Source organism: Nesoenas mayeri, assembly GCF_963082525.1.
Source record: "Nesoenas mayeri genome assembly, chromosome: 12".
NCBI lineage: Eukaryota > Metazoa > Chordata > Aves > Columbiformes > Columbidae > Nesoenas > Nesoenas mayeri.
The window spans coordinates 4,378,277-4,450,365 of record NC_137547.1 but is presented as its reverse complement, the minus strand read 5'-3'; the positions used below and the strand labels follow the sequence as shown (position 1 = coordinate 4,450,365).

At 40.9% G+C, this 72,089-nt stretch overlaps 1 protein-coding gene across 6 annotated transcripts; it reads right to left on the bottom strand.

The window, feature by feature from the left end:
* Positions 1-45,472: 45,472 nt before the first annotated feature.
* Positions 45,473-69,848, bottom strand: CYLD (CYLD lysine 63 deubiquitinase). Of its 6 annotated transcripts, none has more exons than XM_080351820.1 (18): positions 69,709-69,848; positions 66,073-66,133; positions 65,241-65,901; positions 63,894-64,196; positions 62,903-63,008; positions 61,745-61,843; positions 60,514-60,630; positions 58,545-58,912; positions 56,657-56,822; positions 55,713-55,854; positions 55,079-55,201; positions 54,163-54,254; positions 53,026-53,092; positions 52,025-52,157; positions 51,395-51,503; positions 50,239-50,357; positions 49,554-49,770; positions 45,473-48,153 (listed from the first exon to the last, which is right to left on the bottom strand). In XM_080351820.1, exons 3-18 carry the CDS (start codon positions 65,745-65,747, stop codon positions 47,969-47,971), a joined length of 2,853 nt encoding a protein of 950 aa, XP_080207946.1. In that variant the 5' UTR covers positions 65,748-65,901; positions 66,073-66,133; positions 69,709-69,848; the 3' UTR covers positions 45,473-47,968. The 6 variants fall into 6 exon arrangements, 5 of the variants coding, with proteins under 5 accessions (XP_080207946.1, XP_080207948.1, XP_080207949.1 ...); XM_080351822.1 differs by having other exon boundaries at positions 55,079-55,186; XM_080351823.1 differs by having other exon boundaries at positions 64,029-64,196.
* Positions 69,849-72,089: the final 2,241 nt, after the last annotated feature.

The following is a 72,089-nucleotide window of genomic DNA, read 5'->3' as shown; positions in this document are numbered from 1 at the left end:
CTGCCCTAACAACATTTTGGTTTTGCGATCATTTGTTAAATCAACCTAAGGTTTTTTAGTTCACTTGCCTATAGAGGTAACATAAATATTGGAGCAGGCCTTGTCACAAGGACCTTTATCTTGATTTTAGCAGCAGTAAAATCAGCTTGGAGTGAACATCTTCAGTCCTATGTGTTGCATTGCCCCAGGGCTGCATCCATCCAGGGAACTTATTCTGAACTATGTCTGGAAATTATCTAAGACGTTTTTGAATACTCCTTCATTGAATTATATGCTCCTGGATAGTGAAAAGGCTGAGTCTTTATCTGTGTGGTTTTGTATTAATTGAATGTGTAGCTTAATGGCTTACAGAATGTCTTTTTCCACAAGTATGGTTAAAATAGTTCTGTTAAGTAAGACAGACACAAAGCATGGGTCAAACAGGCTTAAAAACTAGAATTAATATCTTCATCACACCATACTCCATTATATACAAATTATTGAAGTACATTCAAAAGGGGAAAATCGTCTTGTTTTTTAGTTAAATTAGTCCCTGACATCTGGCACTGATGTGTTTCACATCAATGAAGTACGGATCTTGCTCACAAAATTCCTAAGACCTCTGATAAGATGTTCTTCCTTCAGCAGAATAATTGTGGAAGGATACTCCGGTCACTAGATAAATACTGGGGTTGTGATTTGTCACACTAAAATGCTACCAAACCAAAGCCTTAGCCGCTTTTATTTTCTGGTCACCTCTGTATATGTTAAAGCAAAACCAGAAGAAACTTGCATTGAAATTTAGTACTTGCTCAGACAGTTATAAGACACAGTGCACCTAATAAAAAGCATGGGCAAAAAAGCATATTAATTTTTATGCCTGCACTGTGACAATTCCGTTCCTTCTCATACTATTAATTAAAAGTGGCCTGATATTTTTACTTCTTTTCTTTATTGTGGTATGACCATGGGTGGGAGTGATGGCTACAGAAACACAGGCATTCCACAAACCCATCTGTTTTTGCATGTGTGGGTCCATGAGATCCTATGCGCTTAGGTTTACAAATAATTTCTGCAGTCGATATCAATCATCCCCCAGCAGACATTCTGAGATGCGTCTCTCACTGAAAACCTTTAGTGATCCACAAACCACACGTGCTTTAGAAGCGAACAATTACAGCAGCTGGGAAATTGGATGCTTTTTCTCTTTTAAAGGTACGTAACTGATCACTATCATTGTTTCCCACAACAGATGAAATACATCCACCTTCTTTCCTCTCTTACACACAGTGTATCAGGGCTCAGGATACCAGAGTATTCACAAGCGCTGGTTAAGTGGACCATGCTGCCACATAGTGGAAGCTGATATATCCTGTCTCACCCATTTTATTAAGTTGCACAAATATGAAGATGAAATAATGGGGCTTGTTCATTTATGTAATAATTAACGGCACATTTACACTCCTAGCGTATCGCTGTTGATGTTTACTATTTGATCAAGTATGATGGATGCCTTGTGGTTGAAGATTCAGATTAGCATAATTTCATCACCAAGGGACCCATGAAAAGGTTCAATTATAGAGCAATCTCATTAATACCAGGGCTTGTTAAACTAATAGAAATAGACATCCCAACAGCTCTGTTATGTATACATGTGCTTGGAATATAATTAATGGAAAAGTAACCCATACCTTAAACAAGCTTGAATGATATGATTACGTGATGTACTAGACTGACTGAGACAAACGCTGTTACAATGTAGAGAATGTTTTGTTAGATCTGCTCAGAGAAAAAATATCAGCAAAAATACAGTCAACCTTTCTTCCAAAATGTTAACAAAAGATTTCTCATTTAAGTGATACACGCTACTTATTGTTTTTACCTTTTGATGAAAAACTATTTAACTCGTGCTGTCCTTTGATGCAGTAGCATGAAAACCAGGGTCCCCTCTCCCCGCTTTATTGTGAGCCTCTTGATTTTTAAGCAGCCATTTTTCTAAAACTTGAAATGGGAGAATTTACCTCCAAACAAGAAGTGTGGTAAGGAAGTTTGTGCGAGTGCTATTATACTTCTAGTGACTGTGACTGTGGGTGGGCAGCCAGCTCTTTCTTCACAGGAGCACAATTCCAGTTTTCCAGAAAGGAGAATAGAAAACTGCTGCAACTGGCACCTGTCACTCATGCATGACAGGAAGGAGTTTGAAGTCCAAGCAACAATCTTATTCTAGCAGATTTTTTAGTGACAAGCAAACCCTTTCCCTCCTCTTTTTTTTTTTCCATCAATTAAATGCAATAATAGTGAAGCTATGTGGGGAAACTTTTTTTCCCCCAAGATAATTTTTCTGTGTCAAGACAGTTAGAGTTCTTAAAATATTTTTAATGAAAAAAGTAGTTTGTATAATGTTTGTCATGTTACTATTTACTTGCAAATACACCTCATTTACACTGTCATGTACCAGCTGTATCAGACCAATGATGATGCAGACATTGTACATTGAATGGTTCAGTGCACTGAACACCTTCCACTGCCAGTTGAGAACTTATCCCCAGCCCTGTGCCTCTCATTTCTAAACATTCAGTTTAAAATATTTCTTTGACAAATCATAGTATTCTGACCAAACATTTTATAAAAGATGACTTGCTAATGACACCTGTTTTCTTAGGAGAGTTGTACACTAAAAACTGAATATTCAGTGTGGAAAGAGAGGTGCATCGCTTGCGTGACACTCTTCAGCAGCAACAATTTGGGAATATGCAGTAGGAAGGGGTATTAAAATAATTTGGGACAGCCCAGATGTAAGTTGCTATCTATATCATAGTATCACACTAGATAATGCAGATCCCTCATCCCCTGATCACTCAGAAACCTGGTAACAGCAAAGGACATTTGGATCCAGCTTCATAGTTACCTGTTGCTCCCAAGCAGGGAGCAGGATGGGATGTCCATCCGTTTGATGTCCGAGCTTTACTTTGAGAAATGGTGAACTTCTCGCTGGCTAAGATCTTCTGTATTCAAACAAGGCTTGTTCAGAATTCACTAAAGTGTAAATTTGTTAGTTCCATCCAAAGAAGCCCCATGAGCCCATTCTTATTTGACTTAGTTTATACTGCTTAGTAAGGAGTTTCAAAAAACCCATGAAAAGCCACTCTCAAGCAAGAATAAGAGTGTCAACACAGTCATGCATCTAAGAAAGCTTTCTCTTTCAGGCAAAGTCTTGTGACACAAGAACTTTGGCTCTCAATAGAGGAAAAACTTCCAGATTTTGACACAATCCTTTCCATTATTTCTCCAATCCAAATGGCTTCATTTCAGCCTTGCTAGAAAGCCAAAACTGATCTCTGCTCAAAAGAACCATGACTAAATGTCATTTAGTTTGAACCTGTGTGAAAAACAGCGTTGGATGGTCGTCATAAACACAAGGTTGTGAGCTCTGAGCTCTGCTACTGCTCTTTGTGTGCCTTGTGTAAAGCTTGGTTTATTTTCTCTGTCTTCCAGTGATGCTTGATGATTTAGGTCCTTATGCTGCAGCTGTTACTTATGATATATAGTGCTTTAGGCACTATTTAAAACAAACAAACAAAAAATAAAAAAGGAAGAACAAAACCCCCATGTAAATCTAGGAATAATCACTGTTTAGCGCACTAGGGATAGTTGTCTGTATCCTAGACTGTAGTGGGACCAACTTTTTTCAATAATCTTTTTGTTCTTCTCTGACTTCACCAAGTGAAATTTACTTTAGATCATGCACTTTGTATGGTATCGGATGTTCTGACAATCGAGCTTTTAATCAGTTAGTGCTTGTAAAAATCTTGCATGTGTGCAGAATGCTGTAGAAATGGGAAACTGCAGCGGAGTATGGAAATAAGTATTGTAAGCACGGACAGCATCTGAGGCAAGAACTTTTTGGCAACCATAACCAGCTCCAGTAAAATGGGTCCTGTTCAGAATACAATAACTCTCTAACAATTCATTGTTGAATCCCTCATTTCCTTTGTAGACCTAATTTTTGCTTAAATTAATTTTTTATGCTGATGTGTATATGCTCTGATTCCGTCACATGATCTTATTAAATCTACAATGCTGCATTTTTTATCACTTCTGCTAGTCATTTTTTCTGCAATTTTAAGCAAAATAACACAATTCCAAAAATACTTCAAAGCTGATGAATGACTCATACTGTAGTTCATTGAACACCATAAAATATTCGGTGACTCAGAGTCCTAGCACAAACCAAAGGTCCAAAAAAGACTATTGTTCACAATACAGAGGTACAAAATCTGAAGACTTCTAAATCAGGCCTTAGTAGCTATTCCTGCTTTTGCAGTTGTCACTTGTCAAAATTCCAGCTAATCCCTGTGTGGATTTTTAAAACACTGTAATGGAACCTAATAATTTTATAATGAGAAACAGAGTGTTTGCTAGATTACTTTCAATTTGTAATGTTGATTCATTTCATGTAAGAGTCTAATGATCTGGAGTGGGGGAATATATGACACTAGAACACTGGAAACAGTTTTCAAAGCATAAAGCAGCTGTGTTCAATAGTTCTTCTACTTAGAATGACAATGGCAGTGTAGCTCACTTTCTGAATGGTTCAGCTTTCATGTTTAGAACACCAAAATATGTTCTTCTCTAGGGCAAACCGATCCCTGTGTAGTTCAGCGATCGTGTCTCTGGTTGAGTGGGTTAAGTAGAAAGTGACTTAGAATACCCTAATCAAGAACTGAGATCATTTGAGGAACCAGGTTTGCTCAGGCTTATTTCCCATCTGCAGTTGGCACTTGTCCGTGGATTATGCACACCAATGTCAGTTACATGTATGGGCATCTTTATTAAATGAAATTATTCCTGACTGCTTTTGATCTATCTTTGCACTAGCATACATCGATTGATGTGACTAGACCAACACTCATGTAGTGATGCCATAATGGAAAGAACACCAATCCGTCATCTTTAAAAACTGTATATTTACTTTTGAACACAGTGCCATTTTGAGCTGTGGCCATTCATACACACAGCTTTGATGGATAATGTCCTTTCTGAAATAACATTATCACACTGCTTAGTAAGTCCAGAGACAATTCAGGTGGTGTTCAGGTGGTCACAGCTTTTGGGTTGGGCTGAGGTTTTGGTAATGAAACAAAAGAGGGTATTGAGAATCATGTGGCTGTTCATTCTGCCTTGGAAGTACCTTTGGAGAAGATCAGGTGCCTCAAAGTACCTTTTTAAGAAGACTGAGCATAGCTGGGATTTGAGGATTGTATTGGAGGACTGGAATTCTGTTTAAGTATAGTTGCTGGAACAGATAGAAAGTGGTAGATATGAGACTAAGTAGGGATCACAGGAAACAGTAGAACTCTAATACTGTATTACTGCACCCAGTAAAGTTAGAAACGTCCATCTAATAGAGCAGGCGTATTTCTTATGTGTAGATTTTTAAAATAAAAAATCAGCAGCCTTGTGCAGATGACTTTTAAATGAATCCATAAGCATTGATACATACCCTGCCAAGGTGCAATATCATTGATCACAACTGGGGCTCATTGTTATTAAGGTTTCAACAACATTTGTATTAACAAGTCACCTTTGTATTGTAAAAAGGCAGAGGGTTGATAGGCATTAAGAAAACAGCTGCATCATAGCGAGCAGCCAAGAGCACAATGGGTGTCAATAGGAGGTAAAACTACTCCCGCTGAGACAAGTGAAGAAGAAAAATGAAACAGGAGGATTTGTTCCAGCAGCCCTGTCTGATTGTTTATTCCCTTCTCATTCCATCCTAGTCACTTAAAGGCTACGGCTTCTGTCATGTAGGAGAAAAAAAACCAGAGCTTGGGCTGCTTAGGGTTTCTCTCCCAGTAAATAGTGGAATTTGGGTGCTGGGGAGCTGTGGGCACAGCGATGGTGTCACCTCCTGATCAGCTACAAGGCGTTTACTTCAGCTAAGTGCTGTGTGAGAGTACGACCTTATAGGTGGCCCCAACCAACATGAATAGTCTATTTCAGAGAGGAGATTAGGTTCCACTAATGGTGTCACAGCATGAAATGAGATGCAACATATTTACTGAGGGAGAGGGAGCAGGAGGTGGGAGAGAAGTGAGACGAAAAAAACACCTGGAATGGAAAAGGGCGGTTTAAAGGTACAAAAGAAGCCAGCGTAGCTCAGGATACCTGTAGCTCCTGGATATAAACGAATTTTGCACTTTCATAAGGTGTGAGCAAGAAGGAGAATGATCTGAGCTCAGTGATGCAAACCTGCTGGGGGACAGGGAGCTTGGGATTTGCACAGTCTAGCGCTGCTGTGTAGGCACATTATCCATGGACTCAGTAGGAAAAGCAAACAAACAAAAAAGCAGAATTGGTTCCTGCAACAGAACCAGAACTGGAACCCAGAGAGTGCTCTGTGGAGTGTCACCTCTGCCCACCTGGCTCTGCTGTTTGGTGGCCAGACATCCTCCAAGGGACACTGAGCACCCTCGGGCCAAGGCTGGGGTTTGGCCGCTTCATGGGTAAAAGTTCCAGCTCCTGGAGTGCGAGATAAAACAGAGTCAGGACCACAAAGTACTCTGGCAGCTGTCTTTGCCAATCTTATATTCCACTCTAATCCTAGTGTTGAGTTTGTGAGAGACGGAGTGTCCCGCAGTGGTTTGGTGGCCTGTAGCTTGAGGCAGTCAGTGCACTGTGTCAAAGTGCTGCAGTGTGGCACAGCACTCAGGCTCCTGGGGCGATTTTAGAAGGCATCTGCTGCTCAGCACTCTTTTCTCCTCATAGTTTTTTTTTTATGGTGTTTCTGGCTGCTTTTGTAGGAAAGGGTGCTCCTCAAAGTTCTCTGCTAACTTCAACAGAGATGTACTTAAGTCTGAAGGCAATGAATACGGTTCTCTCCACAGCTCCTGTGCCAGTGTTCATGAACTTCTTTTTTTAATGAGGCAACTGGAGCAGAGCCTGGGGGTCCCAGCTCTCACCCATTCTCTATGCGACCTCAAGCTGCCCATTTAAACTCTGTGGTTCACTGTCTGTGCTAAACTGAGACGATGTTCACAGTTCCTGTACAAAATCCAATTCCACATGAGACAAATCAACTCATATTTTGTGATATGAAATATGGCACTGGCAGCACGTTTTCCACATAATTTCAGTCTCAGGAAAACATTGCCAGAGCAATGTGTGGAAGCCCATGGTGACTCCTACTACAGGGTCTTGTCAGAAGCTGGAAAATTCAGTCTTCCTATAGTTAAAATACTGAGTTCATTGTCTTCTACTTTTCTTCTCGGCAATGCTATTAAAAAAATAAATAAACAAGAAGCGAGATCTGCTGTTCTAACTTCTGTGCCAGATGAAGACAAAAGGCTCTCTGCATGCAATTTGTAAGCTTCATGTATTTCTATGCTTGTACCCAAATTTCATAAAGCAACAGGATTAGAGCATCATTCCTGCCGGATACAGCACAATTCCTTCTTGAAACTCCGTCGAATGTATCTGCTGCAGGTTAAGATCTGATCACTGCTCCCAAGACTATTTGAAACACTCTGGCCACTGACCCCAGTTGTTACCACCCTCATTTCCCAATATGCTGCGGATTTGTACTTACACTCTCTCTGGGAGCTGCTGGAGCTGCAGGAGGCTGGACGTGACATTGGCGCTGATCCCGCTGCCCTCACACATGACCCCAATCAGCTTCGCTACAATTCTCATGATACCCACAGGGTTTCCAGATGGAAAGAGAAAAATAAACGTTATCAGCACAATCCAAATGGAAAAGGGTTATTTTTTTCCATAGACAGTCTCTGATGCTGATACACAGGAGTTATTAATTCATCTTTTTGTATCAGAATAGTTTCATTTATTAGAGCAAGGGAAACATAACAGGCTTGCTTTGTCAGATTCCTGTTTCCCTTTTTAAATGGGAAATAATGCTAAAAGGAGTTATCCTTTATTTCTAATGCAACTTGTGCTCATTAAATCTCATAGTCTATGACGTGGAAGGAATTTGTCATTAAATCTATAGCTACCCTGTGCCTAATAGTGAGTATTAGTTTCAACTAAGTTAAAATGGCAGTTATACTTAGAAATGACTCCAAGTCACAAGTCAAGTAACAACGAACAATATTTTGTCCCTAAAAACAACTAGATGAGGCTATAGGGGCACCTTTTAATAACATAGGAAAGGACATTTCACAGGGGCTTTAACTACTTCACAACATATTTTTATGTGGTTTGAAAATAAAACCCTCTGCAGAAATCAATTGGACATATTCTGAATTTGCATTAGTGCTTGTGGGTTCTCATTCTGCCTTCAGGGTGTAGATGTGCCTGGACTTACCCTGTAATCTGCCATGACTAAGAAAAAGGTTTTTGAATAAAAAATAACATCTTTGACTGATTTCTCATTAAATGGAACAGTAACTTTCTAACACTCTTAGAACTTTTGAGGAATTTTTGGTTTCCATTTTCTTCCATCGTTAGAGGTAGAAGAGAACAAGAGGAAAACATAATTAAATGTTTTCCATATAATCAATTTTTTTCTGTCTCTTTTGTCAAGGAAATATCTATCATTGTAATTCTACTAAAATATGTTTTTAAAATAGGTATTTGAAATACCCTGAAATAATAACGTGTGAGGTGTCTAGATATTCCTCATCTGCAATCAATAGCTTTTCGAGTGTCTTCATCTCATGAAAGCTTTGAATAAAGTAATTTGTGTGGGTTGGAAAAGTGATATTTCCCTGTCTCTTTGCCCTCATAAAACACCAAGCTTTTGGGGTATCTTATTAAAAGATGAACTCTGCTTTATGTCAGACAGGTCAGGAAAATAAAACCAACATATCTTTTCTCTGTACCGATTCGATCTTTGCCTTGTCTGCCAGGATTACCAAGAATGTCTTGAATTAGTAAAATAACGGTTAAATTGCTAATCTAATTAACTACAATTTTTAATCAGCTGAGCTAACATCAAACATGTTTTATAAATAAACTAACAGCACCTTCAGAACAAATTTGGTTTATTAGGTAGTCATTAAAATAAATATTTAATCTGTCATTGTGCAAATAGTGGCTGGCTGAGCATAATGTAACTGTATTAATCATCTCAAAAACTAAAGATGCTTTGGCTTCTCTATAAATGATGTGGTAACAATCTCACTAACATCTTTCCACTTTTTTACCTCCTTACTCTCTTAGTAAATGTTGTGGATGCAATGAGTGTCTCTTCAGGATATGGAGGAGATCAGATAGAGGTGAAGATTTTCTTAGAGTCGCTGCTTTCCAAGTTCCATTAGAGACAGCAATGGTTGGAGCTGCTAACGGAGCAGAGCTTCTTGATGGTCACTCAGTTTATTGTGTTCAGTCTTGGTAGGAGAAACAGATAAATAAGCTGGGCAGCAATTGTAAAAAAGCATCTATCTTCTTAGTTGCAGGTTATACATTCACGTGTGCTAAGGCAAAGGCTTCTTGTTATACACATCTGTTTGTGTCAGATCTTGAAGCTTTGGCCTGTTGCTTCATTAAAATAATCTCTGCTAAGGGATCTTTCTCCATTATATGAAATTTCAGTTCAGTTTGCTGTTGTAACTATGCTATACCGAGCCAAAGCTGTATGTCACTTTGCTCATTAAATATTTAGTGCCTGAATTCCCACATAGCTCTGCATGTATGTAACTCATAAGTCCTTCAGTTCAATAAGACTAAGGGTTAGAAGTTTTCAGAATCAGGGCCTGTAGTGCACATTTCTGCCCTGCTCCTGCTCTTCCCAGCCCACACCAGGGATCCATGTGCTGAACCGTGGAAAACTATCAATCATCCTCATCTCACTTTTTATTTAATAACAGACAGGTATTTTTACTGCCAGATACATGCTGAGATTTTGATGACATTTATATGACATACAATGGCCAGTAAGACTAATCACAAATCTGTATTCTTTAAAGATACTCATGAGGATAGACTCCTGTGCCTGCTTTCGATGTAAAGATAGCTTTCCCAATGCAACTCACCTCACTGCAAGTTCTTGCAAACCTTTCACTTTTAACATACCTGCTTAATAAAAATGCTTTCACTGACAGTGAAAAATTGAACCCATCAATGTGTTACCAGCCCACATTTCCATTGCTACCATCTAGACTTCAGAGAGCCACTACACTCAGCGAGAGGCAATGGTGCTATTACAGCCTGACAAGGGCATATTGAGATACCTGGGCATAGTTTGCACAAATTCTCTTGTAATTTTATCTTTTAGAATGGACCAGACCCTGCAGTAGAGGCAATTAGGAAGTACTTGCCAACAGGGCATAACAGGGATGAGTCTGAGAGATCAGAGAGCAAGCACATGTTATGAGTGACCCACAGATAAATGTGTGTTCCCATTGAGAATAAAAGAAGCAACAAGTAAATCCACCACCAAAACCAAATAGATTACAGTTCAGGTTGTGTTTCTAAGAGGTGAAGAAAGGTAAATCAATCTTACCATCAGATCTGGCAACTTTTAATAGCTCTGCCAGGGATGTCAGCGGTGCTCCCGTCTGACTGCGTTGTAGTTACGTGGTTCATTTCCAACACCGCAAGCCTTGCACTGTCCTAGCAAAACCACAGCAATCGCAGTGGTAAAAGTCCTAAGGAATGGACAAATAATTTGCCTTATGGTATCCTGCTTAAGTGGGAGCTGCCTGGGCACTCCTGCAGAAAGAAACCCTTATGCATGCTTTTACAAGGAAGCACTCCAGGCTCCTTCATGTCTGTTCAGTAGAGATGAGCTTGAGTTTGTTAAGGTCTCACTTAAGATCCTTGCATGGAATGGGAGATGGAAACACTGGATGCGGTCCCTGGGCACCAGCAAAAGCCACAGTAAGACAAAGGCACCTTCTTGTCCTGCCCACTCAGAAGGGATATTACTTTATTGCAGTCTAAAGCTCAAACATTCCGTTTTAGGAAATACTTGGGTGGAATGATGCTTTTGTTTCCATGCAGAATGGGATGGGGAGCAGGGAAATAAGAACAGTGTTAAGTTACGTGGACCTGCCACTCTGAACCGCCACTGCTTTGGGTACACGCTTGGCATATGGAAGATGCAAATTCAGAATTGAGCAATACAGGGAACTGTAGTTGGATCTCCAAATCCCTGAACAGCTTTTCAAATCAGCAGCCTGTTGGCTGTTGCAGTGTGAGCCTGACTCTTGCTGTGCCACAGGACTCAGAATTGCCACCCTTGGTCAGCAGCAGAGCAGGTGCCTGGGGTTGGTGCCCGTCCTCTGCAGAGCCCCATCCACCTGCTCCGGGGTTCAAAACTCCACGGCCTGGAGCACCTGGTCCCAGCACAAAGTAACCTCTGGAACAGCAGAGGGACAGTTTGTGTCCCGCTCTCACTGCATAGCCTAAATTAGTATAGAATCCACAGTAAGTTATAATACAGCAGCGATACATTCAGAGCCGGCTTAGCCTTTTGAAATGCAAAGTAATAATTAGGTGCATTTGCCCCTGTGTGAGAACAGCCGAACGTTGAGTCCGTGCACGTGACGGTGCTGTCGAGCGGTGCACACGCAGCAGCCGTGTGGCCGGTCCCTGCGCCCCCAGCCCCGCTTCCTTTCTCAGGCTGCGCTGCCTTTGAAGCTGAGCTGCAGCAGGCTCAGCTGTGCTCAGCGGGGGGCCCAGAGCGCTGAGTATTCACATTTCATCTCTGTTTATAGAGTGGGCTTTGGAGATGTAGGAATTCTGCTACGTTGTCCAGTGTCTGGGGGAAGGGTTGCTGGGGTTGTTAATGGGTCCCGAGGAGCTTCAGCCAGTGCACTCATAACCGTAGGCCCCTTCTGCTCATGCCAGACATTAATGGCCACATGGATCTAGATGCATAACATCAGGTACTTTTAACAGACCTTTTTAATTGCGTCTGATTTTACTTCTGGTTCTTTCATAGCGGCTGCATGCTGCAGCAGGCAATATTTAGTCTATTCAGTTTAATTAGTGTTGGTTTAAAGTTGATTTTGGTGCACTATGGCTTTGTGCAGTAGCTGACTCTCACACATGAAATCTCCTTGGTTTTCATAAGGAAAAAAAAGTATGAAATTTGATAATGTAGCATGGAAGACATGGATGTTCTGAGTCCAATATGCTGCTTAATTGCATGCAATACTCTCCTGTAGACATGCCTGTAATAGCCCAATGAATGAGTGCCCAGGAAGGGAAAGCAGAGGAGTATCTGCCTGCCCTGTCCTTTCATTCCAACTCCAGCCAGGCAGAAAAGAACTATTATATTTTTACCAAATGTCTGGAGAAGAATGCATTTAGTTCTCACTGAGCCAAAGTCTGGAAACTCTCCTGTAATCTAAGGCTGCTGCAAAAACCACGAGATGTGCAAGCATAGGTAGGACTATGATTGAGGCTGCTGCTTCTGATAGCGTGTTGTGTAGCTGTGTGACAACAGCGTATGCTGCGATACGGGAGCGCATCCCAGTCCTGCGTGTTTCACGGAGGTCCCCTTTTCCCAATGGCAAAAAAAGAGCAGCTTTTGAGCAGCACGTGGCAGCAAGCGCAGGGCTGTGAGCACAGCCAGGGAAGGGGCAGGCTGGCCAGGCGGTTTGTTATCTGTCAACAGAGAACAGCGCTGGCTGGAGTGTTGCTGGAGTGGCCCCGCCGCTCCTTTCTGCCTCTGGCCCCTCGCCACAGTCCTACCTGCCCTTTTCCTCCTCTCGTGGGCAGTCGTTTCCCATTCTTTATCAAGCATTGATAAATGAGTGAGTAGGAACAGGAATATTGAACTGGACGAGCTGGTTTAGCACTGGATAATTCAAGGGTCCATGCAGCATAATTAAGGTCAATGTGCTCCTTGTTATGTAAGGTCACTGTGTGTATTTTAAGTTGCACCTTAGACTTCTCCTGCTCAGGAGGAACTAAAGCGTTATGAATGAGTGCACTGACCTGTTCTACCTCTGGAAACCCACTTTTTTCCTGTAAATCGTGGACACTACCTATAAGGAAATGCTGCACAGGGCTGCATTCACTTACAGTGCTATACAGAGCAATTTAACATATTTGAATATGGTGTATGCTAGTCTCTGCCTTTTTTCCCCCTCTTCTGATTTATCCATACAAAATAACTGAGTAGCTGAATGGAGAAGCCACGAGACAGGTGGCAGTTACTGAGCATTACACAAACGTAGCTTCAGTGTCTGGCAGAGGGGGCTCCCATTGAGCCAAGTGAGAATCGAGCACCTGCTATTAAAAGTAACACATTAAAGCAGGATTCCATCAATTTGCTCTTTGGGTTTTTTAATATTCACAAAAATGCGTTTCTTCAGGCAGCAGGGATAGCAATGAAAGGAAGGACAACTAACATCCGCATCTTCTCCATGTGATTAGAGTATTTGCATCAAATACTTTATTATGAAGGCTAGAGAACAAGAAAAGCACATTCAGTGTCATATGTTATGGCACAATCCCTCTCTGGTGGAGCAAACAATGGGACCATTATACAAGCTGACATATTTTTTGTTTCTAATATATTCTGGTTCTTTGTGTCTGTGTGTGCTTAAATAGCAGGCACAGATGTACTGTTTCCAAAGGTCTTTGACTTGTCATGAGAATACTGTCTTTACCAGTAAAATAAATTGATTACTAGTGACAATGTTAACTATTATACAAAGAACACAGCTCTGGTGGGCTTTGTTTGATTTTAAAGAAAAGGTGATTATTTCTTCCTTATGACAGTTTGAAAGGTTTGCCATGTGGATATGGAAAGATCTTGCTCATGAATATGCAGAGATACGGCAACAGGCCGGGCAGCCGCATCTTCAAACTGACCATTGGCCGTGATCGAGTCAGGGAAAGAAGAAAAGCATGAGGCAAACACTAAATGTACAAAACCAGCACGGGAGGTGGTTGTTAAAATATTCAATTGCGAGAATACTGTGAAATATCAGCTTTGGGGTATGAGATCAGATTGGTGACATGATCACAGGGAATACAGTGCCAACTGAGCTGACGCACAGTGCATCAGGTTCATAGTAAGGCCACCAAATTCTTTAATAATACTTGTGCCTAGAGATTATTACTTTCTGTATTACTCTTTAGCCCTCTGAGCAGTGACTTCAGGAAGCTGGCCTAGGAGACAGCACAATACATCTTTCTTATCAAGATGTGTTGCAGATTTTCTGGGAAGCATTATAGTTTGCTGAAAAAAACCAACCACCCATGTGGGCGTTGCAGCACGTTATAGGGCAGAGAAATTAGTGGAAGAACACAGTGAAAAACAAACTAAAACAAAACAAAACCACAAAAAACCCCAAACAAAACAAACAAAACAAAAACCACCCAAAAAAAACCCACAAGAGAAAATGCCTACTTGATATATATTAATATATATTACAATGGCTTCTCAGATATTTTTCCTTTTACAATAGGAAAAAAAAAAAGGGCACTTACTTTAAATCTTTTACTGGAATCTTTACATTTGTGCAGATTTCTGCTCTGAAACATATTCCAAAAGTTCTCTTTCTACAGATCTCTTGTCAAAATAATTTGGGACTTTTCCAATCTAATTTAAACTGCTACAAATATTTTGTGTAATGAGGCTGGAAACTATCCATTTGCTCCCCTTAGATAAAGCTCCGAGTTCTCCCTTGATTGCAGTTCAGATCATGCTGCTAAACACCAGTTTTGAACACAAATCAGGCTCCTTGGTGATTGCCGTTCAATTCTCGCTGCTAAACAGCCATTCTCTGATCAGTGAGATGTTGCTCCATGGGCAGTGACCGGGGCTTCCCAAAGCACCAGTTATACTAGGTTGTATTACTAAAATTAGATCCGTCCTATCAAGCCATAATTAAGGATACAGCTCTTACTGATCATATGGCAAACCTTCCCTTTGTATTCACATGTTATTAGTGATTCATCTAGTATCAGTGACAACTATGCATTCCTTTAGCACATATGATCTGCCTTCTCTTTAAATCATTAACTCTTGATCAAATATCTGTGCCATCATTAATGCATTTGATCTTCCTCCTGGTTAGAACACTTTTTCCTAGATTAATTCTTTCTCAGGTTACCAAAATTTTTAACATTTTTCTTACTGTTCAAAACGCTCCTAGTTTTCCAACTTGGTCTTCTGGTCAGGGTGAAAGAAAGAGACTCTTTCCTCAAATTGAGATCATATGGCAACATCTTACTGATGAGGCATCTTTCTTCTGTTCCTGCCTGTTAAACCCCTCCTAGTGTTGCCCAGCCACGTCTGTCCCATTTCCCATTGGCACTCCTGGATCTGATTCCTGGCGCTGCCCCAGCACCGCTTGTCCCTGTACATCACCCCCGGGCCCAGCATCTCTGTGAACTGTGAACCGTGTGAGTGCTCTGCGACACCTGCTTGGGGCATTTGTACTTCTGAAAATACTCTTACCAGTGAAATTTGTCCCTGCTGCACCACAGAAATCTTGAGGAGAGAACGTGGTATGTTCCTGTATTCATTCCGTCATCAGTGGTGGAATCTGGTCCATGGCAGAAGTTGCTGGTTGTGGTTGGTTACTTCTTGCCAGAAATAGACTGTATGTGCACAAATAAGCACAGACCAGATATGTTTCACTTTCACAGCCTCATCCACCTTCTGATAAGACAAGAATCAATGAATCACAGCACATTAGTTCTGCAGAGAGTCTCAGCATTATTTCAATGAGACACTCTCCCTATGATAGTGTAAAGCTTAATTTTTGAAAGTGACAAGAATATATGCTCCCAGTGGACAAGTACTGGCAGGCTGTGATTCTTTGCTCCTTTTGAACCAAATTCTTAGTCTAAAAAAGCTTTGTTAGACACAGCAGGTGTTCCTCAAAACTCCTGTACAGTTCAAATCTAGAAAAACATCAAAAAATATGACTTATTAGGGTATTTAATTTCTTATCCATGGCACATGTAGGAAAGGACATGAAGAAACCACCCCCCCAAACACTCATCACCCTTAGGAAAAGGTTTGAAAATAAAATTTCTATAAGTAGGTGGGTTTTTTGAAGACAAATAAGTTCTCTAATTCTCAGACTGTCTTGAATCTTCGCCCTTCCTGTTCCCTTCCATATCGCTCTTAAAACTTAAAGTGAATTTTATTGCATTTTTATGGACCACAGAGGTACCCCCATATGGTTTAGGAAGACTGAGCTTTTGTACTTCTTCCAGTACAAGAAGAACAGGATGATGGTGAAGAGAACTGGAAGAAGTACATCAGCCTTCCTTAGGTGTCACTCAGCTGGGTTCTTTTCCGATTTTCAAATTGAAGTCAGCTAAGCTCCTTCTCATGCTCCTGCCATACTCTGCCTTCATCTCCAAGTCCACTCTGTCTCTGTTGACTGTTCTTTAAAACACAGAATATGTCATATATAACAGCATTTAAAAAGGAACAGGTATCCAGGCAAAGGAAGGAAGTAAAAATATCTGAGATATTTTGCAACCTTTCTGCACTGCTCTTCTGCTAATAAACCTGCTTTGCTCTACATGTTTTCAAATTGCTGAGAATTTGTTATATGGCATGTGAAAAACATCTTACTGAAATCCCATGGAGGCTTGGAGGGGACAGACCCTAAACTAAATGAACGATGCAACGTGATATTAAAGGAGCATGAGACGAAGTTTGCTTTGCCATAGCAATTTCTAATCAGTCCTTAGGTATCATGTGGTCATATTTGTAATGAAAATATTCTCATGAAATAAGAGAAAGCATAAAATGTACATTCAAAAGCATCTACCAGCTGCATATACTGTATTAATATAAAGACTGATATAGTTAATCAGGGGCTCACATTTCAAACCAGTAGGCCTAACAGCTTCTGAGATATAAGTAAATGAAAATTCATGATTCTGTATTGTGCCCAAGAGCCAACTTTACTGCTATTGCCATATAATTATTTATAGCTGCAAACTATCAAATGGAATTGCTTACCACCACCTTACTATATGTGGTAATTGATGTGAAGTGAGGCATTGCGTCCCCTGCTGACCCCGGCACACTGAAAGTCAGATGGATTATATCTAACTCAATTATGATTGATATTATCAAAATCCGTGGAGCACAACATGGTATAACAGGCTTCCTAAGTGTATCTATTGATTGTTTCTCTGTGTGTGCGTGCATGTGTTTTCCAAGGCTGTCGCAATGGAGCTGTCTCTAGGGAAAAGAAGAGCAGTATTGCTAACAATTTCCATGTGTAAATATATATTTCTGATGGCTTAACTCACCCTTATTGCCTCACAGGGATTGCCAGAACCTGTACTAGAAATACCCACTTTCGCTGGCTAAGATTTTGCTACAGTAAGAAAATTTGCCAGTACGTTTGGTGGGGTTGAAAAGCAAAATATTTGGAGATTTGCTTAGCTGTGATGAGAGTAGAACAAGTATCCCTGTGTTCCAGTTCTTGGGTTTGCTGCGGCTGTGCCGTTCTGCCGTGCCCTGTGGAAGCCTCTGCCTTACGTCCTGGCTCCTGCAGGTGTTTGCAAAAAACAAGCATAAGGCTGGAGCAACCACCTGAGGCTTCCTCGTTGCGTTCATACTGCTTCCAGCGATCTGGAGTCCAGGGACTGCTATTTCCACCTGCATCATTGTGTTTAATAATCCTTGGTGGAAAGTTCTTGCCTGGATTTTCTCCAGTCACCTGAAGTCACAGTTTTCACATCCCAATATAGCATGGAAGTCTGTTTTGATTACATAGAAACTATGTAAGAAATACATGCTTCTATATACTTTCTGCTTTCTAATTTCACAGGTTGCCCACTAATTGATGTAGTATGAGAAATGGTGACCATTTAGTCCCTATTCATCTTTTCCATGTTAAGGCATGTTTTTATAGCCTCCTCCCAAATGCTTCCTTTCCTAATCAAAGGAATCCAATCTATTTAATTTTTCAGAAACCATTCCAGAATGTTGTTTGTCCTTGTTTTCCTCTGTGCTGTTCTGTAGTACTGTGTTTGAGATCAAACACTGTGAAGTATTCACCAGTCAGAGGTGCTGTGTATATAGAATAATGTTCTTTCCATTCCTCGCCTGAGCATTGAGTTAACGTTTCCTGTCCATCCTGGCTCTCTCGGCTTGCTAAGTGATAATAAATTATTTAGAGATGCATGTTGTGTTTCTTTCTGGGCTGGGGTATTGTTTTCTCCTCCCTTCCCTCCACCCATGCAGCATTTTCTTTTGTCAGCATCTTGTCTCTTCAGCCATTTTATTACCGAGTTGCTCAGAGATTCTTCTCAAAGTCCCAATCATTTTAAGTTTTGACTGTTCTAGGTAATGTTCTACTGGCAACTGCATTGTCACCAGAATATGCATTTCTGCATTTGTCCAAGGCGATTATGAATATGTTATAGCACAGGTCCCAATACAAAACTCTATAGGAAAGTACATTCTCTTCCTCATGAAAAATCAATTATTTAGTCATACTTCAGTGACCAGCAGGTAGGATGGATGAATTCAAATGCTGGAGAAGACTGATTTTGCAAGGAGCATCCACAGAGTCGATTCTTGCAGCATCATAAAATTGCAGCAGCTGAGTGACCAGTCACTATGCAGTTGGAACAGGTTCTCTTTCAGGTATTTGGCAGTTGATAGGAAGATTCTTCTTGATGTTATAATGAGAAGGCTGGATGGCTTAATAGGAAATAATATATATAATTCCAGGTATTGACATTCTAGAGATTTTCATTCATTTAAATAAAAGTTCTTGTTATTTTTACTAGCAATATATACATTAGGTTCTTTACAGAGTTTCTGTAATTTTCCTCCTCTTCTTCTCAGCCTCTCAGGACTTTTCCAGGACTGCCCAAAGCAGCCATAGGGCTGCCCTGGCTGATCTATTCTTTGCATAAAGGCAACATCTGGGATACATACAGAAAGTTAGGTATAGTAAAGTTACCCTCTAGGAATATACCTAGGAGATTGCAAATGCATCTATACTCCAGATATTACGAACTGTCAGACCACCTTTTTGAGTCAAGAGCAGTCCTTAGTTATTTGTAGCTGTTATAAAATTAAAGGAAAATTACATTTGCTCTCCCATCCCACCAGACCAGCCATACACCAGATGGGTCAATGGGAGTTCGTAGGCCCATGGAATTTCGGAATCTCAGATCAGTTCAGATTGGCTGTCAAAACATGAGATGACATAGAAAAAAATAGTTTATTGTTTTTTTAGTTGATTATTTCATTCTTCTAGAGATGTACATATTCTGATATGTCTGGTACAAGAATGCCTACATTGCACTACCCAAGACATATTGATGGCGTGTTTGTTTTATGTTCCTCTCCTCAGAAAAGCAATATACTACTAATTTTATTACCACTGCTATTTAAATCCAAATGGAATAGTATTTACGTGGGATGTACCTTCCAAGTTCTTTTATCTTCTCTATCAAAAGTTCTGCATTTTCATTATGCAAAACTTACATCCTAAGGAAAGATCTCTTGTTCTTTTTTCACGGTTAAAGAATATTACCTAACCTAGGAAGTGGATGACGTTCCATTTCCTGACTTTGGTCTTTCAGAGCAAAAATAATGTGTCTTTGAGGGAGCCATCAAAGGCAAGATCTTGAGTTTTGACTCCAAGTGTCAGCTAGCAAGTAGGAACTGGCCACGGCATTCTCAACAACGTTAGCCCAGGTGACCTTGATGCTTCTGTGGCATCTGGCCCGGAGTGCGCCAGCCAGCGGCTGACCTGGTGTTCAACAGCGCCTCACCACTGGAAACAGTCTTTGAAATTCATACATTCAAGGCAAACCTGTTTTATGGGGACTGATAATGCTGTGTTAGTTGCTGGAAGTTAATGAGGTCCTGTGTTTGAGTACAACCAGATTAAAATGAAAAACGAACCACATTACATTCTGTTTCGACAATTATTATCAGTTGGTTGTAATATAAATATGCAAATTTTTCAGCTTGAACTTTAACATCCTCTGTAGAGACCATTCATCTCTTTAAAGTATTAATTTAAGTTGTAAAAGGATCCATACATCATTGCATGTCATTTTGAAAACAAATATTAATCAATTTTACACTCTGAATTGCCACTGTGCAAGTGTAATGTCCATTATTTTGGAGCAAGTAAGTCAGTGGCAAGAAATTTACATATTCATTCTTGGCTTAAGAAATCATATGATAATACAAGTACAACACAAGAAATTCAAAAGACTTAAGACCTTATCATCATCTATTCAATGGCAAAAAGCCTGCCTTTGCATTCTCAATGCATTGGTATGCAGATTAGGAATATGTTTCTCATTCCTATCAGTATAACCTTGAAAGCTGGTGACAGCTGAAGTGTAGTCATAAGTTTTCTCTTCCAACAGAAAAATAGAAAGTAAAAAGGCAACAAAATGAGTGTAAAGGATACAGCAATTTCAAGTTTTGTGATAAGCTTTTTGATAGTGTATCAGACTACTTAGCTAGATAGATTGTGCTGTGTGGGTATGCAGCTTCAAAGTGCGTTATCGCTAGATATAGCTACAATTGTAATTGCAAGTGTATTTTTGCTACTAAAGTTCATATTTCTGGTATGACAGAGCTAAACCTGTATTTTATTAATTAGCATTAGGAAATACTTGAAGGTGTTTGCATGTTAAGTATCATGGAGGACACAAAATTTCCTATCAACTGTAACCTGGAGAAAGGAGACAGAGTTTGTGGTTGGAAATCAAGCAGCCCCAGACAGATGTGTGCTGAAAGCCTTGTCCTAATGAAATAAAAAGGAAACAACATCTACAGCCCAGGCTGTTTGCCTGTTTCTTCTGAGGGAGTCGTAGAGACTGAATTAGTGGTTTACAGTCGGAATCAAAATAGGCGAAGTCAGAAGACAGGGTGAGTTCAGCCCTCCTAATGCTTTTCCATGGTGTCTCTCCTCGCTCAGCTGCTTTCTCAGACTCAAGTGTGAAGGTGAATCCCAGCTAACGCCCGTGAGAATGCTGTCCCGCTCGCAAAAACCAAATAGCTCTTCTGGTTAGAACTGGAGGCTCCACACATGCCGTTTTGGAGCTCCAAGATGACAGGCGGAGAAAGAATAGCAGTGCAGGTATCCCCCTCAGAACTAACTCATCTTGGTTAATTATGCGAAGCCAAGCTCTTTGACATAATTGGCCTAGCAGAGGTTATACATAAGCTCCCTCTAGTGGATTGTTAAGCAAGGATTTCTAAAAGCACACATCTCTGTAAACATTTTCTGTCGCTCAGTGTGAACACGAGAACACTACAGGCACTGCGCTGCTCCCATGTCTCTGTTGTTATCTCCATCCCCTACCTGCTGCCTCCGACAGGTCTGTGAAACCACGCTGGCCATCAAGCTGGGCCTGTAAACCCAGACGGCTGCAGCATCTCTTGGCCTGGCTTGCTGTTCTTCACTGCTTGGCCACGTCACTTTGATTACTGCTTCGGAATACTGATGGTTCTTCATCATCTCCCTTTGTTTTCTGGTTAAGTGAATGGGTGAATAATTTGCCACACATTCTCTGTCAATCCAATATATTGTGAAAGGACAGTTGATACAATACACACGCTCTTCATTTCATAAATTTGTCATTACTGCATAATCAGATCATTTGCACCTATCCTGCTCTTGCACAGGGTAATTCTATATTCCTGAAAAAAAGCACACTTGGTTACAGTGCTCTATATTTTTCTGGGTGTTTACTTAGACCAAAACTGCAAAGGAAAGGCACAGGACACTTGTGTTCCTTGTTTGCACAGTCCATGGAGGTCAGAGGAAAACCATCAAGAGTACACATGCAAATGGCCAGATAAAAATGCAGCAGTACGTCAGATATGTCAACTGGATTTAGGATTATAACAGACATGTAAGCAATTAGGGTATTTGCTAGTTCAAAATGCTCACATGAATGAACTCACATTATCTTCTGAAAAGCATAATAATATGTAATTGCAGTAACAATTCCTCTTCCATTATCTCCTAGACATCAACAGTGTGTACGTTCTATAATATCCTGCACAATTGATAGCAGGCGAGCTCCTCAGGAAGAGAAATACTCCCAGATGTGGTAATGTCCCAACACTGTGGCTGCTACCTAATATTAAAGAATTACAGTAGAAATGTTTCAATAGCAAAGTAGAAACATTTCAGTTTTTATGTGGCATAGATTGCCACAGACACTGCCAAGCAGCTTTATAGACTTCTAAATCTTCATACCATGCCCCTTTACATCATTTGAATGAAGATTTAAACCTCAATAAAACTTTCTGAGTGCTTGTGGCCATATTTGCTGTATACTAATCAAAGTGTGGTACAAGCAGACGAATGCACTGTAGTACACCTAATGATCCACACTCTATCTAGTGACATTTGCCTTTGGAAGATGAGTTGTATTAAAGGCTCTTTTCGTGGATGGTGCAGCAGTACACATAGAGACAGGCATTTATATCCAGTTTTATGCAGCCTTTAAGAGACTGCCTTGGGTTTTTTTTGGTTTGGTGTTTTCGTTGTTTGTTTGTTTTCCCTATGTCATGTTTATTTTCCCTATAACTGGTTTGAATTCTGATCTTAGAAGGAAGGTATTTGGGAGAATATAATAAAAAAAATATATGAAAACTAATATTAATAGGGAAACTTTCCATGACGTTATGGCTCCATTTCCTTGTTTGCTTATCAACCTTGAACTGTCATTAAGATATTACAGTGGCGTGAGTTTTGGCATTGAATTAGAAGCTTAAATGAAATTCAGCTTCCAGTTAAGATATTAGCTGGGAAATTCAGCACATGCTAGTGCACAAATGCATACAAAAGATATGACTGAGTGGAATTTGAAAGAAACTTTACAGTGAGAATGTCGTTGATAGAGTGTATGTTTTGTGTCAAAAATATGGCCACGTGTTCCCAAAACAGTCAGAAAAAGCAATAGCCAGGCGGTGAACTGTGGAGGGGGTTTGGTGTTTGCTTCTCCTGAAAAGGAAAGTGTGGGAGCATCATGTGTGTCTGAGCTTCTGCAGCTTCAACAAGAACAAAGTACCCACCACAAGGCGCTTATTTTTCATTATCTTTTTCTTTACATAGGGCTTTCTTTTACTTCTGTGAAATTACTCCTGTTAAGCAGTTACCTGTGAAGAGGTATCTGTGTGGACCCATGTAGTCCTATACTAGGATGTTTCATTCAGAGCTGCCTCTGCACTGTGTTTTTCTTGCATACTTTAACAACATCATTCTTCCCATTGAAAACAAACTTAAAAGCAAAGCTTCATTCGTTGGGCTTCTAAGAACATAGTGTGACAGTTTCTTTCTGTGAAGCATACAAATGTTTCTGTGTAATCCTTAAAATATATAAATATATATATATATATATAAAACAAAAAATATGAGACCTTTATCTTATTTACAGTAAGTGATGTTGCCAGCAGATTTTAGAAAGAGTTTGTGAAAGTAACAGTGTGAAAATCAAGCTCTGATTTTTTTTCTCCCTCATTTTTAATGGGAATTTTAAAGAAGACTCAGTGTTGAAACTGGTCGGCCCCTTTCCTTTTGGTGGCCAAGCTGGTGCTGGTTCTGTGAAAATCAACATTAGTTACCAAACCACTCAAAAACGGGCTTCTCACAATGCCCTGATGGAGCTGTTCCACTTCTTGTAAAACATTCCAGGTTTTACTAAATCAAATGGAGACAAACTGATCCTTTGGCCTCATTTTATGGAAAATCATCTCATATTGTGTTCCTGTGTCAAGCTTTGCAAAACTGGATGAGCTCTATGGAAGAGAAACCCTCCCCAGAGCACTAGGTGGGTGCCCCTTGAGAAGGGGCAGCAGTAGCTCATCCTTCGCGCCCATTTCTGCCTCAAAACATGAGCACGTTGAACTTAGGTCAAACTTCTGGTTTCAGGTTGGATTAAACTATAGTTTTCAGCAAATAAATTGTTGGCCCAGGACATTAAAACTGAGCAAGAGCATCGCCCACTGGAGTGGGTGGTTTTGAGAAAAATCCTGTTGCGTAATGAAAGAGTTTCACACAGCTAATGAAAAGAGAACCAAAAAAGTACGACGTTTGTCATTTGTGATGAAACATCTTTGTACGTTCTGTCTTGCAAAATTTTAGTGTGTTGCAACAAATCTCAAAACCAAAATAATCCCCAAATTCAATTACGACAAGCCCCAGCTCCCTCAGATGTCTTTTAGATACAGGATCTTGAAAATAAGAGCAAATTAAGGCCTTTTTCTCCAAATATCCTTGTCAATATCTGTGGAGTTACCTCAACTTTGACCAGTAGAAAACCAGACCTGAGGGTTCGTTGTAGAGATTTGCAGCTAAAAGATGAGAGTAAAGCTCAGGAAAAAAAAAAAAAAAGAAGTATATTTCCCTTTTGGGTTCAAAATGAGAACTGAGTTTAACATAATTTCCAAATGATTGATCCCAAGCAGTAGGTTAGGGGGGGATGTTTTAAACAATGTCGTTGCTTCCTTTCCCTTGTGTTTCTTTATAAATAACATATTACCTATATTAAGGTAAACCAAATCTATTAGATGGTTACCTAAGGGGTTTGCAAAACTGGGGTCTGCGTTATAAAGCAAGTGAAGTTATGACAGCTGTGACCCCAGAGGAATCAAGGCTGAATAAAGACTGTCTCCATTGCAGACAAATGATGATAAAGTGATCCTTTTAGCCAACAGTCAATGGAACCTGACAAGGCCAAACCTCCAACTAATGAACAGCCCAACCTTTGCTACCAGGGAGATGTACTGAAACTTTAATCTCAATAAGCATCAAAATACATTTGCCCAAACATTTTTAACAAAAGAGTGGCACATATCATTAAATGGCCATGAAGTTAGATGAGTGAGGAGGAAAATAGGAGGGTGGGGGTGTATGTTCTTACAGTATCACAGGTGCACAAAATTGCCTTGATAGAACAATATCTTATTTTTCTTCTAAAATTGAATTTCAGATGGTACCTACGTCACACAGACCTAATAATACAGAAAGCAATTGTCTCAATGATTCCTATTAAATCTGTGCATTTCCAGATCCTTATAGAGTAATGTCAGTTACAGAACAATGTCAGGCTGACGGACGCAGCGCAGCGTTAAAGAAAAAAAATCATGCACACAATAGGCCAGCTGCACATTAATAAATATGTAATGTTTGATTAAAAATATGGATCGTATTTTTCCCCCCAATTGCTGACTACCCCTAAGGCAGAAGATGTGATCTGGCTCCCACTGATGGGTTTATTTCTTGCTTGCTTTGAAAATACAAACTAAAATGTTTTCCTGTCCCAGCTGTTTCCCATTGTTCATGTTTATCAGCTCAAAGGGTGAACGGAGGAATAAAAAATACGCTCGCATTTCAAATGTGCCAGTCAGTCAATCTATTGTTAAAAGAAGAAAGCCTAATTGTCTGTGCTGGCAAACTTCTTTTTGGTGAATGTCCAGTTTTTAAGAAAAGCTATTCAGCTGTGCCATTTGTTTAATACAGGCATAAAAAAGCACATAAAATCACAAGTTTTCTGCGGGATGGGATGGGGGGTGGGGAAAATCACATCTATAAGTTATAGCCTTGAAACGCTCAAGAGATGGCCTGAGTTGTAGTCTATGGTCTACTTTTGTCATTCTTCCTTGGTCTGAATAACTGGCTAGAGGAGTTTTCACAGAATAAGAGCTAATGATGTCCTCAAACTAAAATTGGCCTCCTTCTTTAAATGACACTTCACTTCATGCCTTTGAGAAGCAGCACTCCTTTCTTCACTTCATCAGTGCAGTGGTTAAAGTCTTTTCCAGTTACATTCACAGGAGATTTGGGGTTTTATTTAAGCTACTACTATTCTTCATTTCTTCCCAAAATCTAGTCGTTCAGACTTCATCCTAACAAAAAAAGGGAACGGGGATGGGGAGAGAGCAGGAACTACTTTACTGCATAGGAGAATCTTCGGTTTGATTCCAGCTCTTGCGATCACTCCGCAGCTCTGCCCCGTCTTTGACTTGCTCTGCAGCTCGTGCTGGCAGCGCAGCTCTCCCAGCTTTCCAACCAAGCTCAGCTAATCAGAACTGACACTCATTTCACGCTATGCAAATGAGCAAAAATTTAATTCACAGACGGCTATATTGACCAGGACTGTGTTGGTCTGGCTTTCTGCGGCTAGGACTGGTTTTCTTTGAAAGTTTTTTGAGGTAAGGGTCATCTTTAGCTCCTCAGTTTTACAGCACCAAGCACAAAACGTTCTTGCAGTCTGAAAAACAAAAAACAATCATCAATGTAACAAATGGCTGTGATGCCTTGCTACGGGCTTCCCTGTTTTGCTTGGCTTTTCTTCTTTTTGATGGGGGAAGAAACAAGTAGGTGGCATTATCATCCAGCTATCACCCCCTTGTGACACTAAGATGAGACGTCACTCACAGCAAATTGTACAGGTCTTTCTTACATGAGGAGTTCAGTAACTCCTCATGACATCTAAATTGCCATCCTGGGGTGTCTGGGTTAACACTGCACAGAAATGAATAAGGCAAGAAGGTAATTGTCCCAAATGCTCTGCGGATTGAAGCAGCTGCTTCAGTTCGAGAGCCAGATCCTGCTGGGAGTCTGGGGCTGAGCTACCTCAGCAAGCTGAGGGCTTGGGGTTTCATATGTGAAGATATTTCATACTGGAAGGCACAGTGAACTGGCCCCGTGAAGAGTCGGGTTAAAGGTGATCAAGGCTAAACAGTCCTGGGAATAAGGTACTAAGCCAGGTTTTGCTTGTGTACAAACTTGTACTTGGTCCTGCATTCAGATGTTTGTGTGTCCATCTCTGCACTGCCCTGGATGTGTCCGTGGTTCGTGCTGCACCTCGCGGTTCCTCCCGCGTGTCTCCAGCCCCTGTGTGCACACACCGCCAGGCTCGGCACGGATTTAATCCTTGGCATCCCCGGCAAGTGGTGTATTATAACACAATTTCATGGACCAGCACTGCTCTGTGGAACACAGCTTGAGAATCCCATTGTTGAGATACTGCTTCTGTCATCGATAAACTACAGGTCATGCTGGAAATCCATTGATGTGTATTTTTGCGCACAACAGAAGATATGTCTTATTTTTTGCTTTCTGTTTGCTTAGCTATAGCTTATATATGCTGAATATGTAGCTGTCTAGACAATACAAAAAACAAACCATCATTTCCAAATGAGCCGTATTCAGTTAATGAACTTGAATGGTTATGGGGAAAATTTTAAAAATAAATACAAGACTTTAACAGCAGTAGGTAGATTTTACATTCTTTTTAATTGTCACATTTTTTACATTCCGAGCAGTACATGCAGTTTTCTTTTCTAGAAAGTGTCTTCACAGTCTCTGCAATACAGCTCAACATATATAATAAACTCTGCCCATTTTCAGCAAGTGTCAGGCACTCTTGGCTGTGTTTTGGTAAGATCAAGCCTCCCTCATGGCCAGCATCTCAGAAACATCACTATTTATTGACTTCGAAGAATAAAAATTATACAGAGAATGTAAAACCAAGAAGTAGAATTACTAAAAAAAGGTCCCCTTAGCTCTGCAGGAGCCCCAGTGTTAGAGCTGCTGTAAACCCATTCAGTCTCGTTCTGTTTCAGAAAACTGAGAACTGTGTTTTCTTCTCTAAAGCATTCAAACTGCCACAGCTGGACAACATGCAACAGTGAAATCTGTAGATGTTCATGGCAATTTCTATAAACCCACTATTAATATTCTGTAGCTTCACTATTAAATTGTAACAGACTTCGCCATTATTGCTGAAGAAAAACTTTGGCTTAAATTCATTAACTGATGAACTGCTGAGAAGGTTTCAGCTGGTAGATTATGAGCTGTTCATCACATCGAATCTACCAGTTTTGGGCAGATTTTACAAATTACTTTTGCCCCAGAAAAGAAACTTAATTAAAAAAACAGCCTACGGTGCTATGACCCTGAATTAAGGGCCTGATGCAGTATTTGTTTCCTAGGATCTCTCTGCTGCGATGTGGTGATGTAACATTAGTAGAATTTCTTAAGATCTGATAAAGCACCAAGCAATTGCTCTCCTGAAAACACTAATTCATAATAATACTGATTCAGAGTAACTAAAACTCTGGAAGTTGCTGGCTGGTGATTTTTCAGCAGCAGAGATCCAGGACGTATCTCCACTGTCCTGGGGTTTGTGTCATCATTTGCCCCAATCAGTGGAGGCATAAAATAAGAACAGATCAAAATGGAGCGGAGATCTTCATGTGTGCTCAGCCCTAATTCAGAGCAGCAGCAAATGATGTCTCATGTATCAATCGACACCATAAATGTGAATATAACATCATAAAACAAGCAGAGATCTCCTGTTTGGTCATCTGAAACAGGTCAACAAGCACAGCAAATGTTGGAAATCGCCTCTTCTCAAGGCCCATTCTGCATACATACTCCAGCCACAGAAAACAAATGCTGTGCCTAAATCACAGGAATTTGCCGACCTTCCAAAGCTGAGAGAAATTTGCAAAATGATTGCTTAGTAATTGTTACTATTTATTAGGTAATTGTTAGTTATTTTTAAGACTGTACTTTTCCAAACCTGATCCACAGGTTGCAGTCCAGGTTTTACTAGAAGCACCCTAAATCCCCACTTGAACAACTGCCCCCTTCAGCCACACACCTTTATTACTCCAGAAGGGGAAAAAAACCTCCCAGCAGATCCCTAATTTAGAAGAATATTTCTTCACAATAGTTTTTCTTTTATTTTTTTTGTAAAAAAAAGGTAATTTTCTCAGTGTGAAGCATTTCTGTATTCTTTGTCCTTTGGGAGACAGAATAATTGGCAATACTTGGCAGAACTTGTAATTGTCTAATATCTTAGTATCCTAGATGGAAAGTCAATACCTTATGATGTCCCCCAAGTCAAATTAATATAATGTTGAATGTGGTGGTTTGAAACTGTTTGAAATGCCTAAGATAAGATAGGGTAGCGTAGCGTAGCGTAGCGTAGCATAGCCTAGCATAGCATAGCATAGCATAGCATAGCATAGCATAGCATAGAATAGAATAGAATAGAATAGAATAGAATAGAATAGAATAGAATAGAATAGAATAGAATAGAATAGAATAGAATAGAATAGAATATTGGGCTGGAGTGTTCAGGCATTATTTCATTACCATGAATATTGTTATGCCCTGCATTTAATGTACTTTCCATGACTCTCCATGTTATCCACTGTACAACAGTTTTACACCCTGGAGCAAACTTTTGACTAGACTAATATACTATAAATAAAACAGTCACATGTTTTTAAAATTGAAAATATAAAAAGAAGAAGATTTTCAAAAGTAATTAGCACTAACTCAGCTCTCTTTGAAATCAAGAAATCTCTTTTCCTATGGGTCTGTGTCATTCCTGGTTTGGAAGACAAAATAATAGACTTTTCTAAAATGCAGAGCATGAAACCCATGTTGTGCTTTTTATCATTTTCCTGCTACCATCACAAAAAACAGGTTTCTTATAGGCTGCGTGGACCATCCTTTACATACAAAGGCACTTTGGTCTAAAAAAACACCATCTTGTCTTTGCGTCTATGGTACCTTCCATGTAGCTGCCATCCACTATTTTGTTTTATGCAATATACTCTAATATCTTGCAGTAATCAGAACAATTCATTTTCTCAGAAATTTGAGTGGCTTTGGGTGGCCACCCACCCAAGGCGATGCCTTTTGATGTGCCATAGTGGCTGTTATGCATGGTCGGTGTCAAGAGTTGCCTAGATATGCTGATAATGAGCCATAGTTTCGAAGAGTCATGATCAATCATTCTTCATTTCAAAAGTCAGATCCATCATCCTGACATCAAAATGTCATAACCCATTGATCTCACATTGCAGCCAAGGATTCTTGACTCTTATTAATGGCATTCAGCTACACCAGTTACATTTCATCTGGAGCACCAAAGTTAGCGGCTAAATCCATCCATCCCTTTTGTAATCCTTATTAATAGTTTTCATTAATTCTAATGTAGCTGTTTTAAAACTTCAAACTCTTAAATCAAATATGATCTATGTACAAAAACAGAGCACCGTGAGTTAGGGCTGAGTTCCCTTCTGGGGGTCATTCTACCTCTGCTCTCAGAGTTGGCGATGTCAACACAGTCTTTTCAAGAAGTTCCGTCCCACTATCTCCCTGCTGCCCATCTGTTATTCCTCTATCTCCCGATGACATGTCACCAGTGGTAGTGACAATTTCTTATCCACTGCTGTCAGAAAAAGAATAGCTTAGAAGCTTGGAAACAAATTTCAAACTAAAAGTTGCTTTGAAGTTCGATCTGCTATTCAGCAAAGCACAGTGTAGAAGAAATAGCAAACATGTCAAGATAAAGGGAGGAAAAAGCAGGAGTGAGAACGTTGGAGCACGAGAGAGAAAAGCAGCATTTGCATACAGATCCAACCTGCCTTTTGGGCACGGATGCTTAAGGGAGGCCCTGGTGCAATGTGGGATTTTAATCTGTGCCTCAGGATTAGGGAACATACCTTGTCCTGGTGAAGTAACTATTGAGTCGTATTTTTTTTATTACTTGAATAGTTTCTGTGATACACAATTTTACAGCAAAACTGTTCCAATACCTGGGAACAGTCAGGGCTCCTCTTTTAAAAGTTTTTTTCCCATTTTCAATTTTAGCTTTACAAATTTTAAATTACAAGAAGATTATTTAAAGTCACTCTGAGAAAAAAAAAATCTGGTAACATCAGAACACTATATAGCAACACCTGATTTCATGGACATCTTCATATTTGATAAGCAGCACCCTCCTAGTAGGATAGTATCCAAATAAAAATATTTCACTCGGTCTAATAATTGCAAAATAAGTGGGATATATTTTTTTGTACCTGGTCTAATAATTGCAGATTTACTGATGCAGGCAAACAGTAGTTTGCCGAGTGCTGGGAGCTGCTCTTGGCAGCCCAGCTCCCTGCAAGCAACAGGTCTGGGAAATCAGGCCCCTTGTTTGGATCAATGCTCAGCCCTGCAGGCAGAGCTAATTGGCTAATTCAATCACGCTGGCTATTTAATTAATAAGGAAGCCCAAAATTCCACATGAGATGAAAGAATGAAGAGCCCAGGAATGACCCTTGATAATAATAAAAGATAATTACAACCAAGAATGGCATTGTTGAGACTTTGTTATTGACGTGATAAGCACTGCCATATGCCGCACAAGCTGGGATGCGCACCCCGGTGATTGTAGGTGTAACAACAGATCGTAGGTGTAACTGCTTGCTGTATTTCAATGCAAATGTGAATTCAGGTGGAGAACTACACTAGAACTATATAAAAACCAGGAAAAAAAAAGGAACATTTCACAGCAATAATGATGAGAAAGCAGTTTGGCCACTTTGTTGCCCGTGTTCAGGTAGCACAGTAAGACTTGTAAGATCAGAGAGTTGTTCTTCTGTGTAGAATTACCAGGGAAGAGAATTAGTAGATCTGGCTCCAGGAAAAGCACAGTCTAGCAACTCAGCTTCTGAGTCAGGGTGCCCCTGATGTCTATTAGCAAAAATACAAGAATAGACGGTTTACGAAAAAATGCCAGGTTTTCTGGCAGAAACTAGCAAGAAGCTACCGCGAAAGGGATGGGGAACTATACTGACTTTAAAAGCAAATTGCCAAAATGTAAAACAAAAGTTTCGTCAAGAATGAAAGATTTCCACAGAAGTGTTTGGCCTGTTTTATTTACACAAGGCACAGAAGTGTCTGCTGCTCCCAGGGAAGCAGTTTGCAGGGGGTGCTCCAAAGATGCTGGGCATGAAAAAACCAAGAAAACTTGCTTACCTGGGACACCACTTCCCTTACAAATCTCTAAATCGTGTGCTAGCTCTGAAAGACAACCAAGCTGTTGGGAACTGCAATTAGCAAATGGAGATCTGGGCTTAATTTTTGGCTCTGCCTTTCACTCCTTGTGGATCCCGGCCAAGCCCCGCACAGCAGCGGGGCCGGTTCTTTGGTTTATCTCTTTAGATCGTTCATTCCTAAGGTAGGGACCATCTCTTCATCTGAGCACAGCACAGGAAGCCCCAATCTCATCAGGGTTTTTTTAGACAAAATTCAAAGTTTTCTAAAATCTTGCCCAATTCCTAAAGAGTTCCCGAGTTTTATCGCTCATTGAAAGTCTGAATCTGAGAAGCCAATGTATTTGATTTGTAATGAATGTAACCCTTCGGCAAGATCACAGCTGTAATGTTACAGAATCAGTCATGTAAAGAATAGTCCCGGCAAGAAAACCTGCCTTCTCTTTTTTCTCTTTAACCTCAATAGAGCAGTTCTTTTGTTAATTACAGTTACTGCACACTGTGATATTGAAGTGCTCTGTTCTCAAACATATTCTTATTTATTTTAGTCCTTTTTTTCCCAGGTAATGAAATGTCAGAACCCTACTTTTTCTGGTTTTGTAGTATGTTGATCAAAGTGACCTTTGCTTTGCGGCAGACACAAATCAATATAGCGCTCTGCAGTATTTGACAGATAAAGGTGCAACATATAATAAATGGCAATCACTGACAAGGAGAGCAAGAAAATACCTGCCAACTTCAGTTCATACTGGCAATTTTCAGACAATGCCACATGTTATGTTCAAAGTAAAATTCATTTGTCCATCTAATAACAGAGATGGGGGATATTAAAGGACTCAGTTTTGTTAAAGAAATGTTTCATCTCACAGTAATAATTCAGAGTCCAGTCAGGGTCTGCAGTGGTTGGTTGCAAGTAAAGTTATTACATTTTGAAGACAGGGTAGAAGAGCAATTTTCCTTGCCATAAAGGCAAGCGGGGCGGCACGGCGGGGGAGGACTTTTACCCAAGAAATGAAATAGTAATTATATACACACATACAAACACAGTCTCTCATTCTCTCTCACACAGAGACACACACACAAATTGTCTTTAATACCCTAAAGCAGCCAATGGTTGGATTTTCTCCTGTTCTTCCAGACCTGCTGAGAAGTTCTATACCAATGTAACCAATTTTTATTTGAATGCTTAATTGCAAGTGGTATCTACAAAGTATCTGGCAGAGGTTTGAAGGCGAGTGGCAGCTTCAGCCCACTGTCAATGACGTCTGTGTGCGTGGGGGTGAATTTGTCTTTCGCTGTGGTTTGTCTTCTTCTCAGTAACACAAATAGCTTAATGTAAGAGTGCAGCCCAAACAGAAAGCAAAGCTGGGTTTTACTGGCTGTGCTGAGTCGAGCTCAGCCATATCAGAAGGGGTAGCTGAGCTTTCCTAGCACCAAAACCAGCCCTGTGAGCATCCTCGTGGCAAAGCTGAGGGAGCTGAGCTGCCTGGACCACAACATTGCCCAACATGGGGCTGGGGCCTGCTGGTGGCCTCTGTCAGAGGAGCTGCCGAGATTGGGGCGCCCTGTCCATGGGCTGGGGTTTGGGTGCTTTGTGTGACGGGTTTGATGCTGCCCAGTGACCTCTGGCTAGTTTCTTATTTCCTAAGACATAAGTGTCTGTCCATGGAACGATGAAAAATAAAACCTCCTGATAGGACCTTTAATGAACATGCCCTGCCTTGTTTGGGCACTTGGAAAGCATCTATATTTTCTTCTTGTCCTTATAGGAGGCTATATTATGGCTGAAAGGCCTTTTTCTGTATCTGTCGTTCATAATGTATGTAAGCTTACCACTTATGTTTGACTATTTCTTATTTTCACACCTACTTTTTACAAAGATGTTGACACACTTCAGGCAAAAAAAAAAAACAACAAAGAAGACCAGTTCACAACATACTTGTGGCTGTTGAGAGCTGTTTGATGTGGTTCACTGAAGAGACGTTATCTCATTTATGAAGCCAACCGTTTGGTTCCAAAATGGCGATCATGTACCTGCAAGTGCATCATACTTTCTGTGTGCAAAATCTGCGATTGCATAGGCTATATTAACTTTTGATTGTGATTGTCAGGATATGACCGTTTGTTAGTACAGTTCAGGGTTAATGGTCAAATTTGGTGTCACACTTATGGCTGAGCTAGAAATATAAAAACCAGCTGGTGTTCCGAAAGCGGGATGGACTTCAGCATGTGGACCAGAGCACATCGTCTTGTATCGACGTGCAAAATGGAAAGTCCAGTTCCAGAGAATGAGTAAAGCACCCCCAAAATGGTGGGAATCTTTCTGAACTGCTCCAGATTGTTTTTAGCTTAGTGAACTTTTCATCACTCATGCGACTCTTTTTCAATAGAAATATTGTATTACTGATACTGAGTCTTTTCTTCTGTGAGCTGTTCAACATAAGACAGCTCATGCTGCACGTATAATGTTATACAAGTGAGAATTTATCTGTCTCTGGTTACTGCTGTGCCATTTTCATACTATTTTCTCACCCTTTCTTTATGAAAATTTAGTTTACCTTTGCTCTTTATTTGACAAAATATTGAACAGAGAACAGATGTTTTGTGCCATTTGTCTGCGATAATGCCAGACATTTCCTAAGCTGCTGAATGCATGATTAACCTTAAACTGATCCTACTTCTGTGTATCATTTTTCCTGTGTCCTGTTGTATTACACTGTACCCTTCATTACCTGTGAAGTATCGTGTAGCCTGGTTCATCTTAACCCATTCTGAATTTCTCACACTCTCTCTCACGCTTATGCAAAACAATTATTGCTCTGATCATTATACATTTTGCCACTTAATAAATGTACTACAATTATTTACTACAAACCAATTACTTAATGGTCTGTAAGGAACTTTTAAGAGCTTCTGACCTCTCCAGCCTGGGAAACGTTGGTATATAGTTCAGCAAAACTTTTCCCTTGTTGTCTGAAATAACCTGGTAGAGAAATTATTCCATACTAAGTTATCACGTTCTGGCATGTTGTCAGGTAATTGGCAGTTATGAAAACACCACATTTATTCTCCCTAAAGTTGTACATAGTTGTTCTGCTGTAAAGTGTGTATTTGGGGGAGGAGAGAGTCTCTAAACATCATAACCGTGCTGAGGGGATTGTCACCCCAACTGGCAAATGCTCAACTGTGAGCAACAGATTTATTACCTGACATAATTAATTGCCTAGATAGTGACATTTCCCATATTATAGACAATCGTGAATTATGGGCCCAGCTGCTAGCCTTCTCATTCACTGAAATCGGTTGATAAATATGTTTATTCGAGGTCAGCTTGGCCTCATCCATTAGAAATATTGTTTTTCTAAACATTACATTGATTTAATTTAACTCTAATCAATTTAAAATGGTTCTGACAATTAACAAAAGCTTCAAATATGACCTTAAAGTAATAGGATTCATTAGCTATGTTTAGGATTAAACTTATCCTAATAGGGCTATTTTTCTTCTGAGGGCATGTAGTGGGCCGACTGGTGGTCAGTCAAAATGAAATCAATTATTATAAATTATACAGTTTGGGTTGATTATGTCGTGCCTGCTAATTTGTGTAAATAAGGACCTCAAACAATAGAAGCCATTTATTAATAACTATCTGTATCCCAACCTGTATCACACTTTATGTTACAGCTGCAGGATCATCTGTTACCCATGAAGTATTATATTCTCTACTGCTAGGCATATATGCTAATTAAACCCATAATTAATTGTAACAGTTAAAGTCAAAATGCTGACAGCCTTTTTGGCCTATTATTCATGGTAATCAACTGATTCAAAAGGCAACGTAATCAACAATTCCTGCACTAGCCAGGGGATCATAATACACCGGTGGCAGCAGTGACAGCTGGCACCCACCGGCCTTGGGATACAAAGGGAAATACAAACCTCCAGAACTGAAATGCTTCAGTATGAACAGCGCCCATTGTTTTTCTGAGACAAAATACAGGCGTAAGTCGTAGTTAAGAACTGAATCTCTAATGCAATGGTTAACAGAAGCGCACAAGAGCTTCAGGGCGCCCGCCCGGGGCAGTGCCAAGGGCTCGGTGCCGTATGGTGTCTCCTGGTTGTGACCCCTCACCGTCCCTCCGCACCCCTCAGCGATGGGAATTCTGGACAGTGTTGTTGGGTATCGAGAACAGATTTTATTTGCTCTTGTTGAACATGCATGTGCTGAAGGGTGGACAGTGTCCAAAAGTGTCCAAGAGACCCTCTCTGGGTCTGTTATCCGTAGAAAGAGAAGCTCATCAGCCTGTGCAGGGGACCTTGCATTTCCTATGTACATCTGGCTGTACAGCAGCCTTTGAACCTGTGGGAAATGCCTTTTTTTTGGTTCCCAGACACAGTGGCGGTTCTGTACCCATAGCAGCTCCGAGAGGACAGGGTGGAGAGAGGAAGGAGAAGGAAAAAATCTGGCCATTGTCAGCAGAGACACACAAATCACAGAATCACAGAATGTTAGGGATTGGAAGGGACCTCAAAAGATCATGTAGTCCAGTCCCCCTGCCACAGCAGGCCAGGTCTGGCTCTGGAGCAAGTGTCCGGTGTGGGCTGAAGCTGGGCTGTCTCCTGAGCTCTTCCGCAGGCCACCAGCAATGGAACAGGGAGTAAAGGCAAAATTAGTGGCCGCTTTTAGCACCCACACCTTGCAGTGCCAGATAAACCATCCCGATCTGTTGCATCCACCAGGTAAATGTCTCTCCCTGGGTCTCTACTTGCTCTCCCCCTCAATTTAAAGACATGCAAGTTATCCTTCATTGCGCGTGGCCTCAGATCACAAGCTGAGTCGTTCCTTCCACGACCAGACGTGCTCATGGCCCATAGCAGCACTAAGGCGGCGAGTTTATACATCCACAGCGTCAGATGTGGTGCTGCTGCTTAAACAAGGTTAGCCGTAGTTTCATTACCAAGATTTACGCTGTCAGTTACCGAGACGCCCATCCAATCCTATAACACAAAGATTTATGGGCATCACAGGGAAATTTTTATTGTTAGAGCTCATATACAACATGTGCCCTTAGTGACACATTTTTAAATAAAATATATTGTACTAGTGATTTCTAATGCTTAAAATAAAATAAAATAATAATCAACTTTTAGCTGCAGTTTCCCCCTGGTTATTGAGCTGAACTTAATGACTGGCTGAAAAGTATTTGTCAACACAACAGCTGGAGAGCAACACTTTCTTGTAGCTTTATGTCACAGCATATGCCAGCCACTCAGAACATGTGATAATTCAACTGGAGCTGGTACTACAATAGCAGATGGGTTGAAGCATTGTTATTCTCACTCTAGCTCCCAGCCCTTGAGGGATCACTAAATAAAATCAAAGCAGATGGACCATTACAAGCTCATTTGTGTTCACTACAAGCACCTCAACCTCCAGTTGTGATATACTGCACCTTTGTATAAAATGACATGTATGGTAACATGACCTAATGAAAATAGCATCAGACTTGGCAAGTGAGGAATGAGGCTGGGAAATATGCACAGATCTATTTATCACTGAGTTCTTACCTCGCAGAAAGGGTTCATTTTTCCCCCCTCACTCCGTGTTTATCGTTGTATTCTCTTCATGTTTATCATTGAATTTCCCCACACTTGTCACAAGAACCAGAAGAGGTTGGTTGTGGCTGTGGAAGGTCCAGCAGGTTTCCCAGCCTCTGCAAAGACAGGGTGAATGCTGCTCAGCACAGCACAGAACTCCCGTTACTCACTCATTTCTCCTCCCTGGTGATAAATATGTTAATCCAGGTGTCCCACACATGGCAAGACTTGGAGCACCCGCTGATACCAGCACCTGCGGGGATCAGGATTTCCAGGGGAACCTCTCAGCCTGCTCTCACCGCGAGACCTTTCACAACTCTGCACTTTTGAGCTCAGGAGGGACTTAGTGTATAAAATAATGTGCTCCACTTAAGCTCCAAAATTGTCTGTGAGGTCATGGTCAGCATCCCTGACCAAACTGGGGGTGTCCCAGGGCAGGGGAGGAATTGCTTCTAGGTAGTGAAATATCTGGAGGGGGATCCTCCGGGGTCTGCTGGCAAAGTTAAAGTTAATGCTGAAAAATTCTTCATGCCATCCTCAGCAACCCAATGTGATGTTTGAGGCACATCTAATGCCTGCTTAGAAAACATTCGGATTCATTTAATGGCTTGTGAGCACCTTGTACAGCAGTGAACCAGCAATGTCATCTGAGGGCTTTCGTCCTTCGGTCCTCACCCTGGCCATCGTGCAGTTGATGACAATTCCCAAACTATATTGATGTCAAATATGAGCTTTTTATATCTCTGTGTGTCTTGTTTTCTGACTGGTTTTAAATAGCTTCTGTGCACTGCTGTGGAGACAGCTGCACGCACTGCTAAATAACATACGCTGTGAAGTTATTAAAGGCTTTGGGATTGCTTTTTTCCTATCTAAACAAGAAAAGTAGGAGCAGTCAGTAAAGTGCTGGGGAGAATTAGATGCTTTTGGTTTTATCTGCCTGAAAGATCCTGTATAAGACTATGTACCTCTGGTAAAAGCTCCATAGGTGAAGTGACTGCCACAGGTCCCCTCATACCACATTCCTGCTCTTTCAAGGTCCCTCCAACCCCTGACATTCTGTGATTCTGTGATACCAGCTGCTGCTGGGGTTCTAAGACCCAGACAGGTGCAGCAATGCAAAGCTAACGAAATTGCTTCATTAGGGTTGATTAAATGCAGTTGAACTTCTGGGTGTGAGTTGAAAGAAAGGTGTCCAGCTTCCTCTGTGCAACAGCTTCCTGTGCAGGGTTTGATTTGTACAGAAGCTGTGACCGGATCAGCAAATGTTTCCGACCTCGGCCAGAAAGCGCTGGGCTCGCCAGGCTGGTGCCCGCAGGTTGTGTTCTGCAGCTCCTGCAGCTTGTTCTTCTGAACATTCGTGCTACATCTGCCGACTCATCCTCGGTGGTGAATCAGCGTCGCTCCATCAGAAACACAGGCAGGTCAGACGTTAGCGCTGCGTCTTATCTGCTGGCCAGCTTTCCTATCAGCCAAACTCATTTGCTAAGATAATTCTGTTTCCTGCCATCTATTACAATAGATCAACCACTGTAGCTTCATTGAAGTCTCTGCTAACTAATGAGCTGCCCTTGAAATTCTCAAACTGTATGCAAGGAGGGGAGGGGGTGAGAAAAGCCTTATTCTTCTAAATGTAAGAAAGTTTTAGATCAACAGCTTGGTGTTCTGGGCAATGCTGTGTGTCCTCAGCCCCATGTTAATGGATCATTCTTGCCAGAGTCAGCTCAGGCTGGGGCAAAACCAGTAAATGCATCGGTCATTCCTTGAAAAACAAATTTTCTGAATAATGTGATCTCAAGATGTTGTAGCATATATGTGGGTAAACACAAACATAGAGAACTCTCAGGAAAAAGTGGGAGTAAAATGGCCGGGGATCCGCTCCTGTGGCCATTGAGGAAAGAAATCAGCATGTTCCTATGAAGTGGTAACTGTGACACTTAATTTTGAATAGGAGAAAGATACTGAAGACAGACAGGAGCTGAAGAAACATGCAACACCCTGGGCGTACCTCCCGCAGCGGGAAGAACTCGGGCAAAAAGGTATGAATACCATTCTGCTTTTTCCTTATGGCAATATCAAACTACTGAGAGCAGTAGGGATATTAGAATTTATAGCCATATTTGAAATCAGTTTATACCCTGCTTGTATTGCTTTGGCCAGATTGGATACTTAATAATGCAGAATTATTTTTTTTCCATTCCTCATGGATTTTCCGCATTTTCCTTGGGCTTTTCCTGTAGATCAGGATAGATCTGTGATAGCTCTGCTGGGGTAAAACTCAGTCGTGCTGCACCGGTTTGGTTATGGAGGGAGCCCACAGCTCAGCAGCGTGGTTGGCTTCTTTCAAACAGTCATTTGGCAGAAGGATGTTTAAAAATAATTGTGCATACCCTCCCTGTCTTTAAATATTCAGAGGAAAAGTCACAGAAGAACTGATAATGTGACAATAATAATGAGGCTGAAGAACAGTATTATAGTGTGAACTCATATATCCCCTGGTTTCATTTACATGTTTAGCAGCTGCTTGTTTCTCCATCATACAAAGATCATTACCTGCCTTGTAAGAAGAGAGGGGAAGTCTGTTCACCTTTGGGCAACTAGCTCTGCATTTATTAATAGTTTGGGCCCATCTCATTATACATTTAATTGCTGCATTATAATTTATTTATTCATTGATTTATTGTAATAGAGGAGTAGAAACCAAATTACCTTTGCAGATTACTTTGATAGGTGGGAAATTTGCATGGTTAAAAAGAAACGCAACATGCAGCGTGGAATGTGAGCTGCTACCTAGTGAAGAGCAGCTCGACGTGTGAGTGCTGGCACAGACAAGCTTGTCTCGTTAGACGGTGAGGCTGAATCCAGCCAATTTATAGACTGGTTAAAAAGAAATTACTATGTAACTTGCAATTATCCTTACAATCCCAGATGGCTTCATGGAACAGGGAAACAACTGAAAATGAAGCATAAATAGGATGGGAAGAGAAGACTCCTCAAAAATTAGAAACCTAAAGGTGGGAAGTTTGCAGAGTGTTCAGTTAAGCAAGAGCTGCCTTTCTGTTAGTGTGAGTGTCAGACTTAGAAAAGCTGGGTTTCTGTGGCCTCTGCCGTTCCCGTCTGCAGAGCTGGGCTGAACCGAGCAGCAAAATTCTAGGGCACTTATGGCCATATTCCACCCCTACCCCCTGCAAAGTACTTGGTTGCCTAAACCAGGGCTCAAGTGGATATCAGGGAAAGGGGCAGGGGGATGGAGCACGAGTGTGTGCTGGGCTCCTGGGGGGACAGCGCATGTCACCATCCCAAGCAGAGCACAAAAGGGGGGCCCAGCCTTGACAGGGCTGTTGCAGCATCAAACCAGGGGATGGGGAGGTCTGTGGCTGAAGGGTCGTCAATCGGAGAGCATCATCAGTAACAAACAAATGAGGCCACCGGGAGCCAGACAGAAAATACACAGACAAAATCATTGCCGTTTTCAGTTAGTAATGCACATATAGAACCTCCACATTTTTCTTCAATTAATTTAATTGGTAGAATTGATTAATAAATAATGATATCCACTATCAGATTTCTGTATACAGAAAGGTCAGTCGGCTGCAAAACTTGACCATTAAGGCCATAGAATGCAGGCTGGTTTGTTTATTTGTTTGTTTTTTAGCTTTTTCTCTCCTTTTTTTTTGGTAGATGTTTTTATTACACTTCTTTCTCAGTTATACCAAGGCATCAAATGTATTTGTCACCGCTCACAAGTACCTGTCACGCTGGCTGTGTCCCCTTTCCCTTCACGACCTCACATGGTTCAGCATCCCTGATCCTGCCCGTGGGGCATCGACACCAGCAGCCGGGTTGTGCTGGGGCTCTTTTTTTCTTGCATTTCACCCAACTGGGCCTTTCCATAGTTGCTTTATGTGGCACAGACGTACCCCAGGCAGCAGCTCCCTGCTGTGGGTATCAGGAGCCCCATGTGCCCCACAGTGTCACTCCGAGCCGTGGGACACTCAGGGACAGCAGCTGCGGGACATCCCCACACACCCTCTGCCCACCCTGGCTTCCTCCTGCCCCAAACCCTCTGCATTCTTACAGCAGCTCATGCAGGGTTGTCCAAGGATCCCGTTTCCACAGCTGCCAGCAGCGGAGCTCTGGGCCTAAAGGAAAACATCAGGCGTACGGAGGCTGCAGCCACAGCGCTGGGTTTGGCAGCCGTGGCTGGACCTGCTCCTCATGAAGTGACTGAAAATTGTGACTCACACGATGCTTTTTTCTTTGACGTTTCGTTTTAGCATGAGAGGTTTTGGGTTGAAAAATTACTACCGCATTCAAGTTGTTTACAGTTTTCATTAGCTTCCCCTATGCTCTACCAGTGCCCCAAGATCTCGCAGGTATCGCAGTGAGGGGACACTCAGAGGTGTCATTTGGATCCAGGTTTCCATTCTCAGTGCTTTGCCCTTTACAGGGGCAGCGTTGGGGCAGTTTTGGGCAGGGAGCACGGACACGGACTTGGACACAGATACGGGTTCCAGTGCAGAACTTGGTCCATCATTGGCCGTGGCCATTGGGGAGTCCCAGACAGATGCTGCCAGCCAGAGCCAGTGCGATACACTGGGGATGTGTTTGAAACTTATAAACCTGTGACAGCTTTCTGTGTAGCCCAGTTACGTTAGCCCAAAAGAAGTTTTAGGAGCAGCACTATAAAAATGGGATTGCAATAACTGTGTGGGCACTTCGGAATATGAATCCTGGTTTTAAAGAGCCGGGCGTTAGAACAGGGAGCAGGTTCGCAGGCGGCACGGGCACTGCCCTCTTGTGCCCCGCTCCTGCAGTGCAGCGCAGCGGCGGCCGGATCCACGCTGGTGCTGCTGCCACGGAAACGTGGCGTGAGACCTGAGCACCGTCCCGCAGGGATCCACAGCTTTAGCTTTTAAAAAGTCAAGTACTAATCTTATTGCAAATTAGTAAGAAACCAAGAAAAAAACCCCAACATTTTACACTGCAGAAGTCGGTAACACAGTTCCTGAAAATATCTTGTGGAAGTAGTTTTACAAATGTTTTAAGTATTTGCAATCAGAGAAGGATTTTAAAAATTCTTAAATTGATCACATGCCTTTTATAGGGAGGAAGACCCAGGTAGGACTTTTAAGTTGTTGTTGTTATTATTATAATACTCAGGAAATTTAAAAAAGATTAAACCTAGCTGTATTCTCCTAGCACGATGGTTGCACACGTGTGCAGGTCTGCCTGTGGAAGCAGCACACTCCCAGAGGAGCTGGTCATGCGGGGTCAGTAACATGGTGATGGAACAACTTCTCCTTGGTGCCATCTCAAAGTATACCAAGGATGAGAGGGTCATTAGGGGCAGTCAACATGGCTTCACCAAGGGGAACTCGTGCTTGACCAACCTCATTGACTTTTATGAGGACATAACAAGGTGGATGGATGATGGCAGAGTGGTGGACGTGATCTACCTTGACTTGAGTGAGGCATTTGACACAGTCTCGCACAGCATCCTCACAGCTGAACTGAGGGAGTGCAGTCTGGATGACCGAGTAATGAGGTGAACTGGGAACTGGCTGAAGGGAAGAAGCCAGAATCGTGGTCAATGGGGCAGAGTCCAGTTGAGGCCTGTATCCAGTGCAGAGCCTCAGGGGGCAGTGCTGGGGCCGGTGTTATTCAATATATTAATCAATGATTTGGATGAGGGAATAGAGTGACTGTCAGCAGGTTTGCTGATGACACCAAGCTGGGAGGAGTGGCTGACACTGGAAGCTGTGCTGCCATCAGAGACCTGGACAGGCTGAGAGCTGGGCGGGGAAAATTTAATGAAATAGAACAAGGGCAAGTGTAGAGTCTTGAATTTGGGCAGGAACAACCCCAGGTTCCAGTGTAAGTTGGGGAATGACCTGTTGGAGAGCAGTGTAGGGGAAAGGGACCTGGGGGTCCTGGGGACAGCAGGGTGACCATGAGCCAGCACTGGGCCCTTGTGGCCAGGAAGCCAATGGTACCTGGGGTGGGTTAGAAGGGGGTGGTCAGTAGGTCAGAGAGGTTCTCCTGCCCCTCTGCTCTGCCCTGGGGAGACCACACCTGGAATCTTGTGTCCAGCTGTGGCCCCTCAGCTCCAGCAGGACAGGGAACTGCTGCAGAGAGTCCAGCGCAGCCACCAAGATGCTGCAGGGAGTGGAGCATCTCCCGTGTGAGGAAAGGCTGAGGGAGCTGGGGCTCTGGAGCTGGACAAGAGGACACTGAGGGGGGACTCATTCCTGGGGATCAGTATGGAAAGGGTGAGTGTCAGGAGGATGGAGCCAGGCTCTGCTGGTGACAACCAGGGACAGGACAAGGGGCAATGGGTGCAAACTGGAACACAGGAGGTTCCACTTAAATTGGAGAAGAAACTTGTTGGGGGTGAGGGTGGCAGAGCCTGGCCCAGGCTGCCCAGGGGGTTGTGGAGTCTCCTTCTGTGCAGACATTCCAACCCGCCTGGACACCTTCCTGTGTAACCTCATCTGGGTGTTCCTGCTCCATGGGGGGATTGCACTGGATGAGCTTTCCAGAGCCCTTCAACCCGACACTCCGGGATTCTGTGATATGGTGTACTAAGCATTCAGAAATAAATTCATTTTTCCCGCAGCTTTTCATTGGTTTTCCATTATAGTATCAGGTATTAACTGGTAAGTAAGTCATAAGTAGTATACTTAGACTGACTTAGTACAGTAATTTCAGCATTTCTGGAATCTCAAGAATTAAGAGAGACTATCACCAAGCTGACAATGAAATCAATAGAGCCATAAGAATAACATTTTAAATTTAATATTCATACAGAAGGAGCACATGGTACATTCCTTTCCAGCAGCAGCTGATTCTGCTCCACCTTTGGGGAAAGAAGAAAGCGAAGGCTGGTTGGGGCAGCCTCATCCCAAGGTTTGCTTCCCTGACGTGTCCCTGGTAAGCTGGAGACTATTTTGCACAAAACATGGGATGTTTATTTAGCAAAACAGCAACAACAGAAAAACATGCGTTGTTACAGTGGTAGAAACACACAGAGCGTTCAAGCTGCTTTTTACACCAACTCAGTTCTGAAACCATCAAATTCCAGTTTGCAGCAGGCTGTGCCTTGGTATTGTATAGAACAGGCATCACCGGGGTGGTGCTGAGCAAGTCCAGCTACTGGGGAGGGTAAAGTGCACAAGAAAAGTAAGTGCATTAACGAACCAGTTACGATTGTGAGTAATTCTGGCTTAAAATGGAAGCCTGGCCAGCTGCTTGGTCACACACAGTTTTCAAGAGCACAGAATCAGTGGCACAGATCTTAGACCTTTACTGAACACACTTGTTTTTAGTTTGTTTTCCTGCAGTTACCTCCCCCACCAAAAGCCACACGTGCTGCTGGGGGTTTGGCCTTGTTGGGTTGTTTAAGGCAAACATGTAGTGGCGCAGTGATTAGTTCAATTGTCTACTGATTTGAGCCCCTGTTGCTGGAACTGATGAGCAGAGTATGGGCTGAGCATTTATAGGGATGCGGTTTTTCTCCCTGCTTGTGACAGTTTATGTATAAGGAAGCTTTATGTTCTTACAGGCTATCAGGAGCCGTATTTTCTATTTTTCTTTTCCTGTTCACAGGTTAAGGCCATTGTTAGCAACGCTTAAGAGCCAAACCACGGTGCAATCATCTAAGTGCTATTAACTTATGGGCACATTCACCGTATGAAAAAAACAAACCCAAAACCACCTGGGTGGGAGGTTCCCAATTGCTTAATCACTGAAATCTTTGGACATTTAACAGCAAGAGATGCTTTAACCTGCACACTGTACAATTGCCCCAAATAGATGCTGAAGGCTAAAACCAATTTCTTACACTTGCATATGTTATTCTACAATTTTCCTTTCACAGTGAAACGACTTTTTGATCCTGAGAAAGGATATGCAACTTGGGGTAAGTTGCCAGATTATTTCCAAGCCAATGTGGTACACCATAAAGCAATATTTTTGGATTAAAAGAAAGTTATCAAAACCAAGACTTTTTTATGTTATGTTAGACATCTCTGCCTTCTTAACTGATAAACTAACCATGTAATCATATACCATTTGCCAAACTATTTACTGTACTGTTTAATGTAGTACAAAATGCAGGCCTTCAAAACATGGTATTTGTCAGGGACAAGCGTGCACAATAACACATTTCTGTGCATTTGCTCTGGGTGCACAGCAAGAGCTCACACAGCTTCTTTTCCATTTCCAAAGGCCGCAGCATTGGAGGCAAGAGGCCCAGCAGTTCATTTACACCCAGCTATTTTTATTCACTTCTAATAAAACATGCGTCCTGAAAAATGGGATTCTTGGCTATCTGCAGTTGTGAAAACAAGTGGGTATTTTCCTACAGGATTAATCATCTGAAAACATCTTACAGTTGCCAAGCCCAAGTCTCCCCTCAGGCCACGGCTGTTCCAACGCTGTTCTCAGAGGTAAAATACACCTACAACTTCATGGATGTGATGCAGGGGGGAGAAAAATGACACATGGAAACTAATGCATTGGGAAAACTGGAAAATAAATTCAGGAATAGGAAAGAGAGAAAAATCCAGACATTCAACTTGGTCTCCTTGGGACACAGGTTTGTGCTTGTTCTCTTTGTAAAGCTTTTAAAGGAGTGACAGCACCTGCAGCCACTTCCAGCTGGGGCTCGGGGTGTCACAAGGGATCAGAGTCTGCAGAGAGCAAGTTAAGAGTCTGTTACATTAGCATTGTTGTTTGGGTTTTTTTTGCCAGCCCCATCTTGCCTTCGCTTCGCCAACAGTGCTATTTAAAACCATCACCTGAGGTACCTGGAGACTGTGGTCACAGGTGGGTCCCACCCCTTCTGCTCAGATCAGGTACTTGTGCTCCAGCCCTTTTCTTACCTTACATTGCCTACGAGATCCTTCTCTGGCATCTTTGTCAACACATCTGAGCCAACGGCCACTAACCCATCCATCGATCCATCACCCAAAGCCTCACTGAAAACTCTGAGGAGTTCAAGAGCTCAATAGTAGTGCTGAAACTAAAGAACTAGAGCTTTGGCAAGGAGCACAGACTAGATAAATAAGGCAAAGGAATGGGGAAGCCAGGAGACCATTAGAGAAAAAGTAACAGTGACACTTTGAATAACTCCCTCGCTCTCGAGTGAAAAATGAGAGCGCGTTCCATGCAGCAGCCAACAGAACAGAGCAGCTCTCAGCACTTTAGTCCTCCAGGCACCATTTTCAGCTCTCTGGTGCATCCCAAAGAAAGATTTTAGGTTTTCCAAGAAGAACAAAGTAACCACATTTTGTACACGATGGGATCAGTCTCCATTGTCATTAAAACATTTTCTGACCTCCCTTTCTATAGACTCAATCCCCAAAAAAGAAGTTTTCCATATAAAGTATCTTAAAGTTGAAAATGTACAGCTCATATATATGGAATTTGTACAACCAGATTTTACTGTATATATATAGTTGCATGTTTGCTAGTCAGTGTAGACAGAAGCAGCTGTAAAGCAACTAAAACAACAGTATTTAATTGCAAACAGGAGCCAACTGACTTCAAAATGTAATATTTTACATCAAGACAGGTTTTGCAGCTGTTCAAGTCAGTTTTCATTAGGTACATGGTAGACAGTAAAACTCTGATCTACATTTACTTCTAGTTTCATCTTTCTGGGCAGAGATTTCACATATCTCTAAGTAATCCCGAACTGAAGAGTCAGATGCGTAACAGATTCCCAGGTAGCAGCTTAATGTACCGTAGGAAAGTCAGTTTTGTTTTACCAAGGACTAGAATCCACTTCACTGACATTCCCTGAGGCAACCCACTGGTTTATGGTTTTGTCCTCCAATTGTTTGTATATAGTTGCTGTTCTGTTCCCAACTGCTTTGTTTCTTCAAAAATAGCAATGAAAGTTACCAGATATCTTTTTCTAAGTGTCTAATTGTATATTTCAGCAATTACGCCTCCCCTTAATACCCTCTTCTCCTTCTGTTTTCCCCCTCCAAAAATCACAAGTCAGCAGATAGGAAATCTGTGTGCTTGATTTCCAGAAGGTAAGAATTCAGATCTGTAAATGGACGCTCATTTTTAAAGATGGAAATGTGTGAGCTGAGAAGAATGTAGCAAACAGGTAGAACAGAATTAATATGCAATGAACAGCCTAAAATTAATCTCACTACAATTGAAGTTCTCTCTCTTCAAGAGAGAGAATCGATGATGCTAAAAAGATCAAGCGTGGGGAGAGCCTGGGGCAGGGGGGTGGAGGGGAGAGCAACAAGAGAATTGTCATCCTTGGTCCACAGAAATGCACTGAGAACACACACTTTACATTCTCAATGGACTAAGGAGGTTTAATATTTCAAAACGTCTGTGTATAATCAATGCACTTAAAGCTTTAAGTTTAGTAACTTCACTTAGACTTTGTTTATAAAACAAACACACACAAGCACACTTCCTAGAGTGCAAAAATGCTTAAATACTTCAATTACAGAACTCCACGTGTAGTTTTTGCAACAGTGATCCTTTTGCTCTCAGAGTCAACTTCTTCCTTGTCATCGCATCCATTGCCAGCAACGGTTGCATTAAAACGAACCAAAAAGAAATGCAGCAAATGCAACAGTCAATAACTCTATACCAGTTGTTCAGTTTTCCAGAGGACATTGTTCATTTGTATAAGCTCATCGTTGGACTCTGATACATGCACATGTAAGCATCGCACAACAGTCTTCGTGCACAGCCTTGGATCTTTCTGGAATCCAGTGAATGTAATTCTTCTAGTGACATCTTCAGGTATTCACCAACTTCTGGACAGGGGGTAACTTGTGGAATGTTAAAGCCGTTCTGACCTCCTATTAACCATGAGGAAAGAGAAAGATTAGAATAGCATTGACATGGATTTGCTCTTTAAAATGTACTTTAATGATGACAGCACCACCTGTTCTTGAAGAAGCCTTTGAACAAAACCTAAATATGTGCTACTGTGGGGTAAACTTACACAAACAGCGTGCTATTCAAGAAAAATCACAGTTGCTGTCAGAGTATCTTGTCGTGTTTGCTAACAAACACACATCCACACAAACACCACGTAAGAAGCCCACCAGAACTACACCTTTGGGTTTTCATTAACACTAGTAATTCTGTACAACTTCAGGAGAGTCACCTGAACACATACTCCACCTCAAACACTGCGGGATTTGTTAATAACACCACAGCTGGTGAATTATAAACCCTGGGTGTCTGGACCTGAGTTTGCTTCTCGTCACTTTCCATGTAAAAATAAGCAAATTCAATCAACACAAGTATGGACACATCCATGACACTGGCAGCCATTTGTAGAGAATTAAACCAGCTGAAGAAAAATACTTGTCATTCAAAAGCCCCTGAGATCAGCAGGAAATATATCCAGTGAGTATTTCATGGGACAGGCATTCCTGAAATCAAGTGGTTCTTTACAGCCTTGAGCCCCACACATTTCAGGCACTTTGAAACACAGTTCCATGGCCTCTGGTTGCTACAAGACTTGAATCCTGTCGCAGCTTGATTTTCAACAGGACTGTAACAGTGTCGTTTGGCAGCTGTAAGAGCCAGGGGCTTGAGAATTCTTCATGGAACTGTTACTATGAGTCTGACACTTGCATCTGTTATTCCTGGTTTTCTCAGGCACCAAAATTGAGCAGAGGGTCCTTATTTAAACACTATTTAATGCAGCAGTATCTAAGAGAACATTTGTTTCACCGACCTTTGTATTATTACAGGGTAACAGTTTTGCACTTATAACCCGATTGGCATGGACGATGTAAGGTGTGACCATTTCTTCTAGGCTAATGACACCTACACCTACAGTCATTTAAGCAAAAGCAATAACAATATTTGCATACTATTGGATAATTGTGTACATCCCCTGAAATTCAGATTGAAAGAACACATTTCTGCAGTTGATTATATAAAATGAATTATCTCTGCCAAACTCACAAAGTATGTAAGGAGTCCCACTAGAAAACTTCTGTGATTCCTTCTGTACCATCTACTTATAAAGGTATCCAATTTAGGTGAAATTCAGATTATGCACATCAATGGCTACTATGAAATCAATGCAGTTAGGTAAGGCTGGGTCAGGGTTAGTGTCCCAGCATCAAGTACATCAAGCTAAATTATATTAATTTCCCCAAAACACTAAGAAATAGGCATCAAAATTTAAAATACTTATACACATCAGAAAGTTATTATTACGAATAAATAGAAGCTGTACCATCCCGATCTGCCATGCTGTCAAAGAAAAGCCAGGCGGAGTCATCCCTCCCGTATTTCACAAAAGCGACGTAGTGGCTCGTTTCTATGCAGAGAACAGCAAACAACTCCATCTTCTGGTACGGGATGCAGCCGTGCCGCCAGTCCCAGTCCGGCAGATCCTTCGGGAGTGACAACGGATTGAATTTATGGCTCTGTCTCTTGGGATGAAGATGAACCTACAATTGAAGCGATATTTCAGAAAAGAAAAACCACCCCATCACATTGTTTCAGTGCAGACAAAGCTAAAAAGAACATTACTGCTGAGCTGAAGATTAATGGCATTACAGAAGGAGCTGCAATAACAGTAGCAGACTAAATGCTGCTTCTATTTTTTCCCCACCAGTACAGTTCAATATTACCCAGAAAATTCAAATCTAAGGTTGGAAGGGAAGACAGATACAATGCAACGATTTTCTACTATGCTCAGACTTGAAGACAAGCCATGACTATGACAGCTTCACACAAGGTACCAAACAGCTCTCAGAATTAAGCTGTTCTACACCACAAATTTATCAATTCAAACAAGGTAGCATGTATGCAAAATGAGGACTTAAAGCAGGTGAAAAGAAACAGATTCCAAGCTGCCTGTGATTACTACTTCTCCAGTCTTCAGTCCTGGTGTAGAGTAACAAAGAACAACTTACTTGTGTATTGCATGTTTTGCAGAACTGCTTGATCTTCCCAGCAGAAATATCGGTATCTTCATAACATTCTCTGCACTCGTACATAGCGAGTCCTCCACAGATCCGGCACTGCCTGGGGGCTGCGTTGGCAAAGAAGAGATTACTGTCCAATTTGGGAAGGCTTTTTTGTTTTATTAAGATGAGGGAAATGAAAAGGAGGGAGGATTACTACTTCAAACGGAGAAAAACACTAAAAAAGCTGAAACCAGGTTGCCAATCAAAGCAGATTGTACCACTGTGTTTAACTTCCTCCCTTTGACAATGTGAAGAGAAAAAGGGCTGAAGTGCTAAGTTGCAAAAGAGAAAACGATAAAAACTGTTTTATCAACTGCATGAACAAGTAAAACCAGGCTCGTATATCGAGTTAGTTCTCTCTCATCATATTGGTAGAGCCAGCTTACACTGATAGCTAGCAAAAACTGATGGTCATGACAGTTTCAGAGATTATTTTTGTAATAAATATTAGCAGTTTTATTAATTCTTATCTCAAAATTAAAATCAGGTGTGTTTCCTTAGGTAATGCAAGATAAAAAAATCAGTGGCTGGCAAACGTCAGCAATTTAGGTCACAAGAAAAGTGATAGATTTATAGTTGAAAAATGCACCATCACCACACGCCGCAGGTTTCCCTCCTGATCTCAGGTTCTCTTTAGTTTGATAAACCAATAGCAAAAAGCTTTGAAACATGCAGCACAAATTGATGAAGATTAATGAAACGGAGTCAGCGTTGTAAATACCTGTTAACCCATCTCGGTGCTATACTCTGCTTTTAAGATTTCCTGCCTGTCATATTAATGATTGTTTTGCTGCTAATAACTCCATTTTAATAACATTGTCTTGAAATAAGAAGTTGAGTTGTACAGATATTCAAGAATTGAATTAAATAAATATAATCAAGCAAGTTATTCTGAATCACCGTTCTTGACATGAGGGGAAAACAGTATTCTAGCCAGTATGTTTTCCTTTCTCCTCAGCCTGAGCATCTTAAACTACCTTGTTAAATACTTTACTTTAAAACACAAACGACAAGAAAACCATAAACACAGACCTACCAGGAATACTTATTTTAGTCACTCTCAACAATTCTTTTATTACACAACACAGTGGTCTATACTTACTATCTTCAAGTAAGTCTGTTATATTTAATTCCAAGGATGGAAAAATTTTGTTGAACATTTTGAAGTCTTTTCCGAACCGAGGCATCTGGATAATCAAGCAAGAGGGTGCCTGGGGAAAATGCCAGAAGATAGTGTCATGAGCGAGAGACAAAGAATTATCTACATGTACAGACATACTTCTAATGCTATAAACACATTCCAGTTATATAAACTTGCTGCCCATTGACTTCAGAATGAACAGGATGGTAAGCAAACCTCAATTAAGACTTTAAGAGAAACTACAGCTAAAAAAAGAAGGAAAGTGGCATCTAAATCACTATCGAATATTTGAAGTCCCAGTCATGCTGAAGTGCTGTATAAATATACTGGACTAGACACTCCCCTCTGAGGGAGGGACAGACGACAGGAAGAGAAGGGGGGGAAGCGGGAGTGGTCAAGAAGAAGAAGGGGGGGCTGTGTCAAGAAAAAGTGTGTGTGTGGGTCAATAAAAAGGGGGGGAGTCAAGAAGAAGAAGAAGGGGGGGAAGGGGTCAAGAAGAAGAAGAAGGGGGGAAGGGGTCAAGAAGAAGAAGAAGGGGGGAAGGGGTCAAGAAGAAGGAGGGGGGCGGGGGGGTCAAGAGCTGTCACCAACCTCTGCAAACTTCAAGTTGCTGTTGATGAACGACCACTCCAGTAACTGCTGAATCGTTGGGACTCCAACTTTCTCATTTTTGTCCATAAATATCTGATAGAAGTAACAGTCTTGTACTTTCTGGCCTGCAGATCTAAAAAGAGATTTGAAAAAGAGAAAAAAAAAAGATTCTGAAGCTCTACTATGACAAGGACAATAACATCTACCAGAAAATAGTCTACACAGCATCCTGTCTGCATTGAAATACATAGTGCTTTAAAAGAAATAAAGCCAGCAACAAGAACAAAATATGACAGGCAATCAAGTATTAAGTGTGGACTGATTTTAGAACAAACCTATTGAATAAACAAAAGCAGTATAAGTTTCAGAGCATGTTTCAAAACATACCTCTGCATATGTTGCAAGTGGAACAAGAGGCTTTTCCTTGACTCCTTTCAGCTGTGATTTCTGCCACAGCAGCACACCTGTTAACTGCCAAAAACTACACACACATTCTCACCTGAAAATCTATTCTAATTATAACAATACTGTTATAATTATAGGATTGTACCTCTGCTGTTTCACCAGAATAATACATTAGCCAGAGAAGTTTCTCTGCACATTGTCTTTCATGGAATTAAAGAGAGCTGGTAACAGCTGTGAGGTCTTAAGATGGAAAGCTGTTCTCTGAACATTTTTCTGTACAGACTCAATAAATGCTTTAAGTTACTAGTTGTTGTGTTTTGGTTTGGTTGGTTTTGTTTGTTAAACCTAACACTAGATTACAAACATAAACCTTTGCAGCCTTTGCAACATGGGACCAGTGGGCCAAAACCCACCTACCAGAAAGGTAGGAAATTGTGTCCAATTAGTCAATATCACTTTATTTTATAGAATCTTGTTAGAAATATGGATCAGGAGTCAAAGGTGGCCTCAGGTCTATCTCGATTTGAAAGGCAGCAGATACTCTCTCCTCATCAGCCTCTACACACAGATGAGCTCAACAAAGAAAAAAGATTCACCTGATTTTCAGCAGTGGCTCAACTCTCAGAATATGGTGAAATAAAATATTCAAAAATTCTTCTGGATCTGAGGAGGGAGGGAAAAAAAAGGCCTTGTTAGTATGCAAAACCAGATACATTATTCAAGACTGATTTTAGATTAAAGTTTTCAAAATAGGAAAAAAGAGAGTCATTTTTACAGCTTTATTAACATACTAAGATTATGACAAACTATGAACATTTTCATGACACAAACCTCTATTTACTCCTTTGGCATCAAATGGCCCTAATAAAAGACAGGCTCGACATGGAAACAAAGCTTTCCAGTCAAGATCAGAAAGATGCTCTGTATTTCACAGGACAACTTTTCCAGAAGAAATCAAAGCTTTCAAAAGAAGCCACTGAAGTGCAGAGAAGTGGTGAGGAGTAGTGACAGTAACGCTTCCAGAAACCCCCCACGATAGTACAAAGTTCATCTAAACTGGAGGCCGAGCTCTCTAATCAAGAATGCAGCCACCACTCGCTTCCCAGAAGTCTTTTCTCCCCCAACACTGAGACTTTTCTGATATATTTCTCCTCCTGCCACTACCTGCAATAAATACTGGGTTTCAGCATTTACACAGAAAGCAGTGTTCTCCCAAACAAAACCAAACCAGCTACATAATACAATGCTAATTAATCTTTATATGCAGCAGAAGATCAAAAGGTTGGGAATTGATTTTTTCCAATATGACTTACACACTTTATTTCCTAAAATACTACATAACCATGGTGACAGTGAAATGTTGTAGTGGAGAGATTATTCATCAGGGCCCAAGGTGACATTCTGAGAGAGGACAAAGATTCCAGCCTTATCACAGTCTCAGTGTCGGAGAAGGAGCCTCGGATCTCGCCCGGCTGCTACAAGGGATTTGCAACGAAAGAAATCCCATCAGTGCCAGACTATTAGGGCAGAAACTGGTCACCTTGGGCTCCTTACAGACCCAAGGAAGCAGAAGGTACCTTTTTACAACCCAATGGTCACTCAAATCTCTGGTAGAGATATCACTGCTGCAGAGAAATATTTCTGTGTTTAGTATAGCTACACAGCAAGGTGTTTCAGTTCCTTCCTATTATGATTCTTGCAAATCTCAAAGAACGGAAAACCTCCCCAGTTACCTTTTTCCTCTGAAGTGAATCCTGATGCAGCCTCAACTTTTTCAAGTATTTTCCTCAGTTTCATTATTTTTGTAGCACATACATATCCATATCTAAGATAAATGGGTTTAATAAGCTGTTAGCTATGTTGTGATCAAGTCAGAGAAGCAGCAAAAGACTCTTGAATGCTGAAATACCAGCTCTCATACACTCATTAAACTGTGTACAGTATTTCTTCAAAACTATGTATTGACTCCTCACATTCAACCTGACTTCCAGTTTAACCCAGTATGAACTTCGTGCAGAACTCCATGTTCCTGCATAACTTTTAAGAGCTCTTTTTAAACATTAACTGACCGTGATAACCATTTTCTGATTTGTCAGTCAATTACATTTGATTTGGTTTCACTCTAGTTTGCACTGCTTAACAAATCATTTTCAGAATGGCAGATGATAAATGCACGGTGGGAGTTGTTAACAACAAAAATGTCAATATCTGAGAAAAAGACAGAGAGCGGTAGTGCTGACCTAAGCAGCTGAAGCTTTGAGCATTCAGGCTGTTCCTCTAAAACGTCACAAAAAGTGTAAAGGAAGTTTTAAGCCAAATACACCTCTTGTTAAGAACAGCAGCATTAAAAACATGCAAATACAAATGCTGTGAACAAACCTAACGTGTGTCCATCTACACTTCTGTATCCATACCTATATGCATTTTACAATAGCTTTATGCCGATCGCATTTCCAAATACAGACTAGTGGAAATACTTTATCACCAAACAGTACTTCCAGTTAGCAATGACTGAATTTACCTAAAGAACAAGTAAAAATACTCATTAAAAAAATGAAGAGACTGGCAGCAGCAGCTAGGCAAGCTTTTCAGAGAGGAATCACAAACAGCAGAATCTAGGATTAAGTTTATATTCACGTCTTTACTTACATTCTGAGAGGATTCACAATCTCTGTGCGCAACAGCTCCTGAGTCTCACTATAATACTCTACATCATTCTTTTCTTTAGGTCTGAGTAACACAGTGTCCAAAACAGAGCTGAAAGAAAACAGGCTACAAAATAAAAAAGCAAAGGTTGGTTTGATTCTGGAAGATACAACCATTTAGATGCCTGAGCAACGTGAGACAAACCAAGCAAAGCCACGGAAAGAATTAAAGAACTAAACAAACTCAAGAAGATCTAATTATGGACAGAGGACAACACAGCTGTACTAAATGGTAAAGTCCACTCTAACGCAGATCCTTTCTGCAGCGGGGTACAAAACCAGTCACCCAGGCAGGATTCTGCAAATAAGTTTTAAGAGATATTTCCCTCCCTCCAGCCCTTTAATTACCTCTTTAATCCTTAAGCATTTACAGTCAAAAGGAGCAGAGATACGTGAGGGTCAGGACGAGCTGGGTACAATGTGCACTTCACATGATGGAGCAAAAGCTGCAGAACTTGTTCAAATCACGAGAGCAGCGTGAGGCGTTGGATCACGGTGCAGCGATACAGACGTTACAACACGCACCACATGTGCCATGCTTCTAGCATGCGATGGCACTATACATACTACGAACTTACCAGAATAAGGTGGAGTCTAAGTAACAGGAGTTGTAATGTCCCTGGATACCTTTCTTCTTTCCAATCATCGTCTCTAAACCTTCTTTTTCCATTTTCGGAGGAGTGTTTTCTTCTACCACTTCACTTAAGTAACCTCCAAAGGCTGAAAGGGTTTTTTTAAAAGACACTTTAAAGTCTCAAATTTGATCCCCCTTGAGATTTTCCTATTAAACTTTTACAGTGAAGTTCCTGCTTGAGCGCAAGCATTCCTCCTCTGGACTAAAATAGCATTTTACTATAGCCCAGACTCACCGTCTTCCAGAGCGTGACCCAGGCCTTACACTGCACTGACAATGCATGTTAGAGTGCTCCAGAAAGCAGCACTCAATTAATTATAGTGCTCACTATAAATGCCACTATCTTACAAGTATCCAACAGTTCTTCCTTTGCTGTTCTCCCAGGCAATACAACATGACCCAAGAAATCTAAAATATTTGAAGTTAAAAATAAAAAAAAAAAATAAGAGTTTTTTGCCACTAACTTCCACCATAAAACACACATGCTTTTCTATGTTAATATTTAGAAAAGATAATTTTATATTACAGATAAAAACCCTGTTTTTTTCTAGTGCAATCACATATTGCTGGAGCTGCAAATATCATTTTCAGCAGGATTGCTTTACAATTTCTAAAGTAAAAAAATGTACAGCGTAACAAAAAAACCCCACCTTAATTCTATGAAATGTCTATAAATATATGAACATTTTGTTTGTTTAAATCATCAAAAATAATACTTAGAATCTTGCTGTTCTGTACAGACTGATCTTCTAATCATTAACCTCACTTAAATTATACCTGTACAGATTTTCAAGTGTTCAATACAAAGAACACATTGCAGAAATAAATGAAACCAAAGCCCAGGTCGGTTCCCAGCTGATTAATAAGTAAGCAGCAGAAGCTCGGTACCTAGAGAGTTGCAGCGTTCAATCTGGTTGGAAACGGGCTGTAACGAGGCAAACCTGGAGTCTGGCCGGCAGCTTTTGAGTTTAACAAAAAGCGCTTTCTTCGGAGCACAAGTGAAGTAGCGAGTTCCTTTAAACGTTCCGTCCGTACAACCCGCACATTCATCTTCCTGAAAATTCAAGTGAGAACTCACTATTTTTCTTATTTCTAGAATTCTGCAGTAAGGCATTTGGTAAAATATCTATCTATAAGTCACCCTTAAGGTACTCTGAAGCTTGGCGTACAAGGTTCCTGCATTTTTGTATTCAAAGCTTCAGCTGACATGTTCTTTAACTGGATTTATTGAGGAAATTAAGAGTCACACTTTTTTTTCCTTCATGCTTAAGCTTTCACTCCATCCAAAATAAAACAAAAATTCCATCAGAAGCAGCTTGGAGGAAGCACGAATTAAATGCAGGCAACATCAGGAATTTAACTAAGCAATTAGTCACTCCAGATTCCTTCTGTAATTAGAAAGAGCACACCTGCACTACCCAGCACCTTTTAAAACTCAATTAAAATCACTAAGCATTGCGTAGGGTGAATAGGTCCAGTGGGACTGTGGCTTGCACGAGAAAAATGTGCAGAGCACAGAGTGTACAGAGACAACACAAACTAGGTATGAAAAATAGCAAGTTATTTCTATCTTTGCAAACAAGATTGAAGGTATACAGTCTGCTTACTAACAGCTCCTGGGGTTTAATGCAGAATTGCAAGGTGCGCAAGTCCAAGAGCCCAGTTTAACACAAGGCACCCCAAAGTGCAGCCTCAGAAAGCCTGTGGCAAACTACAGCTTGAGCTTCACTCACCAAACCCACAAGCATCAGGACTTGTTCTAACAGCTGAAATTCCAGCCACATTCTCACCTACTTTGCTAAAGATGTTTGTTGTTTTACATAATTGTACACTGTTTTATCTGAAATTTTATTGAACATGATCCCAAAGTAAATAACTCTATCTCCTTAATTGCGTACATGTTAATTTAACTGATAACCAATCACAGCCTTGGCAGCAGCTTAATTAAGTGTCAGTACATAATATCATTTCATGTTTGCAGCAACTGGGAGTTTACAAAGGGCCCACATGAACACATAAAGCACACAGCTGTCAAATCCACAATATCACTATCATCAGTTATCGCAACCACTGTTATGACTCTGACACTGCCTGTCTGCTGGTATGCAAAAAAACCCCAAAAAACTGATATTCAATAAAGACTCTAACAGCCAAGGCATTTTATGCAAATCTGCATTTTGAAGAACCTTTAAATATCAAGACAAATTAAACAGTATTCCCTGAAAATAAAACAAACAGTTTCAGAACAAATATGAGACCTTGGTACTTATTTTTAAAATGTTCTTTAAGCTTCAATGATTGTTTGCTGCTACCCTTAGCTACAGTCATGCTGAATAAAGCTAAATGGAAAGTTAAATGTATTCACAAGGTGTTAATGTCTATATCTGCTTATTTGCAGTTTCTCAGAGAACGCAAAAATAACTACAAATAGCGCTGAGCCAGAAACTGGTTTCTTGACCAACAATGTTGCTTCAGCATGCAATGAACTGGTCACTCTACAGTCAGCTTTTTCAATTAAAATCTTATTATGTAAGCAAAGGGCATTCCTTTAAAGTAAGTAAGCAACCAGCCCTACAAATTCAATTACCCACAGTGGCAGAAAGGCATCTCAGAGCCTGCCAACAGCAGCCACAAAGTCAGAATTTAGCTATGAGGAGATGACACGGCAACCTGTGTGGACATATTTGTCCAGGCTGCTTTTGCAAAGTATAGAGGCACCAGACACAAAACTAGTGACATGTAACTAATATTAATACAGACTACAACTTATATTTACCAGTTCCAGTCCGGCTAATACTTCATTTACTCCAGGTGGCTGGCCAATCCAGCGGATCACTCCATAGAAAGGAGGATTTTCTTTAACTTCAGCCAAGGAACCTGCTTCAAGACCATGGCAGTTCCCGACTGGGCCTGAGGCTGAAGGGCTCTCCTGGTTAGCTGCAGGATTTACGTCACCGATGACTGACTGAACGGATAAAGAGAGAGGACTATGTGTCATAGTACCATTAGTACTTGACGCTTTTGTCAAGCTAAAAGGGAGGGAGTGAAATCTGTTTTCTGTAGACACAGAGTTCGTTAAAGGTGGTGAAGAATGTCCAAATCCAGGAGATGCATCACTAAGTGATTTTGCAGGGTCTTCAGCAACTGTTAAAATAAAAAACAAGATGTCAGTAAACGTTAGGGGTTTTTTCCCATCTTACAAAAGGAAAGACTCTGCTATCAAACCAAGGAAGCGTATCTGCAACCACATCTGATCTAACGGGGTCCTGTGTAGGAAGCACTAACAGCTGGGGATACACAGGAAGATGTTTGTCACTTGGCAACGCTGGAGATAGAACTGGCCGAGGAGACCCTGCTGTAGTGCTACCACAACCAGCAGAAACCAACAGCATGGAGAAAGGAGGTGTTTGCCAGAAAGTACAGGAAGGTTTAGACTGAAAATCTTTCTTTTTCTCACCCCACATAAGAACTTATCTTTGAATACAAGTGAACAAGGATTACGACTGTGATGGGCAAAACTGGGAAGAACTCATTGGTCAGCGTGACTGAGGGATTTGGTTCACAGCTTATACAGAATGAGTGACTGCTTGCAGATGTGATTTGCAAATGGAAATGTATTTATCTCCCCGTCTCTATCATAATATACTTTGGTTCTAACACAAGGAATAAAAGTTAAATAAAAGGATTTAGATGTCATGACTAATGCAGTGCCTGATATACAGGATCACAACTGCACAAGTGTTCTGTATCATCTCTCACATCTCTACATGGTCTCTAATACATAATTTGTTTTCACAGAGAAAAGCCTCTTCATCACCTCTCCTCTCAACACTGTTTTATTAACTGAAGTTAATGCCCCAAACATTTGTTTTCAAAATTGGTTAACCCTTTAGTCCATAGTCCTTTATAAGTACGTTATTTACCTTGTTAATTTTAAATATTATATTAAACTAATTTTTAAACAGACCTCCAAGCTGTTGGAACAACAGCTGGTAGGCAAACAAGAACAATTTTAACCCATTTTTCTTTCACTATTCATGGAATTCAGGTGCTACTACTGCTACAGGTTTCCATTGTAAATTAACATTATTAGTTTAGTATTTATCCATTCAGTCTCTAAGCCAGCCGGCCACACTTCAGAGAAGTTACCCAGAGGAAAAAAAAGGAGCTGGAAGCAAACCCAGATACACTGATCCTTTGGGTATGCGCATCCAGGCTTGTAAGAACCCAGAGAGAGATTTTCCAGACACAACTTCAAAAAATACTAAAAAACCCAGGTATGCTTAGTCAGATTATTTTTCCCCCCTTACTTCCAGACTGATTAGCTGGCATGGCAGAACATTACAGTTCCCTTAGATCTGCAACATCAGCTACAAAAACACAGGCAAAATAAAATTAGATACTTGGCTACAAGGAATATCTTCGTATTGTCCTTCCAAGTCTCAGTTTTTATTTTGCCTGCAAGACATTCATGTTCCCACAGAGCTGCACACACGTTGCCAAGAACGTAATCTCATACATGCAGAATAAAACAACAGGTCTGTCAATTAAGGCAGAGGATATTTTCATAGGGGTTCCAAGATGCTTTTTATGATACAGTACACCTTCCACTAAGAAAACACAATCCAACTGTTTGAAATTTAAACTCATACTTGTTTTATTTGAAGAACATCAGTACTCTGTAGTTTTGCTTTGCTTTTCAAATCAAGTGTATGCCTACATGGAAAACCATCGTCTCTCTTTACCTTCATCAATATACCATGGGGGTTTTGTTTTCGTTTGAGGTTGAGAGTCAACTGATGAGCCATTTAACGTATAGAAGACTTCAGATCTGTTTCTGCTTCCAGGTTCAGAGGTAGATCCTGGAAAACAACATGTTTTACTGGAAAAGAGTAATCTCTATTAACAAAGCTATTATTTCATAGTGTTCATTTGTTACTATACTTTGAAGAATACATAAGTGCCTTTCCACAAAGCCGCAAACTCCCCCATCAAAGTTCACACAGTTCTGAGCTTGCAACAAGGAGGTGGATTATCCCAAAGCAACTTAGTCCTCCAAGCTGAAATTTCAAACCACCAACCTGAAAAGAAGGCAGAAAATACCCCTCAAGTGCAAATTTTTCATTACTATAAATTATGGATATAAGAAATCATATGAGATAGAGTGTAAAGGTGGTATTTTTGCTTTTTAAAGAGAAAAAAAAATCAGAGTAGGCAAATGAATTACAGATCCAGTTCCACACAGCTACAACTTGTGCTGATGTACAAGCGCAGTTACTTCAGAGCAGATAGTCTGTACCAGCACCCAGTGCCAGGCAGAATGAAAGCTTACAAAATATTCTGTCATTACAATGCTACAATCCAAAATAGCCAGCAGTAAACTCAAAAGTTGTGATTTCTTCCTTAAAAAAAAATAAAAATATTCCCCTTCCAGGTTTTGTTCCCAGGAAGGATTTTCAGAGTTGGCAAAAATCAGAGTCAAAAGCTTATATTTCAATTCTAGTTTTGAATCAGAGCAAAATTAACATATTCATTATTAAGCAGATCTGCTCCTGGGGTAAAAAATTTGGAAGTCTCTAGTCTTGCAGAAGGAAGAAAACAGCAAACAAAATTATCTTTAAAATAATAATAAAAAAAAAAAACCAAACCACAAATAAACAAAAAAAACACATACACCACACTTTCAGAAAAACTTGAATTAGTTATACAAGACAACTAGGTAATATGCTCTTGAATTTTTGCTAAACCTCTAACTGTTTTTCGTGATAGTGAGGGGTTTTGGAGCAGTATTAAGATGTCTACCATCTTTATTATGACTAAATAAATTCATATTCTTACTCTACTTCAGAGAAATCTACCTTGATATGTAGCTTAGGCAATAGATGCTGTGATAGCAAATGCAAGGCAAGACTTTTTGCCAAGCAACAGAAATGTGTAATCTTACCGAGGTAAAGAAAAATCACTCCCCACACGTACCTGTGGCCTTTGGCTTACTGTGATTGAACAGGCTTTTGTCAGCGCCGCCTCTCGAGGTGTAGGCCAGCTTGGGAGGTCTCCTGTCCTGTGACACAGTCTCTAAGACGTGGCATACGAAGAGAATATTAGCTTCCCTTCCTGTGCTTTTCTGTGTCACAGAGAAGTTCAAACCTAACTGAACCAAGGTCTGGCATCATCGGTTTTAAAACTGAGCAGAGTCAAACATTGTTTGGTACATAACCAACATTTTATGTCTACAGGATTTGGTTCTATCACATCAGCAATTACTAGGTTGGTGCAAAAAAGCAATTGTGGTTTTTGCGTTGTTGAAATCTGCCATTTGATATTGGAATACATTCTTAAATAAATATGGCAACGTTATACATCATTTCAGTGCAGTTCTCTCACTATGTTTTTTTGCTAGGGACTTCTAAATGTTGTTTTCTACCAACACATCTACAACAAATCCTCTTTTCCCAAAGACGGAGAAGTCTCCATGAATTCTCCACAGAAGAGAGGAGAATTCACACAAAAACATGCATCTCAAAACTAAACCAGCAAGCAGGAGGTGAAGATAAGCTGGCCAAACTGGAGGCTGTGCACTCATTAGCATCTGTCTGCAGACACAGCACAAACACTAATTTTACATCAAACTTCTTTCTTTCTCCAGAACCAGGAGACTGTAGTGGTGATGAGTTACCACTATACAGTGAATTACTACATGTATGAATTTTTATGCAGTCTTACTATGAATTTTCAAGTATTTACCCACAGAACACACACACACTGCTATCAATACATTTCAAGAACAGAAAGAACAGCTTTCTCGCCCAAGACCTTTAAACTCCTGGAGTAAACTGAACAACATTCAATAAAAAGATTCCCACTACAGACGCTCACATATTCATGAAAACAGTACCATTGTATAGTACTGTAAATACTACAAAATTGACATGAATTTTGTTCAATATTAAACCTTTTCTACTAGTGAGACTGTCACCAGAAGAGGAGGAAACTGAAGGGAAGTATAACACAGAAGGTCAAAGTAATTCAAGCAAATTTAGGATATTAATTCCGCAGTATTGCCTCAATCGCATAACTGTGCCTAGGCTGAGATGGTCTCAAAGTCTGCCTTTTGGTTAAGAAAGCAGAACATACCTGGAATAACATCATTGATATGCAAAAGGAGTGTACTTTCAACACTTGCAAAACTGCACAGCTGGATTCCATTGTATCTTCCATCCCAGTTTCCAATAGGATTATCCTAAAAATAGAAAGACATGTTACATGTATCCCAAGAGAAGATTTAACATCATACAGAACAGACATATGTATTTAGCAAAGTAAAAAGTAGGAATATGAAAGGTTTGACAACATCTACTTCTTCCTGTAACAAACTTTGCCTTTAGCACAGTCAAACATTAAAGACAAGCACAAACTTAAACTGTTCTTTCGTGAAATATCTCCTATTTTAACCAGCATTCCCCTACTAAAATCCACGATTTATAGCCAAGTTACAACAGGTGCAGTGCATTGTTAAGCAACAGCTGGTGCAATCAAGAAAATGGAAGCACCTGGCCTACAAAACCCTTTAACTACTGAAAATTTGAAAGCGGTTCATTTTAAAAAATGCAAGTTGCTAGAAAGAATCTTTAATTACAAGCTTCACATTTTCTTGAAAGATCAACTTTTGTACTTAAGACTCAGTACTTTTAAGGTAGAATAAAGTCAAACAAACCAAGGTTATATAAAAAAACTTTAAAAAAATAGCTAACAAAAAAAAAAGACATACAGTCTACTTTTTAAAAGGCAGAACAAAGCCAGTCTCACGTTAAAAAAAAAGAAAACAAAAAACCACTCAGTTCTCTTACTTCAAGACTGACATCTAACATTGCAAGTAGCTCAGTGGAGGCTCCTCAAGGTAACCAGAGTATTTCTCCTGAACCATTTTGCATCCAATAGGATCCCATTTACCTGATGCCAAAATACAATGACCACCAAGGGGCAACTTTGAACTCAAGTGTTTATTTCCCATTTTAGGTCAGCCTCCGCTGAAGTAGCTTGTGGATAACGTTTCTTCTTCTATATTGCATGTCATTTACTCGCTAACACACATGCAAAAGTTATTAAAGTCAGATTATTTTCTTACCATGTCCACGCCAACAACGTATCCTAAACTTTCGTTTCCTGGTAAGACATCACAGAATATAACTGTCCCATACTCTATACTCTCTCCTATCTTCAGAGAAACCCTGGAGTTGATCTCCAGAGGAGGAAGTTCTACCTGCATTGCGTCAACTGGAGCTGCATAGTCACTTTCCAGTTCATTGTCATCATCTTCCACCAGCTCCAGTTTGTCCAAAGCAACAAAAACCCCACAATCCTCATCACATCTGAAAAGCTGCTTGCCTTGGTACTGTCCATCTGTAAAGCCCTGACCACGACCTTCTTCCTAAGTGTGGGAGGAAGAAGAAAAGAAGGGGAAAACAGAAAAAAAAACCAACAAGCAGTGTATTTTGTGCAAAAGCAGACTTCTACAACAGCAGTAACATAGCCTGGTTTTTGGAGAAATTACAGTAAGAATTTGCCCGATGATCTGTCATTATATTGGGAGCATTCTGTTGCCAGAACTTGTGGCAAATATACACATTGTCTACCTTGGGGAAGTAAACAGTAAAACTTCATTAGATTAGAGAGTAGCTGCAGGCAGAAGCCTTTTTACTCAGAGAAGCATGTTTTCTTTAGGTGCAAAACTTGCTTCCATCATCACATTTTTGCCAGATCAAGACAAGACTACATCACATTAGACATAATGCTAAGTATTCAAAAATTCCACCTACATGCCAAATAAAGGGAGCTGATTTTCATCAGCACTTGGGCCTGATATTCCCTCAGGTTCTTAGTGGGAATTACAAAGAATTTGGGAAAAGTTTAGAGAGGAGTTTAAAAAATAGACTTCTAATGCAAGAGTAGCACTCTCATGAATCTAGTCCTTCAAAAGCTTACGACTAACATTAATTCTGCAGACATATCTCGCTAGGAGCACACAACAGCAACATTCTCTACCTTAACTAGTTGCCATTTGACTTTTAGGGCTCTACAAAACCAGCAGCCCTAAAATCCAGGCCTGCATTTAAAGACTGTCCTGCCACATGCTGGGAAAAGCAAAGTACTCAATAGAAACCTGCGAGTAAGACACTTGCCATGATGAGGATGTAAGTAATTAAGCTTTTTTAGGCTGGAAGAGTCAGAGTATGCACAAGTCTTTCCACCAGCCCAAGCACCTCATCAGGCTTCACTAACATGTAGAATACAAGGCTGTTGTGGTATGGTGTTTTCACAGGCAATTAAAAACAATACTTACGAATAGACTAAAGTTACCAAATTTTTAGGGGTAATGAACCTTATAGAAAAATATTATTACGACTGCCTCTTTAAATAAAAGATTTTCAGCTCATCTTATGTATACGATGCTACTCGTCAGCAAGAGACTTACCAGCAACTCTACTCCAAAGTATATCCCTGATAGGGACCTTTCTTGCAACAAGGGTCCTCTGAAGCGAACAACTCCAGGAAATTTATCGTCTCCTGATCTCAGCTGTACTCGAACAGGCGAGCCAATATCTATTTGGATGCCTTTAGTTAACCTGCTTTTGCTTTTAAACAGACTGTATCTTTCCTCACAGTTAGTAATGGCCAAAAGCAACTCAGCTAGTTTTTCATTTATTTCTATAACATCCTTCTCATCCACAAACAGGATCGCATGAGGTTGTTCCAGAATCTTTAATCCGATCGGCAGTTTCTTGCCTTTACAAGGAATATTTCTGGAGTGGCTCACAGAAGAACGGTCTTGAAAGAACTGCCCAATGCTACCTTTGGGGACTTTCAAGAGCTTCTGAGTCTGCTTGTCTATGACGCTGCATTCTTGGAGAAGCAAGTAAAAGATCCGCTCTTCCCAATAGGATGAACTTGCTTTTTCTTGACTCCATAAGCCCGAATTCATTGTGATTAAAACTTTAAAAGCTGCACAGAAGTCTTCAAGAAAAATAAGCTGTTGATTTACGTGCACTGGTCTTGACAAGTTCTACTGCAGGGTCCACCCTTTGTGAAACAACGCAGGATTCATTTTGCAAAGAACCAAATCCAGAGCAGAAAGCCTAGAATAAAAATGATAAACAAGAGGCAAACTGAAATTGGGGAACTACAGCTGGTTTCAAGTAAAACAATGGAAAATAATTTCGATCTGCCCAGCCCCATTCCTCCTGCAGAATAAAAATAGTTCAGCAAAATCTGAGGCAGCAAACACAGCCTGTTGACCATGGACATACCCATTTCGACTTGGTATTGCTGTGTATTTCCTTTCCTTCTCTAGTTCCTGGAAGCATGGGCCTATGGAAAAAAAGTGATATACATGCAGGAAACACATATAAGTGAAAGGAAATAGAAATATTAATCAAGAGCAAATATCCCACTCAAGTTTACAAACAATATTTCATGGAAGCTTTCCGCTACACATCTTTTCCTGCACTTAGTGACTACTTATTTCTGACAAAGCGTACGGCATCTGTCAGCCCGCGCGGCATTTTGATTTAGTGAAGCAGAAAATCGTGCCAATGTAATAGAGCAACAGAAAATGGAAACTTTAGTAATTTATAATAGTCATTTCTTTACATGACAGAAATGGACAGTTCCAGTAAACAATGTATGAAAAAAGAATTGCGCCAGCATCGCAACATGCAATTCTGAAGAAAAACCTAGAGGCTTTCCTTTTTATAATTTTAAAAGATAATCTGCTTCAACAACGTAGGAAATATATCACTTTCAGTTAATAAAAAATCCTGGAAGAAAGCACCTTAGTTAAACATCATTCTAGAAATTACAGTTCTAAACAAGTCTAAACAAGTTCTAACAAGTTCTAAACAGTCTAAACAAGAACAATCTGAAAATACTTCATCGCTCTTTGTAGCAGGTATACAAGTAAAATACATACACACATATGTCTATACACTGGATACATGAAGAAAGATTTGCAATAATGTAGCAGGATTTTTTCTTCTAGAGATGACAGAAAAGGGCAGCACAGAAGAATATATATGGTCATGTACATTTTTCCGTAGTAATCTGTGATGCCACAGGTGGTTTGCATTCAGCTAAAGGAGAATCTCAATGACTAGTTATGAATTTAACTTAAGTAAATCAAAAGCAAATACTGTTTGTCCTTGTGCCTCCTCTCGCTGCCCTATTTCTCCAGATCTTTCCTTTGATGTCACAAAATCTCTTGCTATTCCCCCTCCTCGGTTTGATCCCAGCTTCTGAACTATCAGAAAGCAAGAGAATCCAGTAGTACTGCAAATATTTTTGTCATCTGTTATTAAAAAAAAGAGTATTTAACAAAACTCATTCTCCCAAAGAAAAGTAAGAATGACCACTGAGGACTTTAAATTTATGCAAAGTAACATCTTTCGGTCACTGGGAATTCACACGTTTGTGTGCGGCGTGCTGAGCGTCCCGGTGAGGTTCTCTTCTACGAGAGAAACTCCGGTAGGCTGGCACTCTATTTGCAAATTAAATAAATATTCTTCTTCATTTTTATTTGATACCCACCAATGGGCTTTAATGTTTGTTGATGTTTAACAGAAAAAGTTTGATAGGGATTGAAATAGTAACGTTTTATATGGAAAGAGATGACAAACGCAACAGGATCTTCCTCTGGCAAGGAAACGCACTTAAATGACCTTTGGTTTTTGTAAGTCTACTCTGATACTAAAACAGAGTTCCACCCAAGCTCTGTCTAGTTTTGCCCCACTTACTTTTTCCAGATATTGTCCTGTTCCATCAGCTTTCAAGACTGATGCACTTAACTTCCTTTTTGTGAGCCATTCCACAAAGTTAACGAACCCCCAATAAATTGCACACAAGTATCTCTGACATTACAGGGATCATGACCTTTCTTATCTCATTTTTACAAATAAGTCATTTTTATTTTAATAGGTCTGTATGGAAACAATATATGAACAGAGAAGTCTGTCCAAGAGCTTAAAAAAAGTAATTTTAAATGTTTATTAAAATATTATTTGTCATGTATTTTTTTAATAAGTATACCCTGTGTGCACATCCATTGCTGCAACATTATATCATCCTTACATGTTTACTAGTAAAGAATTCAGTGTGAAAACACGCCAACAGCTACAATTAGGTTATATAATGACAACTTTATATGGTGCATGGTCAGTCTCCCAAAGTTCTAGTCATGCACAAAGATGTTACTGAGCCACTGAATACAGTACGAAAAGGTTCTCCCCATTATGAAAAAGTACATCATCGCTATATAAAATGCCTTCTTTTAAAAATGTATCTACCACCACTGCCTCCTGCCAAAAACCAATATATAGCTCTAAAAAACAAATCCCCTGCTTTTAGAATAATAAAAATGATAAATTAGTATTTTAACAACACAGAAAAGCTTGCTTAAAAGGACGCTAAGTTGTGGCAATATATCAGAAACGTATGTACATACAAAAGCTGAAAATCAGTTGTTTGGGGGTTTTTAGCAATTTTTCTGCTAGTAAGGCATATTTGCAACAAATAGCACATGCTTATCAGACTAAGACCAGAACAAACTATTAGATCTCAGTATGAACTGTGAATTAAACGAGTCATCATCACACCGCACAACACAACTTTGTGCATACTTGATCATCACCACAGACATTTCAGTGTCAGGACATGTTCAACTGCAGCTTCCACTCCACAAACTACCTGAACTATCTTCATGCTCAAAGGATTTTGTAAAGCCACAGGCAAAACACAGTTATTACTGGTCTCTGTTGTCATTACAGAGACATCTCGTCACAAAAACGGTTTGCTCTGAAATACGAGCGCTTTGTTTCTACCCTGCAGTAGCCTGAGATGAACTCTCAAGAGATGTCTGAGTCAGCTCTCAGGTTTCAGCACGAACACACACATCTGTAGCTCTGATTCACAGTATAAAACAAAGTCTAAAACAAGTTGTACCATTTCTTATGGAACTTTCACCAAGTTTTAAATGGCTGAGATGCAAAGTTATGTTGTTTGGCAGTCTGAAAATCATTTTCAAGGGAAGGGTAAGTATGTAAATTTAGTTGCAGCTCAATGTACACAGAATTATATGACTGTAATACAAGCCACGAGTGGAAGAAATAGAAACTGTTTCTTCAAAATAGCAGCTGAAATATTGTCTGATACAAATAAGTTCATACTCATGATTTCTAAAACAGAAATGCAGCAGAAAAACCCCAGTAAATTTCATTAGCTGCTATAAACTTGATGCAAATACTCTACATTACAGGAAGACCAGAAATCATTATCAACAATCAGAATACTCTGGCATTAGTAGATCGGGCAAGAATACAGCAATACACCATCATCACCGCTCTGCAGACAACCCGCTGTCAACACGAGCCCTCTCGACTGAGTGAGATACAGATACTCAGATTTTGAAATGAGAACCAAATCATATTTAAAACTGTTGGGTTACAGAGTGTTCAATGACAAGACCGGTGTATCTGTTTACTACCTGGCAAGGTGAGTTATGATGTATAACGCACGTGCAAGGCACAAAGCTCGATGCAAAACTCAGTTCTTGAGAATAATTATTTCTCTCCCGCTCCAAATGTGAGATTTCTCGCCACCCCTCCGGGCAGTTCTGAGCGGGATGGGGACGGAAAGCCCCGAAACATGGGAGAGCGGGCCGCCCGGGCCGAGCGCTCAACTATTGGAAAGGCAGCGCAGGCCCGGCCCGGCGCCACCGCCCCCCGAGCGCACCGCGGCCTGACGAGCGGCCCGGCCCGCAGCGCGCGGCGCGGCCCGGCTCGGTCCGGCGGGAACGGCCGGAGGGCGGCTCAGGCCGGACCGCGCAGCCGCCTCGCCCCACCGGACGGCGCCGAGCAGCGGGCAGCGCCCGGCCCCCGCGGGCCCTCACTCACCTCCTCATCCCCAGCCCCGGGCCTCGGCGCCCCGCCCGCCCCTGGGGCCTCCCCGGCGGCGGCTCACGGCCCCGCGGCGCCCGGCGCAGCGGCGAACCCCGCTCCGCGCTCCCCCATCGCCGTCACCACAGCTGCGCTCCGGCCGGCGCAACGCCCGCTGCTGCCCCGGCAGGCCCGCCCCCTCACCCCTCGGGCTCGCGTACAGCCAATCACAGCGCGCCGGCGCCACCGCTTCGTAGCGCTATTGGCCAAGAGCGCCGCCAGGTGACGAGGTGATTCGGGGGTTTCCACTCTATCAAGGTTGTATGAGCCGCAGAGGAGGGGGCGGGGAGGTCAAGAAAAAAGCGGTTGGCGAAACACCACCCACATTGAGGACGCTGATTGGCCATCCAGAGCGCAAAGGCGGGACGTCGGGAGCTACGGCAGCGCTCATTGGATGGCGCAAGCGTGCACCCCCATTGGCGGAAGTGGGGCCATCGGGATCCCAATAGCCAGGGCTGAGATGTTTTTACTCTGAAATGAAATTGAAATGAAAGTGGCGCTGCTGAATATTTGATTTAATAAAAGCCAGATGTAGCTCCCTTATAACCGACCTGCTTTGGGATGTGACTGTCGTCTGAACGCGGTCCTGGCTGATCCGCTCAGCGTCCGTGTGTTTTATATGTATTGAAATAAGTGATAAAAGCAGAATTCGGGAACATAACAGTTACTCAGCGGGACGGTTGTGTTTAAAGGTTCTGTTCATGCATTCAGCATTTCCAGAAGACAACATTTACTGTTAGAGAAGATTTTTTTTTTAATTATTTTTTAATTCATGTATTATTCTAAACCAGTGCTTTAATTTTAAAAACACTTCTGAATGTTGTACTGCTAGAAATGGACTTCCTACCAAGAAGCATCTTTGGAAAAAATAGCGTGTGATCGTGCACTTAAGGTGGTTACAATAATGTTGACATGCAAATAAACCCTGTCCTAGTTTCTCAGCGTCTTTTATATTCCTTTAATACGTATATTTATGTGGTTTAGTAACGTGTGGTTCACCATGAGCTAAGCAAAGGCTGGAAGATGGGACACATGGCCAGGTGGGTGTCAGAAACCAGCAGGATTTTGTTGGAAACTCCTGAGGAAATGAGATTCCAAAGGAACACTCACACTAATTGTTTAGTCTCTTACAAGCAGGATTCCATTTTAAACTCATGTTTAGTTTTGATAGAATAAATAGTGAAAAGATACTACGATTTACACATCAAATTTCTCCACTTTGCAGGAGGGCCCACAGGAGCCCCAGGTTATGCTCTGCTGATCCTCCAGGTGGCTATCTATACACGGCAGCGGCCTTCTCCTCCCTTTGCAGAGCTGCCTTTATGCTGCTACAAACGCATTGACGCGTCTCCTATAAATCCCGTTGTCCCAAATTTCATTATGTTCACGTTTTGGGACTTAAAAAATTACACGTGGAACATTGACTGTAAGTATTAGCCTAAGCACACCGTAATTATATTTGAGAAGAAAAGCGGACAGAAACATTATAAGAATAAAATCTCAAACTATCATATTATAAGGATAAAATCTCAAGCTCTTTCAGACACCATCCGTATAAAGGCCTGGTAAAGTGATAACAGTGCTTTGGCAGCGTCAAATGGGCCCGTTAGGTTTCTTTCATGTTGAAAACCCCGTCAGTAGCACCAGCACAAGGTATTTGCCATTAAACGGCAAATTGTTTCTTTAAACCACACTCTTGTTAGAAGAGACTTGTTTTGTAATAGTGAAGTAAGGTAAACAGATGCCACTTTGAAATGACACAATGCTACACAGTTAAACTTTATATAAATATGGAACGGACTTTTGTGCTGTGCTAGGATAGGAGTATGGTATTCATTTATTACAGCATCACCCCTAAAAGTGCAGAATATTCATGCGGAACAGCTGAATTTTGTTCCTTTAAACATGGAAATGGTAACTATCCAGCTGCATTAAAAAAGAGAGGTAAGGTTCTTGTGGAAGCATCAAAGACAACATTACAGCACTTTCTAAATATTAGTTGTGTGATAAAAGGGGTAAATATGTTAGGTATTTCTGCCTCCTCTTGCTTTTTCTTGTTATCCACAGTTTTAATGAGTGATTTGGTAAAATAGATAAGGCTTAGTCACATAGTTTGGAGCCTGGGAAGGGAAAGCAGCACAGACTGTGAGGTCGCCTGAAGCTGTATTTCTTAGGACAGAGCTGAAGAGTATCTTTTTCTAATAGGAATATTACAGCCATATTCTTTAACAAGAATAAGACCTTGCTGTGCCTGGAATAAAATGCCAATAAAATCTGGCAGTAACCAGCAGTTTGTGTATAACATTGGGTTATAACTCAATGTTCCAAGCTGATCCCAG

Excerpts from the sequence above, each read along its gene's own strand:
- CYLD (XM_080351820.1), bottom strand. The coding sequence starts at position 65,747 with ATGAATTCGGGCTTATGGAGTCAAGAAAAAGCAAGTTCATCCTATTGG. Across the intron at positions 63,009-63,893 it reads ACGTTGTTGGCGTGGACATG|GATAATCCTATTGGAAACTG; the intron begins GTAAGAAAATAA and ends TTCTATTTTTAG. Across the intron at positions 49,771-50,238 it reads GCAAAACATGCAATACACAA|GTTCATCTTCATCCCAAGAG; the intron begins GTAAGTTGTTCT and ends CTTCAATTGTAG.